This window comes from Hyperoodon ampullatus, assembly GCF_949752795.1.
Source record: "Hyperoodon ampullatus genome assembly, chromosome: 3".
Taxonomy (NCBI): domain Eukaryota; kingdom Metazoa; phylum Chordata; class Mammalia; order Artiodactyla; family Ziphiidae; genus Hyperoodon; species Hyperoodon ampullatus.
Window position 1 is genome coordinate 132,629,318 of NC_136916.1, and position 72,089 is coordinate 132,701,406.

General features: G+C 40.7%; 1 protein-coding gene and 1 pseudogene across 2 annotated transcripts; both read right to left on the minus strand.

Moving 5' to 3' along the window:
• Positions 1-2,714: 2,714 nt before the first annotated feature.
• On the minus strand, positions 2,715-30,829 carry LOC307049640 (nuclear cap-binding protein subunit 2-like; the record flags this gene model as incomplete). Its single annotated transcript, XM_079699174.1, has 4 exons — positions 2,715-2,861; positions 5,057-5,214; positions 28,688-29,182; positions 30,781-30,829. 4 exons carry the CDS (start codon positions 30,827-30,829, stop codon positions 2,715-2,717), a joined length of 849 nt encoding a protein of 282 aa, XP_079555300.1.
• A 395-nt stretch (positions 30,830-31,224) lies between these two features.
• Positions 31,225-42,607, minus strand: LOC307049641 (large ribosomal subunit protein eL15-like; annotated as a pseudogene). The gene is made up of 2 exons: positions 42,495-42,607; positions 31,225-31,832 (listed from the first exon to the last, which is right to left on the minus strand). The product of its transcript is annotated as a large ribosomal subunit protein eL15-like (transcript).
• Positions 42,608-72,089: the final 29,482 nt, after the last annotated feature.

Genomic DNA, 72,089 nt, shown 5'->3' on the forward strand with positions numbered 1-72,089 from the left:
GTACTCTCTCCTCCCTCTCTGAAAGGCGGGGCAAATCAGGTAAGGGAGGAAAACTCAGATAAAGGAGCAGCCCCGGAGGCAGAATGAGCTGATGTGAGGGAGTATCTGCAAGGCTGTACGGAGCAGAATTGCAAGGCTGCTGTCAGAAGGAGCCAATCAGAGACAGGCAGGCATGGAACCTGGCTGGTACATTGGAACATCAGGATGGGTTGAGAAGTACCGGTGGGGGCTGAGGGTTTCCCAGGTGAGGTCTAAAACTCAGAATGAGAAAAGACGTTTGCTTTATGTGGTGCTTGGCGTTTGCTGTGGGCTTAAAGATACAGAGCCAGACTGGTTAGTGATCATGACGAAAAGATGAGGGAAGTAGACTCTCTTTAGTGGTCTTGGAAAGTCCCTACCATGCAAGTGTTCTGTTTCCTGTGTTTTGTAATACAGTCAGAATTTATTTTCAAGAGCTGGTATTGGCATATTCAAGTACCAAGCAAAGTTCTTAATATAATGGCTTTCAGATGTATCTTATTACCTATATTCTCTGCAAAAGTTGTAAAAAAATGCCTGTCATAGTCTTTTGGGCTGCCATTACAAAATAACCATAGACTGGGTAGCTTTTAAATGATGAAAATTTATTTCTAACAGTTCTGGAGTCCAAGAAGTCCAAGATCAAGGCCCTGGAAGATTCAGTGTCTGGTGAGGGTCTGCTTCCTTGTTCGTAAACATCCGTCTTCTTGCTGTGTCCTCACATGGTAGAAGGGTTGAGAGAGCTCTCTTGGGCCTCTTTTATAAGGGCACTAATCCCATTCATGAGCACTCCACCTTCATGATCTAATTACCTACAAAAGGCCTCATCTCCTAATATGTCACATTGTGGGTTGGGATCTCAACATATGAATTTTAGGGGGACACAAACAATCAGTCCATAACAGAGTCTTACTTCTAAGATCTTCCAGTATAGCTGGATCCTTTCATTTCAACTTTGGCCCAGCAAAGTGGGCCAGGGTCAGTACACAAGGAATCACCTAGAATATTGTCAGGCTCCCACAGTCTGGCCTGACCTGCCCACACCTGGTTCAGTGTCTCCTTACAAGACTTAGCTTGTCCCAGTGCATCTATATCTGTTTAGTCAACCCTCAGCTAATTGGCTGCTTACGATTCTGGACTCTGGCACCAATCTCCTGCTTTCCTGACTGCAGGTCTTCACTCTTGGCCAGATTTGGATGCATGTGCCAAGGCCTAGGGCCACCCTTTGGTATATTGTTGTCCAGACATGAGGACCTTGATTAAATTTATTAGTATGACGGAGGGCAGGATTGGGAGTAGAACCCAAATAAATACATTTAAGCTATAACTGAATTTCCTCTACTTGTCTTCAGTTATTGAAAAAGATACTGTACTTGGGATAGTAATTGTAATCCTACAAAACTTCTTTTCAATAATTTATTTGTAGTCCTATCACCACTGATATTTAACTAAAATAAAACAAATAATTTTTTTTGCTTCCATTTTTCTGGGTGACAAGCCAGCAGAATACACCTTTAGAATCAGGTTCTTCTTTTTAAAAAATATTTATTTATTTATTTATTTTTAGCTGCATTGGGTCTTTGTTGCTGTGCATGGGCTTTCTCTAGTCGCGGCGAGTGGGCGCTACTCTTCGATGCAGTGCGGGTGCTTTTCATTGCGGTGGCTTCTTTTTGTTGTGGAGCACGGGCTCTAGGCGCACGGGCTTCAGTAGTTGTGGCATGTGGGATCAGTAGTTGTGGCCCATGGGCTTAGTTGCTCCGCGGCATGTGGGATCTTCCCCGACCAGGGCTCAAACCCATGTCCCCTGCATTGGCAGGCAGATTCTTAACAACTGCGCCACTAGGGAAGTCTCTAGAATCAAGTGCTTCTTAAGAATTATTAGCAAAAGGGATTATTGACTGAAGGCTGACGAACCTTGCTTGGGAGACTCTCCTGAGGTGAGGTGAGAATTAAGATGAATCAACTTCAGACCAAGGAGGAAATGGATACACTGAATTAAATACACAAACTATTCCTAGCTGTAGATTTTGCAAAATGACAGGAGCTAACAAGCAAGCCAAATACTTAAGAAACCCTGATGGGGCTTCCCTGGTGGTACAGTGGTTAAGAATCCCCCTGCCAATGCAAGGGACACAGGTTCGAACCCTGGTCCGGGAAGATCCCGCATGCCGCAGAGCAACTAAGCCCGTGCGCCACAACTACTGAGCTTGTGCTCTAGCACCCGTGAGCCGCAACTACTGAGCCCACGTGTCACAACTACTGAAGCCTGCATGCCCAGAGCCCGTGCTCCGCAGCAAGAGAAGCCACCGCAATGAGAAGTCCACGCACCACGACGAAGAGTAGCCCCCACTCGCCCAATTAGAGAAAGCCCACGTGCAGCCACGAAGATCCAACATAACCCAAAATAAATAAATTAAATTTAAAAAAATAAAAAATAAAGAATCCCTGATGGCGGGACTTCCCTGGTGGTCCAGTGGTTAGGACTCCATGCTTCCACCTCAGGGGACGTGGGTTCGATCCCTGGTCAGGGAACTAAGATCCCACATGCCATGCGACACGGCCAAAAAAACAAAACAAACAAACAAGAATCCCTGATGGTGTGGTCCTTTCTGAGAAACATTTCAGGACAGAGGTTAATTAGAAAGTTTCACAAGCACAGTCTTGTCTTACCGAGAGCAGTCTTACCTTACCCAGGCTTACTCAGACAGCAAGAGGTCCATTAGCATGGCGGACAGAGTCTGAGCTTGGGAGCCAGACAGGCCTGGGTTGAAGTTTTGAGTCCTCCAGTTCACCAGCTGTGTGCTCTTGTGTGAGATGAGCAAATCTTCTTCAGCTTTGGTTTTCTTCAGCCAGAAAACAGGGATAGTAATATTCATCTGAGAAGTTATTGTAGTGATTAATGATAATGCATATAAATCTGTTGGTCGATAAATGACAGCTTTTATCTCAGTGAAGGAAGGTTAAATTGCAGTAGCTCATAAAGCTTGTTATCTGGTTATGACAGATGAAATGCATACATTCCTGGATTCGAAGGCACAGCTCAGAGTGGTTTGTGATTGCCAGCATGTTCCGCAGAAGCCTGTTTTTAGACTTCCCTTATTTTTGCCAAGTAACGATAAATGCTGATAGAAACTGTCACTTGTCACATTCCCAGAAGCCAGGCATCTCCCTTATCTCTCTGTTCCTCTCCAAGGAGGCTGTCAGGGAAGGCAGATCAAGAGTTCAAACAAGGGAGACACTGAATGAATGTGCCTGCTGTTTTGGCATCACTCCTTTGCTCACTTGTGGAGACGGACCAGGTGTTCAGAGCTAGCTGGAGGAGCCCAGATAGTTTCACAGTAGTGGATACTTCCACACATTAGTTTTAAGGAAAGGCTGATATGTTTGTATGATAAATATTACCCCTTAAGTGTGGTTATGGCCAGAGTTAATCACAGTTTTGTTTTGTTTTTAAATTTTATTTATTTATTTATTTCTGTCTGTGTTGAGTCTTCGTTGCTGTGCGTGGGCTTTCTCTAGTTGCGGTGAGCGGGGTCTACTCTTAGTTGTGGTGCGCAGCCTTCGCATTGCGGTGGCTTCTCTTGTTGCAGAGCACAGGCTCTAGGCATGCGTGCTTCAGTAGTTGCGGCACGCGGGCTCAGTAGTTGTGGCTCGCGTGCTCTAGAGTGCAGGCTCAGTAGTTGAGGCACAGGGGCTTAGTTGCTCTGCGGCATGTGGGATCTTCCCGGACTAGGGCTGGAACCAAGGTTCCCTGCATTGGCAGGTGGATTCTTAACTACTGTACCACCAGGGAAGTCCATTAATCACAATTCTAATCTGCAATGCTGCAGTGTAAGCAAATAGGGGGTCCTGGGAAAGTGTCCTGGACTTTTCAAATTTATCTCAAGAGAATGTGTAGAACTTCTGGGTGTTATTGCTGACATGAATTCTCACTTCTGTACTACATGGGTTCTCATTTCCTTATTTAATTACCAACTTATTTCAGTATAAGAGTTTACCTCCTACTAGTGACCATCAAGGTGACAGCGATTTCATAAGGTCAGGCCTGGAGACAGAAATGAGGTTTGTGTGCACTCGATGTCGTCCACCGTCTTTCAGTCAGTCACGTATGAATAGTTTGTTCATTCAGTGCCTCCACTGCCTCAAGTCGAGTGACAGAAAATATCAGAATCACTGTCACCACAGATATCATCACCACTGAGTAGCATTTATAATAAATTCACCACTGCACTATGCCAAGGCAAGACAGATAGGCAAAATAATTGCCCGTGAGTCAAGCCTGCTTAACAGACAGATAATTTCACAGAGCCCTCCAGACCCTAGTGTAAATACCCAAATGGGTCTTTGTTAATTTGCAACAAAGACAAATTATGTAGATAAAGGGGCAGGAGAGTTGGTAATATTCTAAGTTATTTAATTAAAAAATATAGTTCTCTATCCTCTTACCTTAAAGGTCTTCAAAAAAGGAAAGTGGGAGATAGGGTACTATAGTTCAGTGATTTCTAGATTTTTTTTTTCATGAATCAGTTAAATTTAAAAACAAGAATTGGAGGGACTAATATAAGGATACTAACTTCTTTGCAGATTTGTCAAGTGAGGAAATTAAAAACGAGATTGACTATAAACTATGGTTATCATTTCATGAAGAAAGACATCTGAATACCAAAATAAAAGGATGGATATCATTTCAGAATAAGGAATGGTCTTTCAAAGTGAATAACAGTGAATAACAATTATTAAACACTTATTACGTGAAAGGTACTGTTCTAAGCCATTTGAAGGTACTATTTTATTCATACAACCTTGTGAAATGGATACTCTTATTATTCCTATTTTACAGATGAGGACATTGAGGTACAAAGAGGTAATGTGTCTAAAGTAACATAGTAAGGGGAGACTTTGGATTCATTTCTCCAGAGTCCATGGTTTTAAAAACTATGTGGTAAGTCTTGGTAAGTCCTCACAAAGATTTAATTTTACTAAAAAAAAAAAAGTTTATATAACTTATTTTTCTAATTTTGATATTAACAGATGAAACCTGGTCACAGATCTGCTCTCGCCTGAAAATCAGGTTATCTCTCAAGGAAGGGGCAAGAGGTGGGTGGTGAGAGTAGGGGGCCAGTGTAGGCTTTGGCCTGCGCTCCATGAGGGGCCTCAACTTTAGACTTTTGATGCTATCTTCAATAATTGCTATACCTGTAGACACAAAGAGACACCAACTTGTTTAAAAGACAAAAGCAGTCATTCACCAAACTTCTTTTTACGTACCACCTGTAGTGCACTTGGAACTGACTTTTTTCCAAGTAAAGTGTGCAAATTACTTTGTGAAAAACACCATTCTGACATTGAAACTCTATTGTGAGGGAGACAGTACTTATTTCCCATTCCTCATATTTCCACACAGGGATGATGATCCATTTCCATGCCAGGAGGAATAGTCATGTCAGGACTCCTTTTATCTTTTGCTCCCCACCACCAACTCCTCCCCCAGGAAGATGGGATAATTTGCCCCACTGGGGGCTTGGCTTGGCTCTGTGCCTTTTGGGTTTATCTTTCAGAGCCAGTCTGTCTCTGGGATGCCCACCTCTTCTGCTCTTCTCTGCGGTTCACTCACTGAGGCATCTCTGCACCTGAGATGAGGTCTGCTGTTTCAGAGTTGGGGTAAATTCACTTTGGGGAGGGTCTTATAAACCCCTTTGGCTTCATATCTAAACTCACTTTATCCAATCAGCTTTTATCTGTTATAAAGTTAACAGATATTTATGTTTCTGTCTCGGGTTTTATTTCTTATTTGGTTGCAGATTTTGGAAAGGAAGAAAGGAGCTCTTATTTATTTAGTCCCTAAACTCCAACACTGCGTGATATCATATAATTGTAAGAGGGAATTTGGAAGGAACCTTAAGAGGTCATCTGGAACCACATCTAAGCTAAAGACTTCTACAAAATAATCATCCTTAGCATTTTTCTTAGCACTTACTATGTGACTGGCACCAGATCACAAGCCTCTGCACTAATGACCTCATTTAATTCCTATGCAATTCTATGAGATGGGTACTATTGACACTGTCACTTTACTAATTAGAAACTTGAAGCTTGGAGAGGCTAAATAATATGCCAAAAATTACAGAATGATTTGGTCACAGAGCCCTATTGAAGGGTGAGCCAAATAGGTTCCATCCCAGCTCTGCAGAGAGAAGACAGATATTGAACAATTAACCAAATAAATAATTGATGACAGCTGTGAGGAGTGTCATGCCAGGAGCTGAGAACACATAACCTCTAGTCTGAGGGTCAAGGAAAACTTTCTTCCCTGACAAAGTGAGTTCAATTGTGAGCCCTGACACTGCGTAGGAGTTAGTGAGGCAAAGGGATGAGTGGTTGGGTGGGCTGGGAGTCAGGCTGAGGAGAGGGATTCCAGGAAGAGGGTACAAGAGCTGGGAGGGTCTGAAGTGAGAAGAGCTGTGGTAGTCAAGAGCTGAAAGAAGGCTGCTACAGGGTAGGTGAGGGAGGAGGGAGCACCAGATGAGGTGGGAAAGCCAGGTTGGGGTCTTGGTAGGAGATTTGCAAGCCATGCTAAGGATTTGGGATCTTAGGATCAACATGATGCCCTTGAGAGGTGTACTTAAAGGGTGTGACAATGGTGGCCATTTCTCTCCGTACCAACCCCTATTTCTAAGCTTTGAATTCTGACTCCGTCAAAGAGAAAATTCCTATTAGGTGCTAATCTCTCTTCAACACCTTTTTTTTTTTTTTTTTTGCCACGCCACGCAGCATGCAGGACCTTAGTTCCCTACCAGGGATTGAACCAGTGTCCCCTGCAGTGGAAGCTCGGGGTCTTAACCACTGGACTGCCAGGGAAGTCCCCACCCTGTGGCTTTTTTTTTTTTTTTTTTTTCGGTACGCGGGCCTCTTACTCTTGTGGCCTCTCCCGTTGCGGAGCACAGGCTCCGGACACGCAGGCTCAGCGGCCATGGCTCACGGGCCCAGCCGCTCCGCGGCATGAACCCGTGTCCCCTGCATCGGTAGGCGGACTCTCAACAACTGTGACACCAGGGAAGCCCCCACCCTGTGGCTTTTGATGAACAACTCATCTCCCTCTTAATAAGGGGCAGCGTGTGAGAAGTCTGTTCAATAGTTCTTAGCCTTGGTCTTCTGATCCCCTGAAAACCTTTTAAACATTCTGATGCAAGGCGGCACTCAAGCCCAATTAAACCAGAACCTGATTTAATTGGGAACCAAGCATCTGTATTTTTCAGACACAGCAGCCTCTGCAACTGAATTTAACAAACATCTATTAAACCCTATTGATCCTAAACACAGGCGCTCTGTGAGATGCCAGGTGTACAAAGCTGAGTAAGCATGAACAACAGTTAGCAGCTGTGAACTATTCCAAAGCTGTCACTGCTGCAGTTGCTACAAAAGCAAGCAAGGTTGAGCAGCCCCAGAGATCAGGAGGAAATGAAAAGAATCCTTGAAGTCAAAGTCAATGAAAATAATCAATCTTGTGGTTGCGTATCCATAGTATCTCACCTGTTTTTTTCAAAGCATCACCACTTGGAAGGAAACCCCAGAAATTGGGAACTCAGACTGAGGAAAGGTGGCGGCTCACTCTCCCGGTGCCCTGTGTGAAGATTCAGAGCAGTCAAGGCAACCCGCTGCTTCAATTGCTTCCCCTACTTTTGCCTTGGAGAATTGGCCGGAGGAAGGAGGCAACACATCATATATTCAAACATTTATCGAGCACCTACTTTGTGCCTGGCAGTGCGCTAGGCATTGAGGCTACAATGATCATCCACATTTCCTGAACTCAAGTTGCTCACAGAAGACAAGGGATCCAGGGACTTCCCTGGTGGCACAGTGGATAAGGCTCTGTGCTCCCAATGCAGGGGCCAGGGTTCAATCCCTGTCAGGGAACTAGATCCCACATGCATGCTGCAACTAAGAGTTCACATGCCACAACTGAAGAGCCTGAAAGACAAAACTAGGACCTGTTTTTTAGTTTATTTATCAAATAAACTAATAAATTTTAGTGTATTTATTGATCTGTGTGGAAAAAAAGATTATAAACGTTCAAGTGTTTTGGAAAATAAGAAATCCATGATGGGTCAAGACAAAATTCTATACCTGAATCATGAAATCATAAACCTTCAAGGTTTGCTATTTATGCTACTGATTTTGGAATGTGTTTTCAGAGAGCAGCAATGATTTCTTTTTCACATGCTTTATGTATCCTCTAGCATTGTATCAGACACAAAAGGGTATTTAACAAATGTTGTTTGATTACGGTTAAATCCAAGCTAGAAAGGATACTCTTTTTCTTTTTCTTAACAAAGTTAAGGAAAAAAAGAGAGGACATTCCAGTATGAAAATAAGCCAAGTGTTGAGGCCAATAAAGTTTGGACAGTTTTAAAACAATATAGAATTATGTCTCATTTCTAAAGCTCTGGGGGTAGCCTACATTTATAATGGCCTCTGGGAGCTTGAAATTCTAAGGTTTCAATCCAAATAAGACAGGAAGGCATCTTTTAAAAATAAATATCCAAGTTCTTATTGAAGAGCTTTAAGTGTTTCTCTTACTTGGCTCCACTTTAAGATAAAATTAGAAAAAATAAAGATATATTTCATAGCCTTGGAGAATCTTAGAAAAGGGAGGAGGGAGGATCCAGAAGACCATCCAGAATGACCTTGAGAGCTTTTTCAGAACATACCTGCTGGACTTGGATGGGGTGATCTGGAGTATAGGAGCTAGGCATGGGAGACTGGGCATGGATGCTTTTAAGAAGCTCTCCAGATGATTCTAGTTCAGAACCACATATGAAGTCTAGTCACTCTATTTTATAGGTGAAGAGACTAAGACCCAGAGATTTGAAGTGAGCCGCTCAAAGTCTCATAGCTCGTTAGTGACAGAACTTAGTATTGTGCCTTCTATTATACCACATAGATTTCCATATTTCAGCTAAGGTTAACATAACCTCAATTCCATTGACACAGCTCTATAAATAATCTAAAACTACTTTTTCTTGGATGTTGTATAAGAGGGAAGCTTAGCTCTGAATGGACCAGTATGCCTAATCAGAAGCAGCAGTTAGGAGGTAAGATCATAAATGCCTCAAAAAGTCACTTAAAGACTGGGGTACACTGGTGCAGTCTCTCAGGATGTGGAATTAAAAGGAAACTGAAACATCATTCACTTGGTTTAAAAAACAGAACTATTTATCACAGTACAGTCTCTTTTGCTCTACTCTGACTTTTGAAATGAAATATACATAGAGTAGTTAAATAAAATTTAAAAAAAAAACATAGCATTGTGTATTAAGAGCACATTTAAAATTTTCCTTATCATATAATAATTTGGTATAAGTACCTTTTTCCCCCCACCTGCTGCTAAAATAATCTAAGATACTTTTAGTGGAATAAGTCAGAAAAAGAAAGACAAATTCCATATGATCTTACTTATACGTAGAATCTGAAAAAACAACAACAAACAAACTCATAGGTACAGAGGACAGATTGGCGGTTTCTGGGGGGGGGGGCGGGGGAGGGGCAAAATGGGTAAAGGGGTCAAAGGTACAAACTTCCAGTTATAAAATCAGTAAGTCCTGGGGATGCAATGTACAGCACGGTGACTACAGTTAATAATCCTGTGTTGTATATTTGAAAGTTCTAAGACAGTAAGTTCTAACCGTTCTCAACACACAAAAAAAGGTTATAACTCTGTGTGGTAATGGGTATTAACTAGACTTACAGCGGTGATCATTTTGCAATATATACCTATTTTGAATCATTATGTTGAACACCTGAAACTAATACAATTTTAATTATATCTTAAAGATATAATTATATCTTTTTTTTTTTTTTTTTTTTTTTTTTGCGGTACGTGGGCCTCTCACTGTTGTGGCCTCTCCCGTTGCGGAGCACAGTCTCCGGACACGCAGGCTCAGCGGCCATGGCTCACGGACCCAGCTGCTCCGTGGCACGTGGGATCTTCCCAGACCAGGGCACGAACCCGTGTCTCCTGCATCGGCAGGCGGACTCTCAACCACAGCGCCACCAGGGAAGCCCCATAATTATATCTTAATTAAAGATATTTAATCTTTAAATATATCAATTATATCTTAATTTAAAAGTTTAAGATAATTTTCCCTCCTTCTCAGATTTAAGTATGATCAGAAACTTGTATCTAACTGAACTAAATACATATTAAGTGGAAAGTTTTGTCACAGTTTGGATTTCACACACACTCTTACTTATACCTGTCTTGAAATACTCGAGACTGGTATGCATAATGCTATTTATTCTAAGACTAAATATAAATGCAGGTCACAGTGGAATTGCAAGTATGTTTGTTCCAACAGCTCCAAATTATAAGGTGAGCAGCCTGTTTTTATGCTTTTTTTCTCTGGCCTTTCTAAAATTGCAAATTGCCCAGCTAGCTTAGCCCATGGGTAAGCTGATAGCTGGCAATGTGGGTGGAGGTGTGTGTGAGAGAGATGGAAGAGGAATAGACAAAGTTAGAAAAGGGAGTTCCACAGAACTACTAAGGGTAACCAGTTACCTTACTATCACTTCTCAGTTCTTATTCGGTAAGTAGCCCTTTGCTTTCTTTGGTCCTATGCAGCTACCTCTCTTTTTATTTCTTAGAGAGACAATGTTATACTACTAATGTTAGATTAATCATTCATAGTATCATAAAAAGCACTAAATACCAGGTGACAGAGGGCCAAATTTCCAGAAGCTCAAAACCTTAAGAAAAAAAAAAGCCACGCAATGAAGTTATCCACAATTCCCTCCTCAAAATGTGACCACTCCCAGACCCTGATAGAATTTTGCCCATGCCCTCCTAATGCCACAGGCCATCTTCTACTTTGTACCCTTAATTCCACTGTGCAATATAAATGCATTGTGGCCAGTACATTTAGGCATCTGCAGCTCCCATAGCCCTTAATCTGGTACCTTGTGCATAGTAGGCACTCATAAAGGAGTATCAGAAAATTCCATCTCTAAGATCAACCTAAGGGGAGGGGAGTCACTACCTGATAAAGGATGTGGCATAAAATATTCATGTGAGGCTTGAACGTACCAGTTTCATTAAGGAACTATTCTCACATTACATAGCAATCAGGCAGATGCTTCAGGAGGGAACAGGTTTCTTTCAATTGGTATGTCATGTCATGGGACTTTGAAAGGAGATATACCTAGTGCTTTAGAAAGCTCTTAAGAGAAACTCCCTCTCTCCAGGAAAGCTAAAAATAGGAAGGATGAAGATCACAGTGAGAACCATTATGGAGGCTCTGCAATGTCTCTTACAACAACGCCCCAACTTGACAACCTCTCAGGGGCAATATTACCTGACTCCAAGAGTCAACTCCTTGAGAATTTCTTCTTCCGTGGTTCTCAAAGTTGGTTTCTGAACCAACATGTTGCTTGGACACCAGCTAGAAATGTAAAAATTTTGACCATCCTGGGACCTACTGAATCAGAGACTCTGGGGTGGAGCCCAGCAATCTGTTTTTTAACAAGCTCTCCAGGGGATCCTGCTATAGGTTAAACTTTGAGAACCACTGCTTCAGCCAGAACCTCCCAGACTGCTGTGTACCAGTGGCTCGATCACCTGGGAAATCTCATTTGGGCTCTTGGACAGTGGAGAGACTGAATGTTTGTGGCGGGGGAGGGAGAATGAGACTTATAATCCCTTTTTTGTCCTATTAAGATAAAAATATCCCAAAGGTCTCTCCACAAAAATAACACTTAAATTGTCAATTTTAATCTTAATAGGGATTTGCTAACTCAGCTGAGAGCTGGAATAGAATTTGTTTGGACACTGTAAGTTGATTTGGATGCACTGGGCTGAGTTAGCCTGAGTTAACATTTATTTCTGTGATGGCCATGAAGGAGGGTTTAGTAAGATGATCTGTAGTATATGAACTATTTTAAGAGTATGTTTAATTTACATAACAAAAAATATCAGAGCTACAGGAGGCCTTAGGAACTGATTGTTTTTCTGATCTCCTCATTTTACAGAGGTCTCACAGAGGTGATAGAGGCAGGACCACAAAGTGAGTTGTCACCGTTCCTAAAGAGAGCTTGTTCTAGGGATTCTAATACACTATATGCAGTGCCAGGAATACCCGATAGCACTCAACATTTCCCTTACAGGGAATGGATGGTAGGTCTAACTGGGTAGACCAAAGACCAAGATGATATCCTGCTCTCAAGGAATTCAGTCTGATGGTTAACAGCCATCTCTATATCTCTTCAAGTTCTAGTTGACCCAATTATACTCATTCATCATTTCATCAAAAGATCCCAGAAATTCCTCTAAAAAAATCTATTACAATAATTAGAATTATTTTGGTTGCAAAAAATAGAATCTACCTGATCCAGCTTAAGCAAGAAGAGAGCATTGATTACAGTGCAACCAAAGAAAGAATTGGACAAGCAGGCCTCTACAGGGTAGCAACCAGGGTCTAGAGCACTGTAAGGAGCCCAGAAAGTTCTTTCATGGAACAGAATGGTATTTTTCTGTTTCACAGGATACATAGGAGAAGAAAAGGTACAGATAGTCATGAGTTTTATATGTTACATGTAGAATTGCCTACTGAAATACTTGATATTTTTCTTTTTTTAAGTTAAAAAAAAACCCAGCTTTAATGAGATATGCTTTTAAAATTCACATACTATTGAAACTGAGCAGGACTCTGTGGGACCCTACTGGGTACAAATATTTTTCCATGTTCCCTGTTTTTTGTTTGTAGGAAAAAGGCTTTATAACCTTCCCTGTGTGACAAAGGGCAGATTCAAGCAGCTACTAATTAGGGGAGTGAGGGATTGTAGAAATAAAGGAAAGGCAGTCAAGAAAAAATAGCGCAGTGATGGGGCAGGGTCCTGATTCCTCCTCAAGGGATATACATAACAATCTGATACATATCTCTAAACTCTTCTATAGGAACTAAGGCCCCACCCTGGTGGAGGATGGTAACCTCAGGCAGAGCACAAGCACTGGACCCCAGACTGGTTGGAACCAGAAGGTTGATGATTGAGATTCCTGGAACACTACCCTGTTACCTCCCCACTAACCAACCAATTAGAGGAAGATAACACATCCTGCAGACTTCCCCCCAAATTTTGCCTATAAAAACTCTTCCCTAAAAACCATCAGGGAGTTTGGGCTTTTTGAGCTTGAGCTACCACTCTCCTTGCTTGCCCCTGCAATAAACCCTTTTCTGCTCCAAACTCTGATGTTTTGGTTTGTTTGGTCTCACTGTGCTTCAGGCATATGAACTTGGGTTCAACAGCACTATCAAGTTCACTTTTAAGTGTACAACTCAGTCTTTTTTCGTATAGTCTCTCATTCATGGACCTGTACAGAATGGTGAAAAATTTGAATTACTGGACACACACTCTCATACTAAAGACAAGTACCATTTTTGTAGTCTATTGAGGGAACATTTTTAGCATTTTTGTGCTTTTTGTTAGTGATGTTGCTGGTTTGAATGGCCCCCAAGTGTAGAGCTGAAGTGCAGTCTAGCGTTCTTAAACACAGGAAGGCTGGGAGGGGTCTGACAGAGAAAACTCATGTTAGATAATTGTTTTTCAGGCATAAGTTATAGTGCTGTTAGCTATGAGTTCAATGTTAATGAATCAACAATGCTGTACATCCATAAAAAGGAATAGGCAATTTGCCAAGTATTGATGTAACACCTATATAGAGTGATGAGGCTATGGAGAAGATGGAAAAGTGGCTAAATTTGTGGATTCATGAGATGATAACCAACTTTAAAAAAGCATAAGTATAGTAGATAGCATAGTTGTGATGCTGAAAGCCAAAGAAATTTACTGTCACATTACCTGGGTGAGGAAAATGTTAAACTCTTCTTGGCTGGTGTTTTAGTATAAAGAAATACTAAATATAATTACTTAAAAGAAATCTATATTAAGTAAGGTGTCTTTAAACAGAAATACACACAAAACAAGGTAATGTATGATTGACTGATGAAAATATTATGACCAGAAGCTTTGGAAACCTAATCCTATATTTGCCTTAGGAGCAATGCCTCTGTAGTCACCAATTCAGTGTTTGTGGCAATTTTACAGAACATAACTACCATGAAAAATGAGAATTTACTGTATATTCACAAAATTATGTCTCAGTCACCACTAACCAATTCCAAATAAGAGTCATCCCAAGACTTCCCTGGTGGTGCAGTGGTTAGGAATCCGCCTGCCAATGCAGGGGACACGGGTTTGAGGCCTGGTCTGGGAAGATCCCACATGTGAAGTGGGGAAGAGGACAGTTCCAAGAAAGAGGAGTGGACAGGGCAGATGATCAAATAGGGATTCACTACAATTATACAGTTATTATGTCATTTCCTTTCATTATAGGGAAGTATATATAATTACTCTAGAGATTACAGATCACTAATGGTTAGAGGGCTAAAAATATGTTACTCACTAACAATGACTTTAAAAAAGACAACCACACTTCTTGAATCAAAAGATAATTTTAAAATGCCTGATTTCTTATGAAAGTGTGTAAACTCAGGAAACAGTGATATTTCAAAATCATCCATTTTCTTTATTTTGTAATAGAGAAAAAACTGTATGGCATTTACAAAAAGCATTCTCTTTCTCAAATAACAGTCCCTTCTTCAAAATTTCAGAAGCTGCTCAAATAATGCTCCTAAAAAGTAGCATTGTCTAGGTACAATGTACAGTAAAAGGCAAAAAATATGGAAGAAATTTTATATTTGTTCCAAATATGTACTTTGAAGTTGACTACTTTGAACAGATTTCAAAAGAGCCCTGTGTTGTACCTAATATTCTTTGTCCTATTAGACTTAGCTAAGCATAGATCTTGCTTAATTTTATCCCTTGTCAATACAAATATCTTTCTTCTTAAATTTTACTAGTGTAATGAGCTATGTTCCCCCCAAATTTATATGTTGAATCCCTAACCCTCAGTACCTCAGAATATGACTGTACTTGGTGATTAGTCATTAAGGAGGTAATTAAGTTAAAATTAGGGCAGGCCCTTATCCAATATGACTGGTATCCTTATAAGAAGAGGAAATTTGAACCCAGACACATACGAAGGAAGATCATGTGAAGACACAGGGAGGAGACAGACATCTACAAGCTAAGAAGGAAGGTTTCAAAAGAAACTAACCTTGATGACACCTTGATCTCAGACTTCTGGCTTCCAGAATTGTGAGAAAATAAATTTCTGTTGTTTAAGCCTCCCAATCTGTGGTGCTTTGTTATGTCAGCCCTAGCAAACTAACACAGTTAGTTAGCTATAGAGATGATGTTTTTAAGATATCAACTTTTCCTCTGTATCTGAAAAGGAATATTATGAAGGGCTTTGTTCCTGTTTATATGCCAATATCTGCTAATTAAAATATGCCATTAAGGCAGATCCAGAGGAACATTCTGTTAAAAGAATTGTTATTTATGGTTGTAAGAAACAAAACTCTTTTAAATTACATGCAAATGTAACTTTACCAACTGGCTTCTCCTAAATTAAAGTGAATTAAAGAAGGGTTGGGTTTGCTAATTTAACAACTGAGAATTTTATTTTTATGTTCAAAAATTCTTTCTTCTTCTTTCTTTTCCTCTAGATATTCCTCCTTGAGAACTAACACTTATATAGCACTGACTATGGGCCATGCTATAGTCTGAATGTTTGTGTCCCCCCGTCCCACAATTCATATGTTGAAATGCCAACCCCCAAAGTGATGGTATTAGGAGGTGGAGCACTTGGGAGGTGATGAGGTCATGAAGACAGAGCATCATGAATGAGGTTAATATCCATATAAAAAAAAGTCTGAGAGAGCTCCCTTGTCCCTTTGGCCACGTGAGGTCACAATGAGAAGTCTGCCACCAGAAATGGCCCTCAGCCAAACATGCTGGCACTGTGATCTCGGACTTCCAGCCTCCAGAACTGTGAGGAATGAATTTCTGTTGTTTATAAGTTACTCAGTCTGTGGTATTTTGTTATAGCAGCCTGGATGGACTTGGACAGCCAGGTTCTTTTTAAAGTTCTTTACTTGTTCAATAGATATTTTTAAAGCACCTGTGATGTGCCAGGTCCTCTTCTAGGTGTTTTGAATATATCAGTGAAAAAAAAACAGAAAAGCTTCCTGCACTTGGGGAGTGAGCAGATTGACAATTAACCATAGTCACCATAAAGAAGTAGATGACATAGTAGGTTAGAAGGTTAAAAGTACCATGGAAAAACTAGAGCGGGCTGAAGCACATCAGGAGTTCAGGGGATGGGAGGACCTTGGTTGTAAACAGGGTGATCAGAGTGGGCCCATAAGGGTGATAGTTAAGCAAAGTCTGAGGGAGGTCAGCAAGTTAGTCCTGTGCACACACCTGGGGAAAGAGCAGAGACAGCAATCTGGGCAAAGCTCTGGGGAAGGAATGTACCTGGTATGTTCAAGAAACAACCAAGACTTTGTCTTTTACTCTCTGGTCCCTTTTCCTCTGATGGTTCTGTATCATTTAAATGTACTTAGTCATTCCTGGTTTAAACTTAGTCTTAGGACCCAGGCATGTTCAGGTCTCCCTCTCTCTCCTTTCTTGCTGTCTCTTAAGGGGTTACTCCAGGTGCCTGTGTGTGTGTGTGTGTGTGTGTGTATCTGGTTTGTGGCTGCTCCTTTTGCTGACGTCCACTGCTCTTGTACTTGTCTATGACTTCAACCTTGACAATGCAGCAAGAATGCTCAAGGGGAGGCTGTCAGCCTTCCCCAGCTAACTGGGCAGCCCTGGCCCTGCTCATACTCCAGCCTGGTCCTGGTTTGGGGCCAGCCCTTTGCAGCCTCAACTATAGGGCCTCCTCACATGGCCCGTGGAAGGCTCACTCGCTCTCATTTCCAGCTCCCTACTTGGAAATGATAACATTCAGGATTTCTTTCACAGCCCTCATGGTTGTAGGATGGAGGCTGCCAGGAAGTATTATCTTAGGTTGTACTTAGGTTGTACTTTCTGCCTGGACCTTCTCTTCTACTACCAACTTCTACTGTGATGACTGCCTTGGTGATGTGAGCTCTCTGAGGTGAACCTCCAGCAGATTTCCAGAGAGAAGAGGAGAGCAAGCTTCTCTGTTCACTTTGCCCAGGCCAGGGCCACAATGCCAACCTGGTCTTTGTTGATGAATTGGTCAGAATGGCCACATTTGTTGCTTGATATCCCTGTAACTTCTAGATATCACGGCTAGATCCTATCAAAGGTCTTTCAAGTCACTGGTTTCCCCAACTCCATCATCTAAGACCAGGATCTCTAATTTTTTTTTTTTTTTGGAGCACAGGTTCCGGATGCGCAGGCTCAGTGGCCATGGCTCACGGGCCCAGCCGCTCCGCAGCATGTGGGATCTTCCCGGACTGGGGCATGAACCCATGTCCCCTGCATCAGCAGGTGGACTCTCAACCACTGCGCCACCAGGGAAGCCCAAGATCTCTAATTTTTAGTCATGATTTGGAGATCAGTTTCAAGGTTTCCCAAATACATATCCACTCTTTTACCATAATTCCCCCAGTCCAGTTGCTGGAGAAAAATGTATTTAACCACATACCAGAGGAGTGCCTGTGTACTAGACCTTACTTCCCAGCCAGATGAATCACCCACTACCCATCTGTGATTCTCTCTATAATTTTACCTAGAACAAATCCTTCTACTAAAACTATGGGTTGCATTATTATACTTTTAGTCTCTTTTCTCAAGTATGCAGCCACTGACCAGTACCTTGATGAGCTACATGCCTACAATACCTATAGACAGACTTGGGAGAGCTGTTCAGCCTTAGCATATGAATACACATAGGAGGACAGCCAGGTCAAGGGCAAGGTTTCAACATATTCATTGTACTTGCCTTCGCTACAAGGTGGAAGATTCCTTGACTCATTACTAGTTGACCAACTTCATGAACTTATACCTCCAGCTCTCTCTTTCTATGCACACCTGGACTTCCTAAATATTACCTGTTGTGATTTTTATCCTAGACCTGCCATAATAAGGTCAGGTCTCCTAGCACGCAACCTTTGGACCCCTCATGCCAGCAAGGTCAGCAGCGCCACCCTGCATGGAAAGAGCACAGGCCATAGGGGTCTACAGCCTCAACCCCGGCCTGTCATTGATCATGTCAGCTAAAGTCTGGGACAAATTTTAAATAACCTTTTCTAATTCAATGATACCCCTTGTAGGGATAACGCCTAAAAGGATGCGCATAAGAAATGAGTCAGTCATCCCTCTGGGAGACTCCTCCCAGTAAGCAAGGGCAGCCTCTTTTTGGACAGATCTTCACAGTCATCTGAGGGCTACATGGTCTACTGGTGATATTTCCTTAAAAACCCAAAGGTCTCTTGAGACAACCCCTCAGGGGCAAAGTCACCCTGATTTTGAGAGAGAGGCAAGTTAATGCCTGGCTTCTGCATAAGAAATATAGTTCTGGAGGCTCACGTGGTGTGCCTGGAAGGAAAATGTTGTTTATGGTTGTTAGGTTCCTCCAAGTGTGACTTACATCAGTCCAGTGCACAGGTTGACAGCACTTCCATGTACAGTCCTTGTCACCTGGCAGGCCTTAAGTTTCCCAGTTTAGTTCCAGTTTAATTGAGTCTAATCCTTGTTTTTGGAGGAACTGTCTGAAGGCAGTCAGTCCAACCTGCCCTGTTTGTCCAGCCATTAACCAGGTGACATCTGTCTACCCCACAAAATGACTGAGAATGGAAGTGGGGAAGATATCAGAGGTAGTAATTAGTGATTTGCATGAGAGGTGCAGGATCTGGGGTCATCCTCTGCTTTTTCTGATAGACTTTTTGATAAGGTTAAGGGAAATGGCAATTAAATATGGTTAGAGCCATCTGTTAGGGGAATAAGAAAGCCATCAGTAAGTCAAATTTAAGGGGCTTATAACCATTTCTAACGTGGGACTTTTTCCTGCTTATAATCGGGACATTTTTCTTTGTGAGGAAGGCCCCTAGAGTGACTCTAAAAGACAGAGATCATTAATGTCCCTCCTCTTCCATATCTTTGGAGTCTGAGGTGGTCTCTTCTGAGAGCCAAGTGCTGTTCTCCCTCCACCAGCACAAAACCAGTGTGACCCATTCCGGTATCTATAACTTCACTTCCCCTTTCCCCCAGTCATCCCCCATTGCACCCAGACATTTTGTCTGAAAGGCTCAGTTACAAGATGGACAAAGGATTTTTATAAAAATCATAGATACTTGTTATATCCCTTAGTTTGGCCCATGTGGACTACTACAGAAGGACTTGGTGAGCAGTGTATTCAACAAAATGGTTATTATCCTAATGATGTACAACGATAATGATCCAACAAGAGAATCCAGGTGGCTGAACCAGAATTAGTTTGAATGCCCCAGGCCCTCTTTTGGCTGGGCATTTCTACCTGGAAGATGTACAAATCAGGCCAATGCAGGGTTGCCATTAGGGAAAGAAAGAAGTATGCCCAGTGGTCAGGATTGAATCCTGGATTTTCGAAATGGGTTTATATAAACCCATACCCCTTTCATCCTGGCCATTACTCTGGAAGCAGCTGAGAGATGATGATCCCTTTCTGGAGACAGCTGAATTCAGTGACAAGGAGGAGGTGAGGAAGATAGAGTCTCCCTGAGCTGATTTTTACAGAAGTTCTTCCAAGCTCAACAAAACCAGATTCTTGTGCATAGTACAAAGCATGGAAGGTCCATCAAACACTTATGCTAAGTGGCTTCAGTAATAAAAGGTACACCATGGTCCAAAAAGCCGAAAACATTACATAGTTAGTTCCAAGTGTCACAATGGTGTGGTCAGAGTCAGCTGATCTAATTGCAACGACAGCTGACCATTTCCAGGCTCTTGTGGGTTTAAATTAGTTTAACTGACGGTGTGCTAACTTTTTCTGTAAAACGTCAACTAGCAAATATTACAGACTTGTAGGTCATGCAGTCTCATTCTAATTACTCAACCATGCCATTGTCCTGTTAAAACAGCCATAGACAATGTGTAGATAAATGGACAAGGTTGTGTTTCAATAAAACTTTATTTATATAAATAGCCAATGAGCTGCCCACTCTGGTCTAAACTTGAGTTAATACATTCTTTGAACCAGATTCCTATTTCTTATGTATGTTTAAGCTATAACACAGTCTTGTATACTTATCTTTCTAAATGCACAATTTCATCAATGATAATTTAGGATTACAGTGGTTATTTTGGGGACCCTTTGATATGGACAGAATTGTTCATTTTAGAGGTGCCTTAGAATGAAAAGAGAACAAAATCTAAAACATCCAATGTTCTATATTTTTTGGTTGTTATGAAGAAGCACCAGAAGAAATTCAGATTCCAAAATTGCTTCCTGAAGGGATTGCTTGACCATGGCATAAAACAAAACTCTGAAAAACAGAAAGTAATCTAAACAAATCAGGATATAATCTAATGGGCTTTATCCTACTATTTCTGCTCCTCCATTTCCCTCTGCCCCTGTATCTCCTGATAGGCTCCCCTTCTCTCTTGGCCAGCCAGAAACCCCCCCAAACACCAGTTAACCCTTAACTGAGAGCAGGAAAAATCACTTGTGGTTGATTTTATTCCCTAGTCTCACTCTGAACTGAGAGACATTTTAAAGACTTTTGAAAGCCTAAGTAAAATAAAGAGAAATTTGCAAAGAAATTTGTATTATTGTAAGATTATATAATAGGTCATATATTAGAGGAAACCTCAGATGCAAAATAAGTGGATGGAAAAGACAGAATAAGATGACACTGGGATGACTTAAAAGATGCTGAGTGTGAAGGAAATTAGAGGAATTTACAGACTCTATAGTGTTCCTGTTAGAAACTGCAACTCAGATTGAGACTTGAACCCACGGTCTTTGAATTGAGATTACACACCTGGTCTCAGGACTTAATGAAGCTCAGGTTCTTGATGTCTCCTTGCAGAAAGAATTCAGTGAGAGACAAAGTGATAGGGAAGAAGTGGATTTATTTAGAGAGAAACACACTCCACAGAAAGAATGTGGGCCACCTCAGAGGGCGAGAGGCCTTGAAATATGCCATGGTTAGTTTTTATGGGCTGGGTAATTTCATAGGCTAATGAATGGGAGGATTATTATACTTTGTTCTTGTCTTTGTTCCACTCCCTATCTTCTCCATCAGAAAACCCAGTGGGCAGGGATGTAAATTCATTCAGGTCCTGGGGGCCATAAACAAGACAGTCTTTCCACACTACACTGTTATTCTGATACCAAGTGGTGTGCTGCAAAACTATTCAATTCTGATGCTAACTACTCAGAATTAGTGTCAGACTCTCAGGTTAAAGGGAAGAGTCCATAACAACTGCTCCACTTCAGACTCCAGTTGCAAGTGAGGGCCCCAGGCCGCTGCACTTTTGATCAACTGGCTACAAATCCAGGGGGTTCCCATCACCCCCTTCAGGTTTGATATTTCACTGGGATGACTCACAGAACTCAGGAAAGTGTTATACTTACAATTACAATTTTATTAGAAAAGATACACATCAGGACCAGCCAAGTAAAGAGACTTATAGGGTGAGGTCTGGGAGGGTCCCAAATACAGAGTTTCCCACCCTCTCCCTATGGGGTCAGGGTGCCTTACCCTCCCAGCACATTGATGTGTTCACCAACCAGGAAGCTAGAGTTTTTATTGGGGTTTCATTACAGAGGCATGATTGATTGAATTATTGACCACATGACTGAATTCTATCTCCAGTCCTCCTCTCCTCCCCTGAGGTCAGGCTGGTTCAAATTCCCGCTATCTAATCACATGGCTGGTCTTTCTGGTGACCAGGCCCCATCCTGAATCATCTTATCTCTTAGCATAAACTCAGGTGTGATCCAAGGGGCTTATAAATAACAAAGAAATTCCTATCACTCAGGAAATTGCAAGGATTTAGAGTCTCTCTCCCAGGAGCCAGTGGTAAAGGCCAGTGCAATTCTTTATTACACAGCAGGCCACCCCTTGGCCTTTGGCCATCATTCTTTTTATACGCCTAACATTTGGAGCAGCCAGTGAGGGGTAGGGACAGTGGGATTTTAACTCTCTCTCCTAATACATTTGACTATCAATATCAGTATTATATTCAGTGTTATAATCTTACTAACAATGCCAGTGTACAATATGGTAGATGTGGCCTGAAAAATAAAGTCAAAAGACACTGGCACATTACTACAGTCCTATTTAGTCATTAATAATTAGTCCAGTCCATCATCTTATCACATGACAAAAATGTCTTCCAGGGTGAGGTCACTCAGGTTTGCAGGCTTCCATTCGATCCTGTCGGGTTCCAAAAGCAGAAATGATCTCAACAATACATAGCTTCACCTTTTCAGGCATCCGGTATGATTGAGCTAAGAGACAATATCATTTCTTGCTCTGAGTCTCTTCTGAAGTGTTAATGTAGCATTGTATTTCCCTCATTGCATAACCCATTTGTTTATTCCTTTACCTCAGCTAAGAAGATTCCTCCTTCTCTTTATTTATACACAAACTTTTCCAAATTTGGAAGGGATGTTAGGTTAGGCCACTATGCTGGTCTAGAACATAATCAGCAGTATCAGCCTAGCAACTCCCCCCCTCCTTGCCTCACCCTTCAGCCACATCTACTCATACAGGGTATGGTTATGTAAAAGGATTTCAATCTAAGATGGAACCCTGATATGAAATGGAGAATCTCATGCATGCACCATCAGAAGAAAGGAACTTTACAACTGAGAGACTGATTTTCCTAAAAGCCTGATCTACAGAAGACTGAGACTTCTTCTCCCCATCCTCAAGCCAATGTACTTACTACTTGGACTCTGGCTGGATTCCCCAATTTTGTACCCCTTGTGAATAAATACAGTCCTCCCCAAACCCTCAACAGACTTACCTGTAGCTTGCTGCAGCATGCATTCCCCAAACTGCAATTCCTCTGCTATTCCTGAATAAACTCAATTTCTGGTAACTCAAGCTTGCCCCAGTTTACCTCTTTATTTAGGTTGACAGTTACATAGGTACAGAACTAGTGGGTTATTTCTACCACTGGGCAATACAGCTGCATTCAAAGGCCAGTCAGATTTCTTATTATACACACCATAGTAGCAAACCCAAAGACTATTTTATCTTTGGTGTCTTAGAGGCTGTATGTTTTATAGCTATAGATCCGTGTTCTGCTTTCTTTAGCATCCCTTTAGATCAAAATCATCAGTGCTTATTTGCCTTTTCCTGGGAAAGTCAATAATATACCTGAACCATTAGGCCCCAGGAGTTTATTGAGGTATCCTTCTTCATTTCACAAGTCCTCAACCACAACTTGTGGTTCTATTCTCATGTAATTTGTGAATGACCTTTGGGTTGTGTTCCAAAGATGAGGTGTGCTCTAAGACTAATCCTGCTATCGATTTACTGTTTTAGCTTGGAAAGATGTAAGATTTCTCCTCCCCACCAAAGTTACAATTTTGTTATTAGCTAAAACATGACTTATCCAGCAGTAAATTCCTTTCATTTGACAGACTACAACCTGTTAAAACATTTCTTGGACTAGTACAAAGAGACATTTAAAAAGATTCCTGGATCTCACTGGCTCCTGAAATTGCCTTGCCATCATATGATTTTACTAAGTAATGGGTAACCAAACCACTTCTCTGTAAACCCTTGAAAAAGACCTTGGAGTTCTCTTTCATCTTCTTGGAATTCATCAAACACCAATAGCTACTACAGTCTCTTGACTCAGTGGCAAAACCGGCTGGCCTTGCCTAAGGGCAATAGCTGCAGCAGCTAAACTAGTGGAGGTTTCGGTTGACTTGGTTCTAGGGTGTCCTTTAACCTAATGGTCCCTCATGCTGTATAATCTTCATTGCACACTGATAACATGCAACACTCTCAGCAAGTAGGGTTACTTCTTATGAAATCCTACTATGTTCTTCCAGTCATCATTGTGGTCTTTAAAATTCTGTTATTCTTCCATAACCTGAAGAAGGAGAAACTCATAAATGTTCAACCTCTGCTTGTGAACTGTGCCCCAAACTGATTTACTAAAATCACTTTAGGAAATTCAGACTGAATCTTGTTTGTTGACAAGTCATACCTTAAAACTGAAACAGGTGGGATGCACTATGACAGGTGTGACTGACTTCACACTTCAAAATATGACCTCTTGCCAGAGGCAAAATTTGTGCACGTGGCAGGACTCATTGTACCCATCAGAGCTTGTCAATTAGCTAGGGCTAGGAGACTTAACACATACAATGAGAGTAGATATGATTTTGGATAAGTTCATGGTTTTGAAATGCTTTGGATACCACAAAAGTTTTTAACTTTGGTAGGAACCCTTTAAAAATGGTCAGCAGTGGGGCTTCCCTGGTGGCGCAGTGCTTGAGAGTCTGCTTGCCGATGCAGGGGAGACGGGTTCGTGCCCCGGTCCAGGAAGATCCCACATGCCGCAGAGCAGCTAGGCCCTTGAGTCATGGCCGCTGAGCCTGCGCATCCGGAGCCTGTGCTCCGCAATGGGAGAGGCCACAACAGTGAGAGGCCCGCGTACCGCAAGAAAAAAAAAAAAAAAGTGGTCAGCAGCTTAAAGAACTTTTGAGTGATCTAATGCTCTCTAAGGAGATGGCTACTCTAAAGCTAGAAGCTCATACAAAGGAAGATAACATGGAAGCTAAAAGAAATGCTCAGGCTGATCATTATGCCTCATGGGCAGCCCTTGCTAATATCCTAGCCCCTATGGAACCCTGAGACCAAGTTTTTGCAGAGTTTCAAAAAATCTATTCTAGAATGGCACTGGTTAGCTTCAGAGTCAGAAAAAGATACTAGGAGAAATCTGGATGCAAATCACACGAGAATAGTCTCTGGCACTCTGGCTTCTTGTTAGCAACAGAGGTGCTCAAATGGGACCTTGCAAAAATTTTTCATGAAATTATCCACCAGAGTAAGGATAAATTGGGTACTATACTTAATCTATATCGGTGTCAAACTACTGAGGGTGTTTCTGGTTCATGTCTCATTTGTCACCAGCATAATCTTGGTAAAATTGTGAAGGTAGTATATAGACACCTCCAAACAGATTTCTCATAACTACTGGCAAAGGTATTTTTAAAAGTCAAATTTATTGAGCTATAATTTGCATTCAGAATAACTTTCTCTTTCAGCATACAATTCTTGAGATTTGACAAACACATACAGTCATGTAATCACTACCAGAATCAAGATATAGAACATTTCTATCACCTGAAATGATTCCCTCATTACCCTTTGTCAGCAACTCTCATTCTAGCCTCTGCCCCTAGAACCACTGATCTGTTTTCTATTCTTATAATTTTGCATTTTCCAGAATGTCTTATGAACAGAAGCTAAAGTATGTAGCCTTTCAAGCCTGACTTCTTTCACTCAGCATAATTATTCTGAGGTTCATTCATGTCATTGTATATATCTATAGTTTCTTTTTATTGAATGCTTGTACCATAATTTGCTTATCTATTCATGAGTTGAAGAAGAGTTATTTACAGTTTTTGGTGGTTATAAATAATGCTACTACAAACATTTACATACATGCTTTTATGTGAACATAGGGTTTTATTTCTCTTGAGTGAATACCTAGGAGTGGTATTGCTGGGCTGTAATGGTAAGTGCATGTCTAACTTTGTAAGAAACTTTCAAACTTCTTTCTAAAGTGACTTTACCTTCTCATACAGCAAGGTATGAGAGTTCCAGTTGCTCCACATCCTGGTCAACACTTGGTATTGTCAGTTAAAATTTTTTTTTCTAGTTATTCTAATAGGTTATGTAGTGGCATCTCTTTGTATTTTAATTTGCATTTTTCTCATGACAAAAAATGTTGAGCATTTTTTCATGGGCTTACTTGACAGTTAAAATTTTTGTTCAGTGAAGTGTCTACACAAATCTTTTACTCATTCAAAACTTGTCTTTTTATTATTGAACATTGAGAATTGTTAATATTATATTCTAGATATAAGTCCTTTATCAGATATGTATTTTACAAATACTTTCCCCTAGGCAGTGGCTTGTGTCATATTTAAGAATCCAAGATAACAAGTTTTATGTTTTCCATTAGACACTTTATTGTTTCAGGTTTTGCATTTAGTTTTGTGATCCATTCTCCAATGGATTTATTTCTGTAAATGGTGTGAAGTATGGGTAAATTCTCTTTTATCATATGGATGTCCGCTTGTTCCAGAATCATTTGTTGAAAAGAACATTTTTTTGCCTTTCCTCCAATGAATAGTCTTTCTTTCTCAGAGTCAGGAATTTCTTAGTGATCCTGTCTTTCTTTCCTGTGACAGTCAAACTTTGACTTATATCCTTGGCAGGTTTTATGCAGGAGAGAGTTTCCTTCTCCTATCTTTTGTGCTAATGCCATACTTTTTACTTGTGTTGTAAACCACATTACATTTCTATATTTTTGCTTTAGACAGTTGATTATCCTTAGATGATTAAAAATAACACAAAAACTTACATTTACCTTCATTTTAACTATTGCTGGCACTTTTCATTTCGTTATGTAGATCTAAATCTCTGATATTATGTTCCTTCTACCTGAAGAATTTCCTTTAGCATATCTTGTAGCACAGATGTGCTGGTAATGAATTTGGCCTGCTTTTGCTTAACTAAAAAGTATTTCACCTTCATTTTTGAAAAAAATACTTTTTGTTGAGTATAGAATTCTGGCCAACAGTTTCTTTCAGTAAAGAAGTGCTTCCCTTGTTTTCTGGCTTGCACAGTTTCTGATTAAAAGCCTGCTAATGTTAGTCTTTGTCTCTTTATATATAATAGATCTTTTTATTCTGGTTGCCTTTAAGATTTTCTATCTTTGGTTTCAGAAGTTTTTTGTTTTTGTTTTTGTTTTCCTCAGTGTTTGTCCTACTTGGGATTCTCTGATCATATTGATCTGTAGTTTGATGTCTTTTTTTATTTTTAAAAATTTCTCATCCATGAACTCTTCCAGTATTTCTTCTGTCCTATTCTCTCCCTCTTCACTTTCTAGGCTTCCAGTATTTGTAGATTAAACATTCATTATTGTCTCACAGATCTTGAATTCTCTGTTTATTTTAAATTCTTTTTTTATCATCATGTTCCATTTAGCTAATTTCTTTCTTTTTTTTTAAGTTGGTCCAATTTTATTGAAATCTTTTACAGAAGACAATTCAAATAGGAACCACTGCTGTGGTTTTAAGGCCTATAGAAATCTGAGTTATGTTCTACTGCAAAATATATAATATATTAATTCAAACTATAGTGTAAAAAGATTTTAATAATGAATTATATGTCCTCATTAAATTAGATATTTACAAATATTTTCCTAAATACTTACAACTAATTTAGATATCTTTTAAAGTTCAAATAGCCAGTTTAAATTTGAGAAAACATACACTTACTGTAACTTGAAAGATGTTCATATTGAGATACTTCAGCCCCAACTTCACAAGCTACTGGAAATTAAGAGATACTTTGTTGCTAGATGAAAAAATTTCACTTATATCAGGGAAAATTATACTAGACTACCAGTTTAAAATGAGCAATAGTTCACATGATATTAGAGAAATTCTCTCTTGCCTTACAAATGCAAAATAAATCCTCTAGACTCCCTTTTCTGTAGAGACCACCAGCTCACTATCCAGGCTCTGAAACTTAGCACAATTAGGGAAAAAACAAGACAGACTTCAGTATGACAATTAGCCAAAACATTTCCCCAGGGAAACATTTCTGATTTTGTTTTTGTTAAGCATTGTCTTGATCTTTAAGTTATTTTTTAAAAACAAAACAAAAAAACACACTCAATTCCCAAGATCAGTTTGAAAATGAAAAAAATAGATCTGATGGCTCTCACAGCAGCCTTCATCATGTTAAGGCAATGTTTTAACTCACGTCTCCTGATATTTCCTCCCCATTTCCTACTGACAGCTTCCCCCTTGCCCTTAGAGTAGTTGAGGTTCCCTGTAATACAGACCCTTGTTTTTTTTAGTGTTAGCTAAAACACATATTTTGAAAAATGTGTTTAGTAAATACCCTTCAAGTCCTGACCTAATTTCCTGATATATAAAGCATATAAGAGGTGGTGTCCCCTGCGACTGTCTAAGGCTTACTTTTGCACCAACTATTTAGGAAGTTCCCTTGACTCTTAAGTTTTCCTTTTGAGATTAAAATTCAACATAGAAAAAAATTCAGTTATCAAACATCTATTCCTAATTTAGAGCAAAGCTACATTACATAGCAAAACTCCACTTACTAAACTTTATCTCATGCAAACTTAAAATTTTAAAAATAGTAATTCCAGGCCCCAAGGTAGACCTACTTAGAAGTAAACATGGTAAACACTTAAAATTTTTTTTCCAATCTTCCTAAAAGAAGTGTGTTTTTGGCTGATAGATCAATATTATACATCAAGTCTGTTGCTAAGGAACACAATTTTTGACCTGTAAATTATTCTGGTAATCTGACACACAACCAAGATGTGAAGACTATAGAACTAAAGGCATTCTTTTGGATTCTGTCCTTTAATACTTTCTAAGAGGAAAACCATGAAGAGGCTTCCAGCTCAGTAGAGACATTGATTAAAGCTTGGTAAAAATGGGAAGGTTCACAGACCTTGGGTAACGCACATCAAATTCAACAGGCCAAAGGAGCGAGTTTTTCATGATGGGGCTCTCACCACTCACAGGTTTGGGCCAGTTTTCCAATGCCTCCTCTCTCAGCATCGTAGTCCTGACGATACTCATCTCGCATCTGGCCCCCAGAATGGCCACGGCCATACTGCCTGCCATCCTTTAAGCCTGCATCCCAGTCTGTGCAAATGATCCGGTCATCCAGACACGTTCCATTTATGTACTGCACGGCATTTTCTGCATCTGCTCTTGAATAGTATTCCACAAAGCAGAACCCATATGCTGTTTTCTTCATTTTATCCAGGCCCATGATGATTTTCTTTATGTCACCAGTTTTGCTGAAGAGTTCATTGATTTGTTCTTCAGTTGTATAGAAGGAAAGATTTCCAACATACAATGTACAGCTTTTCTTCAGTAATTTTTCTTGTTCTTCACTGTCACGCCAGAAGTGCTGGTCCCAGTACTGGCTCAGCTTGACATAAGAGTTGCTGTGCAGTGCCTTCAGGAGGCCACCGAAATAGTGCAGAGAAGTGGCCAAGGGCACCACCACTCCAAGAATAATGAAACCATTTAGCTAATTTCTATTGGTCTATTTTCAAGTTTATTGATTCTTTCCTCAACTATGTCGAGTCTATTTATGAGCCCATCCTTCGTCTGTGTTTCTGTTATCTATATTCTAAATAGACTTTAAAATTTATTTCTAATAGTTTTTATTTCTTATAGTTTCTATCACTTTCCTGAAACCTCACAAATGTTCCACTAGAGCCTTTAAGATATAAATCATAGTTATTTTAAATGCCCCCTGTGGTAATTCTAACATCTGTGTCATCTCTGTATCTGTTCTGTTGATTGGTTTGTCTCTAGACAGTGGGTTCCTTTCATTTGAGTCTTTGTGTTTCATATTTTTGTTGTTGTTGAAAGATGTACTTCTTGTGTAATATAGTAGAGATTAAGGTAAATAGTATTTAGGCCAGGAAATAGGCACACTTCTTGCTCTAGGCTGTTTGCACAGGGGACTGAGTCAATATAGTCAGGATTTGAGTTGAGTTTGGGTTTTGTTATTGTTTTGTGGTTACCTTCAATGCACACTACAAACTTCAACTTCCTTTAGCATTACCTTGTGCTTAGAGGAAGGGCTTGGTATTAATGGATTTCTCTTAATGTTTCAATTCTACCCTCAGCTTTTCTACCTCAGTTTTCCCTGTGTGCCACTGCCACAGAGGTGATCTCTCTCCATGCTCTTACCTCTCCCCAAGGGCTAGGCTGCTGTAGCTTATTACTTGGTGCATAATAGCCTGGTGGTAGAGGACAGAGGGGATTCTCTATTTTCTTGTCCAGTCTCAATCTTAGGCAGTGTACCTAGGTCTTTTGGGGTAGAGCTTTCTCAGTGATCCTGCTCAATCTCCTTTGGCTGTCAAACTCTGCCTTGGATTCGGTGGATTTTTTTTTGGAAACCAATTGAAATTGTATTGACACCAACTACATGACTTTTCTCAGTAGCCTTATGGGAATGGATAAAGTGGCTTGACCCAAGATAACACTGATTAGACTTAGCAATGTTACTTTTAAATAAAACCAACCCTATTTTCCCCCCTAAGGTGGCTTAGAGAGTTCATAATGGTCACAAACTAATACTACAGATAAAACATTAAAAATTTTGATCCAAGCTTTTTCTATCATCCCACACTTGAAAGGTATCTGTTGAACATGAATTTCCCAATCCTAGCATCACTAGCTTACAAACCTTAGGGCTAATAACTCCCTCTCGTTTATCTACTGTTCAATTTCCATTAGTTTAAAGATACACCAGTGTAAATACCATGACTATTTTGCATGAAGTTAAGTATTCTACAGATCCCAGAGTCATGGGATTGAACCAGGAGCTCCCACTTTTTATGGGAACTTCAGAAGTACCATTGAGGCTAAGGCATTTTAATTTAGGTTAACTAGGATCTGTTTCATTTGTAATAGAACCCTCTTGCAAAAGGTTTATTCAATTCTCTTAAAAATGGCGGCATTACTTTTCACCTTTCAGAAGCAACGGTTACACAAATGGAATATTAGATTAAGTCTAAAAATGTGGGCCCTAGTCAACTTTCATTATTTTTCTGCATATGATCATGATAAAGGATCAGAACATCCTTCACAATTCCAAGGAAAGTCCAGTTTAAAAAGTTTGTCCTTGACAAACTCCATAAAACCGCTACTTCAGAGTAAACCAGCAGAGCACTACACCACCCAGTAAAGCTGTAGGTTTCATCACATGCACCAACAAATCTACATGATTAGTTTCTGCACTCCTATTTTACAGAATTTATTTTACACCTATTGTACCAAACAGCATTTTAAACACGGACGTATCAACTCCTTAATAAAGCAAAAACACAGGCATTTCCCTTATTAGAAACAAGATATACCATCACTTAAAGTCTTCAAACATGACTGGACTTAAACTTTCATAATTTGACAGTGCATTCAATGAGTCAATCTGCAGACAACTAGTTTTAACAGACAAGTTAAAAAACACTTTAAAGTAGACATGAATGTCCTAAACTGTTTATTAGGTAAGAATTTTACAAACATTACTTATATTAGTGGTAGCGGTGGAGCTGGAGAGTATTGCTTCTTCTCCAAGCTGTGCAGCGAGAACCACGGATAGTGTGGTGGCACCTGTGGCTCTTTCTGCTTGTGGATGTCAGTCCCCGCAACTCCCTGTAATTGTGGACTGGTTTGGTGATCCACTGGGTGTCAGGGTTTCTTCTTATAGCTTTATGGAATGGATCAATGAGGATAACCTCAAAGAATTTGTACATAGAATCTTCACCAACCCAGTAAGAATTCAGGACCCTCAGGGCCCTACAGTGGCGTCCAGCTCACTCCTCAGCAGCAGACTGAAGGCTTCGAGCAAACTTCAGCTGGTTGACACCATGGTGGACAGGCATGTCCTAGGTGGCACCCTTAGGAACTGGGCGTTTGTGGCCACTGCGGCGCACGTGAATCCAATATATGACATAACCCTGCTTGGCCTTGTACCCCAGCCTGCGCGACTCTTTGGGCCCAGTGAGGGGCAGGGACCAAGGGGGCCTGGTGCAGTGCGGAGAGCTGGCAGTACTGCCAGCAGCGCGCCCTGAGCAGAAAGCACATCATGTCTGACTGCTTCTTCCTCCATAGCTCCTGGATGTACTTATAAGCGCCCACCCTGGCTCAGTTGATGGCTGCCGCCAGACCTTGGTGGGTATTGTATAGGAGAGAGTTTCTTCCCTTCTGTTAATCCTGGGAGATCTTTAGTCATCTGGGCACAGGACTGTTTCTTGCTCCACTCTCAGCAGTAGAGGGTTTTTTCCTTTACATTTTCCCCAGTTGCAATGGGTCATCACCCGTGCCCTGGATATTACAGGATTCTCTCTGCTCTTCCAATATCTTAAGTCTCTTCAGCCATAGGGGAATAGGGACTGGATAAGGTTTACACTTTTTTTTTGGCCATGCCACATAGCATGTGGGATCTTAGTTCCCCCAGCAGGGATCAAACCCTCTCTCCCTGCAGTAGAAGCTCAGAGTCTTAACCACTGGACCACCAGGGAAGTCCCAAGGGTTTGCACAGTGGTGGCCACTTCTCTTCATTCATGCCTCACTGAAGGAGAATTTGCCAGTTTCCTGCTCTGCTTCAGTCATTCTTGTCAGCAGCTGGTGGAGGTTCATGAAGATTCTGTGAGTGTGTGTGAACTCCATTTGTGTCTACTGCTCCTACGGCTTTATCCTCTCATGATAGTCCACACTCCAACTTTAGTGTTCATTATAAATGTTAGCTGGATTCTTCCTGCAGGCATCTATGCCACCTAGTGTCTTTTTTCTCCCCAGTACTCTGCCATATATGAGTCAGTGCTCATGTCCCATCTCTTCTTGGAAGGGTATGTCTTTTTTTGGGTTTCAGGCTTTTTGGTTGCATTATGACCTCAGGTCTTGAACGGGTTTAAGAAATATCATTATCTGGCATTTTCTTGTTGTTAGGATGGGAGTGAAACTCTTTCCAGCTTTCTACATTCTAGACAGAGGCAAATTCCTGTTTGCTTATTCTCAGGGTGGATTGAATCTTTTCCTTGTCAGAGAGCTATGGCTCCAACAATAGCAAACAAACTTATTTGATTTTGTTTCTGACCTGGGGAATTTCAACCTATGTCTCTAATCCCATTCCCCTTCCTGAGACTATTATTTAAGAACTTTGCAAAGCCTGCAACTTAAACAGAAACTTCACTGTTCTATATTATGTACAATTTTCAGGAGTGGCAGAAAATACAAATCGAATTCCACAACTCTATTAGCAAAGGTCTTAGAGACTCCTGTATTTTTATGTCCTAAGACATTGCTATTGACTTTAATGACAATGAGATCAGTTTTTCTTCTGAATTTCACTGACTCTCTTCTCATGTATTACTAACAGGCCAGCCATGCATCTAGGAATATTTTCCCCAATTTTAGAGCCCATCTTATCACAAATAGACATGACCAAGTAGACATGCAGGGAATTCATATAGTACACACAGTCTTATCAGCAACTATGAGTAGCCTTTCCTAAACATCTAAATATTCCTTTTATGACCTAAAACGTGAAGATCTGGCCTTTGGAAGAAATATAAGAGAAAGACAGCTCTTGAACCCTGATGGAAAAGACCCCATTAGCTAACTAGAATGGTAGTGATATTCCAAAGTGTTGTTCCTTGGATTCATGCCTCTTAATTAAAGAGGCATAAACCATCCTTGAATCACTGCAATACAGTCACTGCAGGAGAACTCAAACTGAAGATTCTTAAGAACCCTCCAAAGTAGAAAGTCTTTGGAAAGAGACACGATTCACCCAAGACTTCCAGATAAAACAGAAGACTACATGAGACATAGACAGCTTCTACCCAAGATCCACTGAACAAGACCATATATTGTCATGTTTTAACCTGCATTCTTTTGATTTTTGTTTTTATAGTTATTGCCTCTTTTGCTGATATAAGGCTACCTTTATCTATGTTCCCTATAAAGCCTCCATTCTTTTTTCTTTTTTAATTAATTAATTAATTTATTAATTTATTTTTGGCTGCATTGGGTCTTCGTTGCTGTGCGCGGGCTTTTTCTAGTTGTGGAGAGCGGGGGCTACTCTTTGCTGTGGTTCACAGGCTTCTCATTGCGGTGGCTTTTCTTGTTGCGGACCATGGGCTCTAGGCATGCAGGCTTCAGTAGTTGCAGCACGTGGGCTCAGTAGTTGTGGCACGTGGGCCCTAGAGCATGTGGGCTCAGTAGTTGTGGCACACGGGCTCTAGGGTGTGCGGGCATCAGTAGTTGTGGCGCACAGGCTCAGTAGTTGTGGTGCACGGGCTTAGTTGCTCTGCAGCATGTGGGATCTTCCTGGACCAGGGATCGAACCTTTGTCCTCTGCATTGGCAGGCAGACTCTTAACCACTGTGCCACCAGGGATATCCCTTTGCTAGTGCTCTTGCTACATGCAAATTTCATTGCCTGGCCCTGGATCATTCTTGATTCATGGAGCCAAAATATTACAACACTATGTGACAATGCCTTAGGGGTATCTTGACTAAAAACAGATCAAAGGGGACCCTTTAAGACTGGTATTGAATTAGTATAGAAAGGGCTACTAGATACTCCTTGCAAACCAAGTGGGAACTTGTTATGTTGGTAAACTGATAGTTCCTGGCCTCACACAGAGCCATTTTGGCCTATTCGTTTCCCTCTCAGAACAAGACGTTGTTAGATAATGTAAATCAAGGAGAAAACTTGGGTTTTGATTGGAGAATTGAAACCCTAACTGCCCAAGGGGAATTCTGGACTGATTTCTTCTCTCTTTCAACATCTTCCCTTCATATTTTATAAGGAGTATAGAAAGTAGGGAAATCTTGTGGCCCAGAGATCTACCAAGGCTATAGATCTCATCCAAGAGGTTCATGAAATTGGACAGGCACTGGTTCAGAATAGAGCATTTTAGATACAATATTGACCTCTTGAAGGGTATATTCTGCTGGTTTTGGAAGAGAATGTTGTATTTATATTCCTGCAGACCTCTTTGGGATCCTTAATATTGTTAAAAAGCTCTAGGAAGCAAACAAAGACATTATGAAATTAAGCAATTTGGCTAATATTCCATACCTGGTTCTATGGACTCTTTATATTGGGGATGAGATCTATTTTCTTAGTTTAATTTGGGTAATATTGGATCCTGGCTGAAAAGTGGACTACAAACTCTGATCATAAATCCTTCTCTTAGTATTTGTTTGTGCTGTGGTGTTCAGATGAGTGGTATTCTGAGTTTAAGTCCCATTGTGTAGTCACTGATCCATCAAATGATCCAACAAATGACCATCCAAAGAACAAATAGAAAAACTTTACACTTAAGGAGGTTGAAAAGACCACCTTAAGAAACATGATACTCAGTCATGACAACTCAGAGTAGTTAACATCTGGGTTGATCATACTTCCAGATGTTAAGGGCCTAACCCTTCAGCTCAGGCTTATGAATGACCATAACAATGAGAAATGAAACTATCTGTGTATAAACAGTATGTCTTCTTCATTAATGTAACTTAACTATTTAATTGTCTTCATCTATATTTCTTATTTCAGGAAACTCTTAACCAAGAAGATAAAGACTGCAAATACCTGTATTTCCCATTTTAAGAACTTCCCTAAAAACCCATTTAAATAAACATCTAAGTGTTTAATACATAACATTAAATGATGATTTATTCTCCAAGACTCTTTAAAACCCTTGCCTCAGAACCCTTACCTTGGGCTTCCCTGGTGGGGCAGTGGTTAAGAATCCACCTGCCAATGCAGGGGATATGGGTTCGAGTCCTGGTCCAGGAAGATCCCACATGCCATGGAGCAACTAAGCCCATGTGCCACAACTACTGAACCTGCCCTCTAGAGCCCGCGAGACACAACTACTGAAGCCCACGCACCACAACTACTGAAGCCCACACGCCTAGAGCCTGTGCTCCGCAACAAGAGAAGCCACTGCAATGAGAAGCCCATGCACCGCAACGAAGAGTAGCCCCCGCTCACTGCAACTAGAGAAAGTCCGCCCGCAGCAACAAAGACCCAGCGCAGTCAAAAATAATAAACAAATAAAATAAATACATAAAAATAAAACTTAAAAAAAAACCTTACCTTGCTGTATACACCAATCCTAAACTATTATATCGTGATCTTTCCCCAATATTAATTAAATCATCCCCTTATTTGAAGACTTGCCTTAAACCAAAACCCCAAACCTCATTAACATTCCAACTTTGCCTTTCCACTTCAGAATACAACTAAGACTGTGTCAGTGTAGTGCTTTCCTTTTACTACAGTAAGCAATAAACTCAGCTTTGCTTTATGAACAGACTATTTCTGCAGTGTTTTGAGGGAGTCAGCATTAGACAATATTTAGCAGCAGGCATAGCATACTTGCCAATCTGAAGACATACTGGCTGTGTCCCTAGAGCAGGCTCCTGGAAGCTCTGGCTGTGCCTGGCAATAACCCTTTAGCTGTTGGATTGTGGAGGAGGTAAGGAAGGCTCTCTCGTAGAGGAGGGGGAGGGTGGCCAGGTCTAATGGGTGAAGGAGAGTGCTTAAAGCAGTGTCTGTTTAACAATTAGAAGTTTTTCAATATTTTAAAAATTGGTTAAAACATTGTACTGTCTGTACGGGTGGGTACCAGTTAAATATTAATCCTTGGTGAACTGATCATGGTAGACCAGAGGGAAAAAAGATGACTCGTGGAAGCCAATGTGGATAGATGACCGTTCAAGGGAACAGATGTCTTTGTCTGTTGAAGGTCTTGCCAAGCTGTAAGCTCCCCCAGAACTTAAAAATAACCCTTTGCAGAGCTAAAAACAACAACAACAACCCTCAGGAAAGTGGGACATCAAATTGGTGACGATTAGGTTTTTGCCATTTGGTTGAAAAGGAATTCAATATAGACATTATATATAGCTCAAAAGAAATAAAGTTACACTTTTTGGGTACTCTTCAATTTTTGAATTGAGATTCAAAAGTGCTATGTCTACATCTTTATACAAATGGTATTACTACTTCTTTCCATAATAATATGTCTATGATATAACTATCTTCATTCTTTAATATGGTGGCACAGTATTTTATTGTATGAATGCACTATAATTGAAATAACCACTCCTGTGATGGGCATATATAACAACTGTTATAGTTGTGTTGTCATGATAAACAATGCTGCACTAAAACATCATTTTACATACATCTGAGGAAAATTCCCAAGGTAGAATTTGAGTCAGATATTACCTAAGTATCTATCAAAAAGTTTGCACCAATTTACACTACACATCAACATATATAAAATTAAGGGTTTCCTCTTATTATTACCACCACTTGGTATTGTAAATTTTGATGTATTTGCCAATCTGCTAGGTGGAAAACAATATCCTTTTCAAAATGTGTATTTATTTAAGTAGGAGCAAAGTTGAACATACTTTCATATTTTTAGTGACCATGTGTGTGTATTGCTGCTTGTTCATATCCTTTGCCTACTTTTAAATTTAAATTTAAATTTTCTGTTGTTCATTTTGATGATATTTGAGTTGTCTATTGAGGAATTTATTCTCTAATCTGTTTTTTGTATTAAACGTTTTCTCACACTTTTTTTGGACTTGATTTATGGTAATTTTGCTTTGTGGAAGTTTAATATTTATATTCAGTCAGATTGCTAACTTTTTTCTTTTATTTTTCTAGATTCAATATCATACTTACAAAGTATTTTCTACTCCAAAAATAGTTTTTTGAAACCTCAATCATGTTCTATTATTTTTGTGGATACTTTTTTCTATTTGAATCTTTGATATATTTGAAAGTCATTTTAATGTAATACATGAGGTAGTGATTCAGCTTTATTTTTTTGAAAGGCTCTCACTTTCTACTTGTCCTATATTGAGTTTACTGGGATTGATTGCTTACTTGTTTGGAATCTTTAATGACATTTTCCAAAGACTTTATTAATGAGAGTGCTTAAAATTCCACTTTACTGGTAGTCTTTAGCAATTCATTCTGCATACTGTTTTCCCACAATTGCCGGCTGACGGCAATGAGAAAAAAAAATTCTATTGAAACTAGAACAGACTGCAGCTGCCTTCACATAGTATGGGAATGGCATGATTCAAAACAGGAAAGATGGCTCTTTGTTTTAAAAAATATCTTGGCTGACGTTTTGGATGGGAAAGGTCTCCTCTCTCTCCATCCACCTCACCCCAGGGCATAGTCCAGAAGCTGTGGGTGAATTGCTTTGCATGAGAAAAGTAAAAGGAAATTGAGGGTCAGAGGCTGGCAGCTAGGAGAACCAGAGGCTGGGAAAAGGATCTTGGGAGAGAGGTGGGAGAAGATGGCAACAAGCCAGAGCCTGAGGGAGAATATGGCCAGCAAGAAACAGCCCACCAGGGAGAATGGGTAGTGGCTTTTTAGATCAGCAATATTTAATATTCCATTTTAAGTTGTTTCTTGCGTTTCACTAATGCAATCATCTTCTTTTACCCTTCACACCCTACAAAAACCTATTATACACCAGCTTGTATTAGTGGTACTCTGTGGAGAGTGAAGAAAGTGGGGGTGGTATTGCCCACCATGGCAGAGAGAGATGGCAGCAGCTACCAGGATACAGGGGGCTACAGGCTTCAGAATGGACTCCCCAGATCAACCCACCCCATCCCCAACTTCCCTATTCCCAGCACACACAAAGAATGTAAGCTCCACGAGGGCAGGACTTTTTTTTTTTAATCTGTGTTTTTCTTGCTTTATCTCTAGTGCCTAGAATAGAGCTCGACACACAGTAGTCACTCAATAAAAAATTGTTGGAATGAATGAAAATCCCACCAGAGATTCTGTTACCGAGTCCAACCTCACTCTACTCGTTGCACGACAGGCCAATAAGTTGGGAGATGACGTGTTGAGGCAAGGAATACGACTTTATTCGGAAAGCTGGCAGACTAAGATGGTGAACTAGGGTCCCCAAAAAACCAACTTATCAGGGTCTGGATGTCAGTTTCTTTTTTTTTTTTTTTATATCTTTATTGGAGTATAATTGCTTTACAATGGTGTGTTAGTTTCTGCTTTATAACAAAGTGAATCAGTTATACATATACATATGTTCCCATATCTCTTCCCTCTTGCGTCTCCCTCCCTCCCACCCTCCCTATCCCACCCCTCTAGGTGGTCACAAAGCACCAAGCTGATCTCCCTGTGCTATGTGGCTGCTTCCCACTAGCTATCTATTTTACGTTTGGTAGTGTGTATATGTCCATGCTACTCTCTCGCTTTGTCACAGCTTACCCTTCCCCCTCCCCATATCTTCAAGTCCATTCTCTAGTAGGTCTGTGTCTTTATTCCTGTCTTACCCCTAGGTTCTTCATGACATTTTTTTTCTTAAATTCCATAGATTGTGTTAGCATATGGTATTTGTCTTTCTCTTTCTGACTTACTTCACTCTGTATGACAGACTCTAGGTCCATCCACCTCATTACAAATAGCTCAATTTCGTTTCTTTTTATGGCTGAGTAATATTCCATTGTATATATGTGCCACATCTTCTTTATCCATTTATACCATCAAAGAGGGAGTAAAGTAAAAAGGCAGAATAGAGAGGGAGAGGTGGTGAGGAAGTAAGGTAAAAAGGGCCATCAGTCTTGCAAAACATCTCCTGGAATGGCCAGCATCGGAAGGGGACGTGTTAATTTCTTCTTTTCTGCAGCCATTCACAGGTGGGCAGGGTCAGATTGTCTAACTGTGAGCTGAACAAAGCCACTTTAGTTTAACATTCAGGCAGAGGGACAGGGTTCCTTGAGGCAGGCCATTATGTATGATTATAATAACAAAAGCAATGAAAAGCAAAGGTTAAAATCAAAGAAACAGATCCAACATGGAGTCGAAATTGGCTCTTCCCTGTTACAATTCTGGATTGTGTAGTATTTAGAATGAGGGTTTTAGCCAGTGCATTTAGATGTTAAAGAAAAGGTGAACCCAGAATGCTGGACATTTGGGATTCTGACTGACTTATCAGCTTGGAATCCTGCCTGCTTTACCTCTGCTTTCTCTTGTGAGATGTCCCTGCGTCACAGATGTCCCCGTGAGATGGATAAGCAATTTGTGACACTGCAGTGATGGAGAAGTCTTTAACCTCTTCTTTAATTACTTCCTAAATGGAATCGCCTACTGAAAATGGATCTTCCACTACATATTATTGTAACAGGGAAGAGCCAAATCTGACTACATGTTGGATCTGTTTCTTTTACTTTAACCTTTGCTTCCCATGCTTTTGTTCACTAAAAGGATACTGTCTATACACAGTGGCCTGCCTTGGGGAACACTGCCCTCTGCCTGAATGTTAAACCAAAGTGCCTTTGTTCAGGGAAGCACCCTGACCTTGTCCACCTGCGGATGGCTGCAAGAAAGAAGAAATGAACACATCTCCTCCCTGAGGCTGGCCATTCCAGGGGACATTTGCAAAACTTATGGCCTTTTTACTTTACTTCCTCATCTCCTCCGCCTCTCTGTTCTATAAAAGAAACTGGCATCCAAACCCCGATAAGATGGTGTTTTAGAGACACTAGTCTGTCATCTTCTCATTCTGCCGGCTTTCGGAAAAGTCATATTCCTTGCCTCAGCACCTCGTCTTCTGATTTATTGGCCTGTCCTGCGGGAGCAGTGAGCTTGGACTCGGTAACATTATCACGACACTTACTATATAACTCAATTAAATCAACCCCTTAAGGGTGTTGTTCTTACAATGAGGTGGCTTGGGGGCTCAAAGGCAGCTTTTAGCCAGAAGTGTATTCTCCCTTATGGGGTCATTTAAGTTTTGGAAGAGAGAAGCTGCAGGAGGGGAGGGCCTTAGTTCTCAAGTCCTAGTGTGACCATGGTGAAGGGGGCTCACTCTCAATAAGGAATGGCCTCTGGGAGTCCAGAGAGATGAGAATTGGGACTTTAATGAAGAATTCTTTCAGAATTGTGGATGCCTTCCCACAGCTGTGATTGGTTGATCCTCAGTGACCAGGTGAAGCTATGACTGCTCTGCGCTGAGTGTGAAATGCACGTGTGCAAGTATTCTACTAAGGTTAGGAATGGCCCAGGGATTTGGTGGTTTGGGGATTGGAGGGAGGGCTACGATTGCAGGATGGCTAAAATATTTGAGGACAATTATCTGGCCTCAAGGAGGAGAGAGAAGGTGACTGAGGGACTTGACCACTGATTCTTTGAACACACACGTCTCTATGATCCTCTGAGTTGCAGTTTCCTTGTACATAAAATTGAATAATACCTACCCCATTGGGTTTTGGTGAGGTTTAGAGATAATCTACCAATGGATACCTTGCTGAGTGATAGGTACACAGGAAACACTGAATAAATGGTAGCTCTTATGTTTATAAATGTTTCTCAGATTTGCTTAGGAAAAACTATATGGCAGGCAGTTCAGAAAGGTCCAAGTAAAGGGCTTGTGGGAGGCCAAATTACTAACATATTAATACAGATACAAAGTACATGATAGGCACCTCTCTTCTCCCCCAATACAGGAAGTGAGGCAAGAGGTCATCCACTCGTACATTCACAAGAGTGGAAACATGGCACAGAATGAAGGGTGAGACTCTGTTTTTCAATTGTCTGAAAGTTGTTTTAAAAGATAGATTTATTTTCTTGGCAGAGCCTCATGAACTAAAGCAACTAATAATGAGTAATCAGGATGATAATTATAATTAGCATTTTGGGGGACTTAATTATGTGCCAGGCTCTGTGCTGAGCAACCTCCTGGCGTTTTCTCCCATCCATCGGCCCTGAGAAATACATGCTTTCCCGTTCTGGTCCTGGAGGTGGTAGATGAGCTGGATCAAGGAACTTTATGTTTACCCTGTTAAATTTAATTGAATTAGGTTTGGCCAGTTGGCGCAGGCAGTTGTAATCTTTTTGTGATCTATTCAGTCATTTACCATTATTGCTCTTTTCCATCTTCAAGTTGCCTTAAAATTTGATCACTGGGCCACAAATACCCTCATTCAAGTTGCCAATAAAAGCATGAACTAGTTTAGGAACAAGGATAAAGCTCTACTGAATGCTTTTGGAAACCTCCCTGGAGTGACTTTGATTCATAACTCAGCATTCTTTGGGTTTGGCTCTACTTGTTCTTTAAAGCGGTTCACATTTATCCATCTTGTTCAAAAGGGTATCATGATTGCTGAAATGAAGATTTATAATATCTATGATTCCTGTGATTTCTACCACACCACTAATCTTAGGAAAAAAAAAAATTGTCCTGAGTGTTCTTGAATTCAGGGTAGTTCCTAGTGATCACAACCTCCCCTTTAAGTGTTTAATATTTTTTAAAAATTTTACTGAGGACTTCCCTGGTGGCACAGTGGTTAAGAATCTGCCTGCCAATGCAGGGGACATGGGTTCAAGCCCTGGTCTGGGAAGATCTCCCATGCCGCAGAGAAACTAAGCCTGTGCACCACAACTACTGAGCCTGCACTCTAGAGCCCATGCTCCGCAACAAGAGAAGCCGCCGCAATGAGAAGTTCGCGCACCACAACGAAGAGTAGCCTATGCTCGCCACAACTAGAGAAAACCCGTTCTCAGCAACGAAGACACTAAGCAACCATAAAAAAAAAAAAAAATTATTGTAGTTCATTGACAATGTGTTAATTTCTGCTGTACAGCAGTTATTCAGTTATACATATATATACATTCTTTTTCATATTCTTTTCCATTATAATTTATCATAGGATATTGAATATAGTTCCCTGTGCTATCTTAATATTTTTAAAATAATTGATTCTAGATTTTTTTCTAGAATCAGTGGTGGGCTTACCTTACCTCTTTGGTTTTATAAAACTCATATTCTGCTCTTTGCTGAAAATCAGGAATGAAAAAATGGTATTCTTCAGATTTCTGGCACCTCTGCTCTTTTTTGTGAGATGCCATTGATGATCTTAGAAGAGTTTCAAAAAATAAATAAAACTGGAAATCAGATTTTAAGTCATTGAATTAATTAGAAGAAAATAAAAGTCATATCTGAGATTTCATAATGCTTTTCCTTAATGTGTTCAAAGCACCTTTTTGTTTTGAATTCAGCCACAAGAATAAGAATTTCAGTACAGTAGGAAATTTATGTGTAGACAGCTTTTGGCTTATTTCTGGCATGTCTCCTTTCTGTCAGGTGGTTGTTTTATAACAGCACAATTTATTGAACTTGGCACCATGCTTATTCATACTTATATGCAAGTCATGCTGTTTCAAATATATCTTTGATGATTACAATTGACTGGATATTTAAAATGATCAGAAAAGGAACATCATAAGAGTTGTACCTAATAAAGAGTTTCAACCCTAAGTGTTTCAAATCTTTTCCTTCCAATCTTTTATTCTTAAAGTATAAGAGACCTGGAAGAGGCCTAATTCCCTGAACTCAGCTTTGGTTTGCCCATATAAATAATTGAGCTTCTCTTTCTTATCCTGAGAATCAGGTACAGAACACTAGAATCTGCAGCACTGCCAAGTAGCTCTACCTAGTACTGTGTATGCCAGTTTAACACACATCCTGGCCAGGAAAGACTCTGAACTTGCTGGTTGGAGCCTGGGTGGCAGGGACCTGAGATGGATTATGTAGTCTATTTCTAGAGGAATATCAAAACAGATCACCCTAACTCTGGAAAGTTTAGTAGTATCTGGGCCACTTTTTAAAACACCAAGATCAAAGTCAATCATAGAGGCATTCCTTACATTGTGGCACAGATGTGTTTATGAAAAGTTGGTAGAAGTTGACTTGCAGATTGGATTCTATTTTAAAGGCACTCTGGTGGCTTAATAGTTGAAAGTATGTATTAAGATCTTTCTTCTGTAGTGTGAAAGAACACTCTCTTATATATCTTCTCTATACATATAGATTTTTATTTGATAATTTTTCTTAAAATGGATTAAAAAAAAAAAGCCTGACTCTGCCTCTTCATTTTTTTAAAAAAATATTTATTTATTTATTTGGTTGCACCGGGCAGGCTCCTTAGTTGTGGCTCGCGGGCTCCTTAGTTGTGGCTTGCGGGCTCCTTAGAGACTCTGCTTCTTTAAGACAGACTGAAAACAATGGTCCTTTCTGGAAGTCAGTATTTCAGGGCCAGATGCCCTGAAATCTGACATTTGGCATGTATTAATGTTGAAGGCACTTTCTTTAGGGGTACATTACCCTGTTTCTAAGAAAAATATATATCATAATTATAATTGTCTAAAATAGTTACTGATCTTTTAAAATATGGTGGTTTGAGAAACATTAAGTAAACATTAAATAAAATTTTATTTTAAAGGCTGTCAGAAATTTCTTTTCTAGCTGGGTTTAGATAATATCTGCCAGATAATATGATTTTATGTTAAGTGATTTAAAGAGAACAAAATTATATATTTGGTAATATCAATATAATCATAAATAATATAAAACTCCCATGATTTGGATCACATAAGTTTCAATTTTAAGGTAAGGTGACTATATCATATGTGATTACTGTAGATAGCAACTGCTCTCAGCTCTGGCTGTATGTTAAAATAACTGAGGAGTTTTGAAAAGACACTGACACCTGTGACCCACACCCAGAGATTCTGACTTAATTGGTCTGGGAAGTAGACCAGACACTATGTTGTCAAAGGTCCACAGGTGTCCTAATGTACAGTCAAGGCTGGGAACTACTGTTACAATCTCTTGCAACCTAAAGTGTGGTCTGTGAATGGTATTAGCCTGACTTAGAACTTTTAAAATTCAGACTCTCAGGCCCCACCTCAAACCTTCTGCATCAGAATCTACATTTTAACTAGATCTTGAGGAGATTCATCTGCAGTATGTTTTTCTCATGGCACTTTGACTGTAAAAGTGCTTCATAGTCATTCTTTTGTTCATCCATTTACTAATTTAATATTATTATTATTTGGTCCATTCTTTAAGTATCTGATGAGGACAAACACTGCTCTACATACTGGGAAACATAAAAGTATGAATAAGATTTGGGCCTTCCTTTCCAGGAACTTTTGAAGGACCAGGGTCGGGGTAGGGTAGAGACATGGGAGCAGATTCGGGACTAGCGCTGTAATCTAGCTGTAAGATAGACTTGTCTATAGTCTTCTGGAAAGAAAACTGTAAAGTAAGACCCCTCCCCACTCCACCCCACTTTCACCCAGGGACTGGTATTTGAGCTGGGTTTTTGAAATAGAAGTAGGTAGGGCCAGTGGTTTTTAAAGTGTGGTTACTGGACCGGCAGCGTCGGCATCACCTGGGGACTTGTTAGAAATGCTAGTTCTTGGGCCATTCGCAGATGTAATGAATCACAAACTCTGAGGGTAGGGACCAGCAATTTGTGTTTTAATAAGCCCTCCATTGGATTTGATACACACTTAAGTTTGAAAACAGTGGCTGGAAGCATTTTCTAGACAGAGGAGATGGGAAGGAGCACTGCAGGCCATTGGAAAAGTGTGCCCCCAAACCAGAATAAAGCTCACTCACAGTGTACCATGAAGTTTTTCATGGCTTGAACATAGCGTGTTGACTGTACTTGGAATTTCGCAGCAGTTTTGCTCAACATTTTGTTCCATGTATCTTTATTGTCTTTCCCTTTTCAGGTCATTTGGTCATAAGGCATTTTAATTTTATGATTGTGATTATTCATCACATTTAGAAAGAGAACTTTGTGTTTGCTTGTATGATAGTTTGATTGTTTTCTTTTTTGAAAATCAAACTCTGAAGTTGGCTGAACACTCTTTTTATTATACTGAAAACATTGTGATTTCTATAGAAATGCATGGGAAAACCACAGTATATGGACTTCCTCATTTATCTTTAAATGAACTTACTTTAAATGGTCTTTCTTGTTGGGGACCTGGATTTACATTGTCTACGACGTTATGGGGTAGGGAGAGTCTGTATGAACTCAAACCTCATCAATTTTAGTGATATCAGTTTCTCCCTTTTTAATATTTTCTTATCATAATATCCGGGAAAGAGCGCATACTTTTTTTAAATCTTTCTTTCTCTCCTTCTCAAGTTGAAGTGCTAATTAGTACCTTGGAGGCCAAGTGAAGGTCACTGAGAGAGGACAAGGGTCTGGATAATAACCCATGAAATGGAGCTCAAAGAAAATTCCCACTTGAGAGCTGGAAGGGATCACAGAGATCAAATAATTCAGCTGTCTCACATCGGAGGCCTCTGAGGGCTTAAATGAGTTGCTCAGTCACACTGCTAATGGAGAAGCTGGAACCAGAGACCACGTTTCCAAACTCTTTGTTTAGTGTTCTTTCTACTACACCATGGATGCACAGAAGATTGTATCCCCATGGGGGAAAACACAAAGTGTATGTGAGTGTCTGTAGAACATAATGATTGATTTTTCCCTTTGCAGTTTGTAAGGGGCTAGTCATACACCAGATCACATCCAATTTGATGGCTTTAACTATGTATTGGTCGTTATCTCCAAAATCCTCTTTGGAATGAGTTAGATGTGAGTCGATGATAAAAAGAAAATAAGGAGATCAATCAATCCAATGTTGATTTCCTTACTGAGACCCAGGCTTTATGTTCAATAACCTCCTGAACAGGTCCACCTGGACATTCCATATAGGCATTAGAGAATAAACATTTCCCCATTTGAATGCATATTCTCTCCTAAAACTTGCTTCTCCCACCCCTTATATTTTATCATTATTCACTCAGGACCTTTAGGATCATTCTCAACTCTTCTTTCTCTCACCCCACACATCAACTCAATCACCAACTCTCTCAATTTTATCTCCTGTCAATCTTACATCTTAAACAGTTTCCAAATCCAATGCTTCCTCACCACCTGCACTTCCATTGTCTTAAGTCAGGCCACTCTTACCCCTTATCAAAGCTACTGCAGCAGGCTTTGTCCTCTTTCCTGCCCCCAGCCTCGTAGCTGGACATTTCTCTTTCACACTATTTTCAGAGTGAACTTTCTTAAAGTGCAAGGTTTATCACACCACAAACTATGTTTAAAACCTACAATAATTCACCATCCATAATAGGATAAACCTTAGCATAGTACACACAACTTTCTATGATTTGGCCTCTGTTTACCACTTTATCCCGACCTCTGATCCCTCTTCCTTACATGCTTACCCATGCTCCAGTAAGATCAGGCTGCTTGCAGCCAACCAGACAGCTTTTCCTGCCTGGTGAAATACTATTCATTTAGCACATCTCAGACGTCACTTTCTCATTGACATTATCTCTGATGTCACTCCATTCTCCTCCACAGCTAGAGTGAAACACCTTTCTGTCCGCATCTCTGTACCTTACATATCTTCTGTACTCTCATATAATTTTCCCCAACATCTAATCATGAAAATTTTCAAGAAGACAGAAAAGCTGAAAGAATTTTGCATAATTTTACAATTAACATTTACTGTGCTTACTTTGTCACCACTCTATCTACCCATCAATCCATCTTTTTAAAAAACACGTTTCAAAGTAAGTTGCAGATATCAATATACTTCCTTCCAAATAATTCAGAATACATATCATTCAGAGTTCATACATAGCATGTGAAGTTCTGTGTTTGCAGTTCTTTGTTTTTTAAATGTCAGGTAAAATTTACATACAATGAAATGTACACATCTTAAGTGTCCCATGAGATCCACTTAATACATACACGTGAGCAACCTAAACCCTTCCTACATACAGACCATTACCATTACTCTGGAAAGTTCACTCATGATCCTGCTCAGGAAATCTCTGCTCCCTCTTCTCTCAGAGGCAATGACTATTCTGATTTTCTTCCAACTAGTTCTCCATGTTATAGAATTTTATATAAAAGGAATCATACAGTATATATGCTTTCATGTAAGACTTCTCTCATTCAGCATATTTTTGAGATTCATACATTTTGTTGTATGTATCAGGAGCTCATTTAAAAAAATATTACTGGGGCTTCCCTGGTGGCACAGTGGTTGAGAGTCCGCCTGCCGATGCAGGGGACGTGGGTTCGTGTCCCGGTCCGGGAGGATCCCACATGCCGTGGAGCGGCTGGGCCCGTGAGCCATGGCCGCTAAGCCTGCGCGTCTGGAGCCTGTGCTCCGCAATGGGAGAGGCCACAGCGGTGAGAGGCCCGCGTACTGCAAAAAAAATAAATAAATAAAAAATATTACTGATATTCCATTGTATGGATATATCACAGTTTTAAAAAAATCCATTATCCAACAGATGCACACTTGGGCTGTTTCTAGTTTCTGACTATTATGGATAAAGCTACTGTGAATATTCTTGTACAAGTTTTGGGGGGATATATGTCTTCAATTCTTTTGGGTAAATGCTAGGATTGGAATTTATGGTCATAGGATATTTATATGTAGTTTTAAAACAAATTGCCAGATTTTCCCTAAAGTGGTTTTACCATTTTATAATCCTACCAAAAATGTGTTGCTTCACATCTTCACTAGCATTTGGTGCTGTGAGACTTTTAACATTTAGCCATTCTGGTGGATGTGTAATGGTGTCTCATTTCAGTCTCATATAATTTTTGGTTTATTGGTCTGTCTCTAGAGAGAGAGACAGGCACTTTAGTCACTTCTATATTTCCTGAGCCTAATAACGTCTGACACAGAATAGTATCTGCAGTGGGAGATCAGTCATTCAATCTGGCAGCAATCCACCTGGCTGCCATATGTAGGAACATACACAGTAGATAATTGGATTGATCTCTAGGTGAAGAAAAAGGGGTCTGAGAATTCTGTCAATAGCATGATAGAACTGAGGAACCATTGGGTCTGTCTGGGCTGTTTATGGACGTGGACAGCTGATAAATTAGATGAAGGGAGTGGGTAGGGTGGGATTGGAGCTCTCCCTGGGAGGTAGGAAGTAGTGAGGTCGGATTGAAGGAGTGAAGAACTGGAAGAATAGTGGTCAGAGGGAGGGAGTTAGAGGGATTTTATCAGATTTGGCTTAGAATTCTGAAATAATGAAACTTTTCATAGTAATAATCATAAATATCAACATTTCCTTAGATTTTATAGAATTACTATCTTTTCTCATTTTTGCTTCTATAGAAAAATGTTAGTTCATTTCTTTCTCCTCAGAGGTTTCTGTATTTTGAATAGACAAAATTAAGAAGTAGCTATTTATCCTCTAAATCTGATAATGAAAATTGGAAGAAACTAAATCCTACATTACTGAATTGAAAATATGAAGTAGATCTTCACGTTACATGGCTAACTCTGATTATGGCAAATGTTCTACTTGACATTCTATTATTAATACTTTATTCCTTTTATTCTTACAGCATTCTGATATTTAGAATGACTTACACCATTATACGTCATTATCAGCAGTCTGATAATTAGAATAACTTATACCATTTTCACAATTGAAATTCACATTTTCACACTTCACGACTTTCACAATTTTCACAAGCGGGATTAAAATTGGCTAATATGCATGTATAGAGGAAAATGTTGGCAAATATTTTCCCATCATTTAGTTATCTGAATTTGGTTGTCTATCTTGATTAAATCACTATAATTGTGCTGTCCTTCCTTTCACCCTGAGATTTATGTATATGGGCAGAGCCATCTCTTCAGGGTCTGGGCTAAGTCCTCTGAAGCATTTTGGTAGGCAGACTTTCCATCGTTACTCTTCATTCTTCTCCCTACCAGCAAGGAGAGGATGGTTATTCCACTGGCTGCCAACCAATGTCAGATTGACTGACCATTAGACTAGTTCAACCACTGCTACCTCCAATGCAATGTCATTTAATAAACACTCTCTATTCTGCAACTAGTGAGTCATCCTGTCTCCCTTATTCCAAAGCCCCTGAAGACAAAACTCATCCACAAAGCCTTCCCTGATGGTCATGGAAGAGATGCCTTCATCCCATTTGACCCTGCTGTCCAGTCAAGGCTTGGTTTAATGTTCCTATTCTGCTTCTCATGTGATATATTCTGCTTCCATGATGATAGGGACCAAGTCTATTCAACTTTTTAAAAACTATAATCCTTAAGTATATTCATTTTTGTAATTAGGCACTTAACACTTTTCATAAAATTGATGAAAACAATGATGGTATCAGAGAAGCAAAATCTTTAACTGCTTTATATTGCTCACCTCATTCAATGATACCAGTAGACAGTCAGTTAAACTAGTAATAAATTTCTGGGGTTATAAAATTTGTATTTAGGATGCAATATATGTTTCTACTATTATTTGCTTTTGAAGTGAGACACCTTTACTCCCTGAAAATTAAGATGGAGAGAAAAATAAAAGCTGTTTTCATTGGACTTCCCTGGTCCAGTGGTTAAGACTCCACGTTTCCACTGCAGGGGACACGGGTTCGATTTCTGGTTGGGGAACTGGGATCCCACAAGCCACACGGTGAGGCCAAAAAAAAAAAAAAAAGCTGTTTTTATTTCAATTGTAGTGGCTTAATAGGTGTCTTTTACCCTTAACTGCCCCAAATTCCTTTTAGAAAATATACATTTACATATAAAAAGATTAAATAAATTCACAAAGGAAAAAATTAATATAAGTTCCCCTCCCCCATAACTCTGAGATTCTAATCCCTCATCCCTCAACTCTCGGAAATCTCATATACTGGTTCTTTTTCTTTTTCAGAATGGGCAACAGTTTAGATCAGGGAGCAATAAAGCACGCTAACTTATTTCATTTTATTACTTTTGTATATCCCAAGAGGATGATGACTGAAGGGGGAAACATATTTGTAATAGTAGCTGATTATGCTGCACAGTTTAATTCACAGCAGAATTTTCTTTTGAGATGATAAATACCTGTGATGAATAGTAGATAAAAAAAATTAAACAAAAAAATCCTTTAATCAAAGTACTCAAGGGAGAAAAAGTAGACTGATTTATTGGAATCAAAATGATCCCTTGCGGGCTTCCCTGGTGGTGCAGTGGTTAAGAATCCGCCTGCCAATGCAGAGGACACGGGTTCAAGCCCTGGTCCGGGAAGATCCCACATGTCGCGGAGCAACTAAGCCTGTGCGCCACAGCTACTGAGCCTGAGCTCTAGATCCTGTGAGCCATAACTACTGAGCCCGCGTGCCACAACTACTAAAGCCCATATGCCTAGAGACCATTCTCTGCAACAAGAGAAGCCACCGCAATGAGAAGCCCACACACCGCAATGAAGAGTAGCCCCCGCTCGCCGCAACTAGAGGAAGCCCACGGGCAGCAATAAGACCCAACGCAGCCAAAAATAAATAAATAAAAAAATTTTTAAAAATGATTCCTTGGCTTATAAATATTCTTATTCGGAAGTATTCAACAACTCCTTCCATCGTGTCCTGAACTTGTCATTACTCTCTCTATTTCTCTCTTCCTATGTAATTACATAGCCCCTTCTCCTATTTCTGAAGGTTGGCTTATTCTCACTTCACTTCTATGGCCTTTGTCCTAAGAATGATATAGGTAACAAAAAGAAAATGAAAACCAAGGACTTAATCTCTCTATATACACACAAATAATTTAACCTTACTTTCTTGGAATTTTGATCATAGCGTCATAGGTATCTTTCTGCTCAATAGGGCTTAGCAGAAAGACCATTGATTTTAGACTTAGAAGACCCATATTTGTATATCATCTTATATTTAGCAACTGTATGAACATCAGCCAAATCATTTAAACTCCCTGAGTCTTGGTTCCTTATCTCTAAAATGGAAATTTGTCTAACCCACTTCCCAGGGTTGTTGTATCAAAATATGTAGAAGGACCTTGTAACCACGAAGCTCAGAATAAATATGTTATCATCGCTACTGTCATTTGACATATGAGAAAACCAAGACTGTTCAGAAAGAGTAAGTATTTTGCCTAATGACACACAGCTTGTTAGTAACAGAGGAGAAACTAAAAGCTGAGTGTCCAAATACTTAGAATGAATTCTTTTCCATTGACTCTCTCTGAAGTGCTTTATTTCAACTTGCAGCAGTTGAGTTTTTCTCTTTCATTCTCTATGATTTCGTTTCATTGAGTAGTAAATAAGGTAAAAGTTTAAATTGTGTCTTTCTACTTTACAAGTTTAGACTTGGACTTGAGGTGCATGTTAATTCTCTGAATTTAGAGGTAAGAGTGTTCATAGATGCAATTTCCCTTTTGCAGACCATTTGTTTGCCCTTCTCGGGAGTGGGACATGTTTTTTTTTTTTTTTTTTTTTTTTTTTTTGCGGTATGTGGGCCTCTCATTGTTGTGGCCTCTCCCGTTGCGAAGCACAGGCTCCGGACGCGCAAGCTCAGCAGCCATGGCTCACGGGCCCAGCCGCTCCGCGGCATGTCGGATCTTCCCAGACCGGGGCACGAACCCGTGTCCCCTGCATCGGCAGGCGGACTCTCAACCACTGTGCCACCAGGGAAGCCCCGGGACATGTTTTTATATCTGGGAAATTCAACTTTATCATGCATTCTCTGCTACAATAGGTGGTGGCAAAGGATCTATAGAAATTTGTTACACAGTGTTTGATTGCATGCATCCAAAATATCCAACACAATTCTTTTTTTGTGTGTGTGTGGTACACGGGCCACTCACTGTTGTGGCCTCTCCTGTTGCGGAGCACAGGCTCCGGATGTGCAGGCTCAGTGGCCATGGCTCACGGGCCTAGCCGCTCCGTGGCATGTGGGATCTTCCCGGACTGGGGCACAAACCCGTGTCCCCTGCATCGGCAGGCGGACTCTCAACCACTGCGCCACCGGGGAAGCCCCCAACACAATTCTTAATCTGAAAGATCATCACAGGTGGGGCCCTCCAAATCATCTTTTTGAGGTTAAGACATTGGATGTAAACAACAAAATGTCCCTTTTTCCAGATGAGCGAGTTAATGTCTTCTCTACATGATGTTCTGGCTTCTTGTGTTCTAGTTAAAAGGGAGTAGAAATTAAATGGGAACAAAGGAGACCTGTGCCAGAGAGACCTGTAGCCAGATGGAGAAAGTTCATTTTATGAAGTCATAAAAAAAGCAGAAAAGTGCATAAAAGAAGCAGAAAAAAAGTGAAAAATGTGTTACAGACACACAAAGTGGGTAGGAATCTGTCTGAAGGTGATTTTGGCAGTACAGATAGTATTTCAACTATGTACTTGTTACCATTTTAGATTTCTTTCAGATTGTTTTCTTTTTTGAGCAAACAGCTGGAGGATAGATAGCACATGGGAAATAAAGGACTGCATTGGAGAAAGTGTAGTTTCAAAACCAAAGGTATATAGTGACTGAATACACTGAATAAAGTGAAGGTTCAACTACAGTCTGTTGAACCTGACAAAACCAGTCAGAAACAAGGCCAGAAAAAGATGTTTTGGGGGATATCATTCCTTTCTCAAACATCTACCTCCAAGATCACTGTATCAAGAGACATGCCAAAAAGGAATAATATTTACATACATTTTGGAAACACCTGCAGCAGAAAACTCCATCTGTCAAGTTAATGAGGGAAGCTGATAGGCATCTGAGGGTAACGAGGAGAGAGAGGGAAATGGATTTTGTTGGCTATGGCTGCTGTGTGATGTACGTGTATAGGAAATAACTTGAAGGAAAAGGAGCGAGGGGAGAATGCTTTGATTTCACCATATGGTGGTGGAGTAGAGAGTTCTTGGCCCTTGGAGCCAGAGCAACCTGCTTTATATCCCAGTTCTGCTTCTTACTAGCTGACTGTGAGGCCTGTAAAGGAAGGATGAAGTATCACTCGGGAATATCTTCAGCTAAACATACAGAATACCAACCATATGTGGCTTAAGTAGTAAAGACATTAAATTATATCCCTTAAAAAGAAGTCTGAAGGTCAGCTCTGCAGGACTGAGGCAGCATCTCAACAATGTCATCAAGGGTCCAAGCTCTATTTCCTTTTTTTTCTTCTTTGACATCCAAAGTATTTTCATTATTAGGCTGGTCAAGTCATGGTCCCAAGATGGCCACCTTAGCTCAGAAATAACGCCTCAGGATTCCCTGGTTGGGGAACTAAGATCCAGCAAGCCATGGGGCATGGCCAAAAATAAATAAATAAATACTGCTTCACATAATCATATTCAGAGCATAAAGGCAAGGCATGGGGGCAATAGGACTCTCTCCTCAGAAGATTCTACTTTTATGTGGGAAGAAACTCTTTTCCAAAAGGTCTCTGGCTGACATGTCTCATGGCCAGAAATGGGTCATCTCTGGACCCATCAACCAGTGATTGAGGGTGGGAATGGGGTTGAGCCCTGTCTTCTTGGCTGAGACCTGTTAGCTACTAACTCAGTCTGCTGCAGGTAATATCTATCTAACAGGGTGGTTAGCATTAGAGATAATACATACAAATGCTGGTAGTGCTTTCCTAGCCCATCTCAGGCATGCTTTAAATGATCATTATTATAACTTTAAAAATTATTAGTGCTTTTTCTACAGTCTTTTATTGTCCTGTGAACAGTTAAATATAGTTGTAACAAGTATATAAAATTTGGGACTCTGCTTTGACTTCATCCTATTTGTAGTTTAAGCATTTCCAAGTGTTTCTATATAGTCTCAATAATACCACTTAAAAAATGCATGAAATTCAGTCTACCAAATGACTGAAGTAGAATTTAATTAAATTATTTTTGTATATATTGTATGCTTCCAGTTTTTCTTCACTATTATGACTTCTTTGTGTAAAATTTTGTATATTTTGGATTGATTATTTAGGATAGATTCCAGGAATGACATTATTAGATCAAAGGGTGAGGCAGAGATTGGCTAGCTATTTACCAAACCATGTGGCTTTCCTCCTGAAACTGCAGATAAACTACATTTCTTAATCTCCCTTGCAGCTAGGTGTGGCCAGTGAGTGGATTCTTGCCAGTAGAATGAGGGCATCTATGATGTCCCCTATTTTGTGGCCCGGTCCAAAACACCTCTGAAATCTCCTTCTCTCTCTTCTCCTGGATGTCTGTGCCCTGGATGAGCTTGGTGAAGATGGCAGACCTACAACAGCCTGGGACCCTGAATGACCATGTGGAACAGAGCCTCCCCTCCACTCCCATACTACTGCTTAGAATGGAGAGAAGTGGGAAACAAATTCTCACGTGTTAAGTTAGTATACATTTTGGAGTTATTTGGTATAGCGGTTGTTACCACAACTAATACAGAAAGTGGTACCTTGAAATGGTAACCACTACAATGAATAAGGCATAAATCTACTTTTATTCAAATTTTCTCTCCAGAGCACAATCTTTCAGAATAAAAGAAGAACAACAAAAATTTATTTAAGTGAAATGCATTAACATGGTTGAGCTGAAAAATTAATGTGCATACAGGAAGAAAATAAACCCACCTATGCAAATTGTTTGGAATGATCCATAATTAATGTTATATAAATCAATAAAATTTACTTACCACAGTAATTTCTAAGCAATGCATATATTTAATTATTTTAGTTTGAGGCTATCAGTTACATAATAAATTAATTATTTTTAGATCCTGCCGAGCGTTTCTTATCTAAAACATTGTGGTGCCCCATGTCTGGGGCACATTCTAACCATATGGGCAGACAACTCAGGATATGTGAGGCCTTTTAGAAACCCTGGTCTGTATCCCCAGAGTAAGCACCCTGAAGCTGTAGTTCTGATTCATTCCAGCACAGGAGATTGTGTTAATATAAACCACTAGGTAATCTGGAGGGCCCCAGGGAGACCAGTTTGATTCTCAGTCTATTAGGCAGCTCTGAGCTAGGTGGAGAAATAGTGGCAGAGGCTGACACATTGATTTTTGTTCCCTGTGAGAGGCATAGCCTGAGAAGGATAGCTGGGGAAAGTCAGGTGATTGGGAAGCTCGTTTTGGAGGAGGGTTTCCTGAGTCTCTTGGCATGTAATTAACTGTGCCCAATAGCTCTGAGTCAGCCAGGCATTTTCCAACCATTCAGTGAGGAAACATAGACCAGGGTATAACTCTATGCGTGGTGTGGACAGTAAGCACCATATGACGATTTTAATAACCAGTTTCACAGCGGCATGTGTTTCTTTCTTTCTAGGTCCAGGAGAGCACTTGGTTGTTGTTTTGCACTGGACTTTTCTGGTGACTGATTTCCAACTTCTGGGAGCAGGGAATCATACCCGAGTTTAAGTTGTGTTCCCTGCTGGGGCTGGTCTGGTGAGCTCAACCCTAGTCTCAGTGAAAAGCTGAGAAGACAGACAGCTGGGGAAGTCTGGGGGAAGAGAACCAGGCGCCTGAGTTTGATGCAGGCATAGTACTTCCCAAGGGTGTGAGTTGCACCTCTCTTTGTTTTGGGAAAAAACATCCGATACAGCTTAACTCTCTCCCCCTAGAGTGTTAGTTAAATAAATTGTCATATGGAAAGTCCAGTGGCCTGGTTATTGACATCAACATCATATGGTGCTTACTCCACACCAGGCATAGAGTTATACCTTGATCTATGTTTCCTCACTGAATGGTTGGGAAATGCCTGGCTGACTCAGAGCTATGGGGCACAGTTAATTAATTACATGCCAAGAGACTCAGGAAACCCTCCTCCAAAATGAGCTTCCCAATCACCTGACTTTCCCCAGCTATCCTTCTCAGGCTATGCCTCCCACAGGGAACAAAAATCAATATATCAGCCTCTGCCACTGTTTCTCCACCTAGTTCAGAGCTGCCTAATAGACCGCGAATCAAACCGGTCTCCCTGGGGCCCTCCAGATTACCCAGCGGTTTATATTAACACAATCTCTCTAGGATTTTCACTAGATGTGGAGTGGTCATCATACGTATTTTTGCAATGTGTTCTTCCTGCAGCCATACCTTTCTCCTTTTCACAGTCCTTTGGGAAGAAGTGACAGGCCTTCTATTTCCTCTATATTGTGAGTTTGTTTTAGTAAAGCCCATAATCAGCTCATGATCTAGGGCACTAAGGTTGAATCTTGAAATACTAAAGGCGGCAAAAAAAAAATAAAAGCTCTTTTCTCTGTCAACAATAAAGCCTGGCTTTAGGATTACTGTATTTTATCAACTTGAAGATGCCATTGTTGTAAGATTCACTTTTATTTTATGTATCATTAAGACTATGATACAATGCCTTAATGATAGTTCTGTGGAAGGCATGAATCGATTATAACAGCCTCTTATTGCAGTGAAATCTTTTTTATCTACACTGAGGGACGTGAAATTTCCTTTTGCCTTTAATCATAATGCTTGGCAAGTGATGGGCAATCCTTTCCCAAGGGAGTCAGTAAAGTAATGTAACAGTTTCACAGTGGCATGTGTGTTTCTTTCTTTCTAGGTCCAGGAGAGCACTTGGTTGTTGTTTTACAACAAAATAAGAATTACAATTATTTATCCAAGTATTTGCATCCCAATATCAAACTTACATTCAATTGCCTTGTTTCTCTGCCTTTCTGTATATGCAATGTTTTTTTTTTAACCAATGACAAATCATAGTGTAATCTTTTTGAAGACAATTTATGTTATAATTAAACTCATTCTAGAAGAAGATGATTAGATTTAGGCAGCAAAGAGTCTTGAGGTGCTCTTGATGGTGGCCAGACTTAGGTATCCTACCTGCAAGTTAACATCTCTGAAGGAAGACTGAAGAAGAAAAGTGGAACAGCCAGGACATTCACATAGTAGTGGCCCGGACCACTCTCAATTTCTGTCTTCTTTTAAGGCTCAGTCTGAATGCCCTGTCTGCAACAAAGCTTTCCCTGACCCATTAGAGGTCAGGTTAGGTCTTTTAGGTTCTTCTCCTATCATAACCCTTAGCACAGGTTAAAAACAAACAAACAGGCTTCCCTGGTGGCGCAGTGGTTGGGAGTCCGCCTGCCGATGCAGGGGATACTGGTTCGTGCCCCGGTCTGGGAAGATCCCACATGCCGCGGAGCGGCTGGGCCCGTGAGCCATGGCTGCTGAGCCTGTGCTCCGCAACGGGAGGGGCCACAGCGGTGAGAGGCCCGCGTACAGAAAAACAAACAAACAAGAATTGCTGGTTTAACTGTATATCTTCTTAACTGGAAGGTCTGTGTAGGGTCTGTGTAGTAGGTATTTAGTATATATGTGTTGAAAGGAAGGAAGAAGGAAGGAAGTCATGTCATTCCTCTGCTATAACCCTTACATGGATTTCTATTGCTCTTTTTTTTTTTTTTTTTTTTTTTTGCTGTACGCGGGCCTTTCACTGTTGTGGCCTCCCCCGTTGTGGAGCACGGGCTCCGGACGCGCAGGCTCAGCGGCCATGGCTCACGGGCCCAGCCGCTCCGCGGCATGTGGGATCTTCCCGGACCGGGGCATGAACCCGTGTCCCCTGCATCGGCAGGCGGACTCTCACCCACTGCGCCACCAGGGAAGCCCTCTATTGCTCTTGAAGTAAAACCCAGGGGCCCTCGAGCCCCCCAACCCTATCTAGAGCAGGCTCTCCCTCACTTGCGAAGCTCCAGCTACCGAGTAGCCTCAGGCCAACTGAGGCCTTGCCACTTCTAGATCTAGCCTCCATACACATATCTGATTGCGACTCTCCCCTGCTTAAAAGAGAAAGACAAATATCGTATGCTAACACATATATATGGAATCTAAGAAAAAAAAATGTCATGAAGAACCTAGGAGCAAGACGGGAATAAAGACACAGACCTACTAGAGCATGGACTTGAGGATATGGGGAGGGGGAAAGGTAAGCTGTGACAAAGTGGGAGAGTGGCATGGACATATATACACTACCAAACGTAAAATAGATAGCTACTGGGAAGCAGCTGCATAGCACAGGGAGATCAGCTCGGTGCTTTGTGACCACCTAGAGGGGTGGGATAGGGAGGGTGGGAGGGAGGGAGACGCAAGAGGGAGGGGATATGGGAACATATGTATATGTATAACTGACTCACTTTGTTATAAAGCAGAAACTAACACACCATTGTAAAGCAATTATACTCCAATAAAGATGTTTACAAAAAAAACCCAAAAAACAAAAACAAAAACAAAAGAAAACCTTCCCATGCTTACTACATCTCTGCAGCAAAGCAGACCCTCCACGACCTGCCCTTTTCTCCCGACGCTGCTTCCTCTTTCATCCCTTGGCATCCTGGTTTCTCAGGACACCGTGCTGCTCCTCCTGCTGGCGCCCTTGCTTCTGTTCTTCCCTTTATTATCCTTTATCCTTTAATACTCAGCTTCTTCCAGAAGCCATTCCTAAACCCCAGACTAGCTAAAGGCCCCTCCCCTGGGCTCCCCCACTGTGAATATCTTTGTATCTGGTCACTTACCACTCTGAATTAAAGTCATCTCTAGATACTTGTCTTTCCTATTGCTTGTAAAATCCCTGAGAGCAAGATCCATACTTTCTCCATCTTTGCATCCCTGGTGTTTAGCTGCATCTGGTGCATTGTAAATATCAGTAAGTGTGTGTTAAGTGCAATTAGACAGAACTGAGCTGACATTGGGAAGCCATGACAGATGGAAGGAGAACCATATACTAGGAGGCTACTTTCTGAAAGGCCAGGTATCCCCTGGTCTAGGAAGAATCATGGGTAACCCCAGGGGAGAAGCTTTTCTGAGTGGCCCTGGGGATGGTGATGCATTTGGTTGCCAGGTGGTGCTTGACTAAGGTCCTCAGCCACAGTAAGCATGGCTTTTTAGCTAAGAATCAATTCACTAATGAAAAGTCTTCTGTGCATCAAACCCAAATATTACCACATGACCAATCAAAAGTCTTGGTTAACAGACTGTTTTCAAGTCCCTGTATGTTCTGTGACAATCTGTAAACACTTCTTTCCTCAGGATTTTTGGCCAAAGAGTGTACCAAATGTACAAAATGAATCGACAAGATACAAATATTTATACAAATAAAGATATACATTTATACAAATAAATGAGGCAAAATTATGCTTTAATACCTACTTTTGTCTTACAGGTATGTCTGAGATACCAAAAAGTTTACTTATAAAAATTTAGGCTATATTGGCCAATCCTAATATATTTTTTCATGGAAACACTGTTCTTTGATATGTTTAGGTTCAGCCAGTTCAAAATGTCTCTTGATGCTGTGAAGTCCCTATGTATTAATATTCCATAGCTCTTTATTTATCTGGATAAAAACTAGACTCATACAACTCATGGGTTGCCTTTTCAATTCTAGCCCTTTCTTTTGTGTTTCTCACCTCTTTTCTAGCTTTCTACTTTTCTAACCTAATATAGGATTATACAAAATGCAGATATTGATCAATCGGCAAAATTGTGAAAAATGAAAAAAAAATCTATAATCTTTCGATGCCCATTGGAATAAAAATGGACTCTTGCATTTTATATTTTTGGTGAAGGTTCTTGTGAGCCCATGAGAAGTTGCATGTCTAGTGATTAAGAGCATGGATTCTGGAGCCCAGGTGTGAATCCAGACTACCTACTTGCTAGGAATTTGTAACTTGAATTTGTATAAATTAATCTCTCTATGCCTCAGGTCTGTCATATGTAACATGAAGATAAGAATAACACCTATATCACGCGTTGTTATGAACATGAACTGAGTTAATAGGTGTGAAGCACATAGTCATTATTTATTATTATGAACTCTTATGTGAGTCAGAACATGATTTGGCATGGAAAAGTTTTATTTCCACCATATAAGTTAACAAAGGTGGGAACATCAATATATTTAGTGGAGGAGAAAAGACAATGGTATGCACTACATTTTTCAACCCTCAACTGATAACATCAAACCCTTTAAGCTTCATATTAGTGGATGCCAGCACCCTTCATTCTTCCCTGCAATTGGAATGGGAATCTTTATACTCCAAGTCATAGAGGTTGTTAATGCTGTGAAGGCAAGTCTCCAAACTTGGAGTAAAAGAGAGGATGCAGAAGGAGTTGGAGACTGAATACCGTAGGAGTTGGGGGATGGGTGCTGGGGACCTCCTGTGGGATGCTTACTCCTGCGCAGATGCCAAGGATTCCCTGGTGGTCCTCTTCCTTTCCTCACAGTGGCAGCAAAGATAGGGCTGCCTGCTTCTCTGCCCTCGGCACCACCTACTACTTCTGTTCAGTGTTCCTTGTCCGAGCCCAGTACAATCTACAGGTGTCTCTAGCCCCTGAGACAAGCACAGTCACTTTTGGAATTTCTAGGTTTAGGAATACACGCTGATAACACAGGGAAAGCAGGAAGTTAAAGCAGGACTTGGGACTCCCCTCTCCGCTCCCTGTCTGGGATTCCCTCCTTACTTCACAGCTGCTGTGGCTGCTCTAAATTCTGTGCTCCAGCTCCTCATGCCAGAAAGATGGTGAGGTTTTTTTTTTTTTTTTTAAATCCTGCAGGGATCTGACTGGTACCTTTCCTCCAGCTAGAAATGGTAAAATGGGGGAACACTCAGTGCCAGAACCTTCCTCCATGTGCTGACTCCCCTTCGGAACCTGCCTGCTTTTGGTCCCTCTCCAGTGCCTGCAGATAGTGGGGTTTTTTTTTTGTTGTTTTGTTTTGTTTTGTTTTTGCGGTATGCGGGCCTCTCACTGTTGTGGCCTCTCCCACTGCGGAGCACAGGCTCCGTACGCGCAGGCTCAGCGGCCATGGCTCACGGGCCCAGCCGCTCCGCGGCATGTGGGATCTTCCCGGACCGGGGCACGAACCCGTGTCCCCTGCATCGGCAGGCGGACTCTCAACCACTGCGCCACCAGGGAAGCCCCAAAGTCATGTTTTTTAGTGTTTATGATCCTTGGCACTTTCTATCATATACCAGAATAATTTATAACTCTACAAATGAGAGTCAGTGTTTCTGAAACTTATATGATAGTGAAATTTTCAGAATACTTTGGAAAACTCTGTGTTAGATCCTCTCTTTTACATAAAGGGAGGGTATTCTACATTAAAAATAGTTCATATGTTAAATTCCATAGTTGTGAAAACCTCCCTTTAAAGCAACTTGCTTTTTCCTTTAGGGCGGATTTTATATCTGTATTTTTTTTTATAAGCCTTACTTACGTATGGTACATACTCAGTAAATATTTATTAAATGAGTGTGTCCACTAGCATAAGGTCAGAAAAATATTTGAACTGCCAGTAAGTAGAGGTTAATGTTTAAAATTTAGGTTTATGTTGTAAAGTTGCTTAGGTGTATAAAAATGCAAACATGAAACACAAAATATGGATTATAATTTCTCCTCAACGTAACAATTTATATTCCTTAATATCTACTAATTGGTTTATATATTTCATTTGTAAGAAAAAATATAGAAAACCCTTAGTATTTAAAGATTCAAGAGCTTTAAATGGAATCTTCAGAAAATATTTTGGGAAATGCTCTCCTTGCATTTAGAGAGGGTATCCTGCATTGAGAATAGGTCAAAAGTTAACCACAATTATGAAAACATCCTTTTAAGGCAATTTATTGTTTTCTTCAGCTGTTCTCTATAAATTTCATCTAAATCAGTTTCCTGAATTCTTACATTTTAAACTAAAATTTCAGAGAGTAGTTTCTTGCTGCCAAATAACATTTTCTTCTTCACACACAAGCTTGAGCATCAGAATTAATGGAATATACAATGTGTATTTCCAATGTTGTAATTATGGTGCTTGTTTTTGGAGTAAAGCCACAGATTTGGCAATAAAATTCTACAGCAATAGCTATCTTTCATTAGATAATGGACGAACACTGTGTTTCAAGATCAAAATGTCCCTGCTTTCCTGAATTAAATTTCCTCTTTGATTTTAATGACATGATCCAATTACTTTGATACATTGATAATAAAGTACCTTTTTTGTATATATCCTATCAAACGTAAACCTTAATTGTTTGCATCCTATCAGATGTAATGACACCATTAAATTTTTCTCTTAAGTCACTTAAATGCACTAGATAATAAAAAGCACAGTGGGTAGTCTCATGGTCTGAGCAGTCACAGGCTGTTGAATTGGAAAACAATTTTTTTGTAAATTCCTTCTTTACCAAATACATTTTTATAATTATTATATATTCAGTAAAAAGAAGACACAGGAAATACCCAGAGCTCTCTGAAAGACAGGGACTTCTATATAACTATTTAGGGTAATATTCTGTTCTATGTTGTTATATACTACATGGTTTAATTTTATTGTCCAATAAATGATAATGGCCCTCTTTTGGCCTGGCATCTTCTGGGCACTTACTTTATACCTCATCTTTAGAACCTAGTACTATACTAGCATTAGATTCTGAAGGCAACATGTAGGGCAAAAGTAAAAGGGATTGGCAAATCCTTTAAAAATGTTCTCAAAATGTGATCTGCAGAAAGGCACATTAGCATCGCCAGAGAGCTTATTTGAAATGCAAATTCTCAGGCCTACTGAATTGGAATTGGTGGTGATGGGGCCTTGGAATCTGGTTTTAACAAGCTCTCTGGGTGATTCTGCTGTCTGCTCAAGTTAAATTCCTTGGGGGGAAATTACTAGGCCAATGGGTTGATCATTTCTACGGTTTCTGATATTGTTTCATATCAGATGCCTGCTTAGAAATGGAAGTGCTGACTAAACCTGGAACAACATGAGGTCATCACAGCATGATCTCTATGGAGATATCTTCCTGAAATATCAATGTATTGCTTACAATTGATGTTAATTAGAGGTTAATTTGCCTAATGTCTTAACTTCTTGGCCTTTGCCATGGTTGTTCTACTGGTCAACGTGGTTAGCTCCGGTGCATGACCCCACATCTATCTGAGATTTATGCTCCTTGAGTTGCTCTAATGTACACTGTGCACTTGAGTCAATGAAATAATCATAGTTCTATTTATTCTAATGGAAAATAATCATTTGGTAACATTCAAAAAATTTGAGAGGACAAAATTGGATTAAATGGCAGAAAAAGAGAAGAGGCACAGACAAAAGGGAAGGTGCATGGCCTGCTTGTGATTTTTGTTCCACTGTGCCCACCCTACCTGCTGCTGACCATTGCGCTAATCCATGAGGGCTGCACGGGTGGGCACTAAGTGAGCTATCTGTGATGTACTAGAGTCATTTCCAGGGAATTTGGATAGCTTACACTGCCATTAGCTATAAATGTGCTGAGTTATCCAAACCTCCCCTGGATTTAATTGGAAAGTCCTATCTACCTTGTTATTTTTCCTCCTGTCCTTCTTCAGCTTAGCCAGCAGGTCTTGAACCCAGATGCAGCACCCCAAAGTGAGCTGCCCTCCCATGGTGCTGTGGTCATGGTCCACACTGAGACCCTGCCATCTCTCATCACTTATCCCCTTGTTCCAGAACCTCGATAGGCAACTCCTGGTTCCTTAGGGAAAGCATGTGTCACTAAGCTCTTGGTGGGGAATGAAGCCAGTATTTCATGACATATCTATAGTTTTAGAGGTACCAAACTGAAGACGTTAATCCGCATGGATGGACCTAGAGATTGTCATACTGAGTGAAGTAAGTCAGACAAAGAAAGACAAATATCATGATATCGCTTATATGTGGGATCTAAAAAAAGTGTACAAATGAACTTATCTACAAAGTGGAAATAGAGTTACAGATGTAGAAAACAAACTTATGGTTACCAAGGGATAAGAGGGGGAGGGATAAATTGGAAGATTGGGACTGACATATACACACAACTCTATATAAAATAGATAACTAATAAGGACTTACTGTATAGCACAGGGCACTCTACTCAATATTCTGTAATGGCCTATATGGGAAAAGAGTCTAAAAAAGAGTGGATATATGTATAACTGAATCACTTTGCTGTACACCTGAAACTAACACAACATTGTAAATCAACTCTACTCCAATAAAAATTAAAAAAAGGGCTTCCCTGGTGGCGCAGTGGTTGGGAGTCCGCCTGCCGATGCAGGGGACGCGGGTTCGTGCCCCGGTCCGGGAGGATCCCACATGCCGCGGAGCGGCTGGGCCCGTGAGCCGTGGCCGCTGAGACTGCGCGTCCGTAGCCTGTGCTCCGCAACGGGAGAGGCCACAGCAGTGAGAGGCCCGCGTACTGGAAAAAAAAAAAAAAAAAAAGATGTTAATCAGCCACTTGAAGCCCTGGAATTTCCAGTCCAGTATCAGATTCCTCAGGGATATATTTTGAGTGTAGGTATTTGGTTGCTCCCTTATTTTATTTTATTTATTTATTTATTTATTTTTGCGGTATGCGGGCCTCCCACTGTTGTGGCCTCTCCCGTTGCGGAGCACAGGCTCCGGACGCACAGGCTCAGCGGCCATGGCTCACGGGCCCAGCCGCTCCGCGGCATGTGGGATCTTCCCGGACCAGGGCACAAACCCGTGTACCCTGCATCGGCAGGCGGACTCTCAACCACTGCGCCACCAGGGAAGCCCTGCTCCCTTATTTTATACCATGTGAAGCTAAGTGCTACATGTTGTCCGTGCTTCATCTTAAGCTGAACACCCCTCTCCATTGATGGGTGTGGCTTCAACGTCTACTCACAACTGCGCAATTGCAGATCACCTGCTCCTACCCTCTCCATTGGCTGCTTGTTCTGTGTTTTGTACTCAAAACCCAAGAGTTTGATACCTTTACCCTCTAGCTCCACTTCTCATTGAGCCCTTGGAGGTATCGTGTTCTCTGATTCCTCCGGGCAATGGTCACAAGATAATAATTAGATGCAGAAGAGACACTGGTGAATATCTCATCACATCTGGTATGCCAGTATGCTGTTTCTTGCCTCCTCTTTCAAAATGGATGTTTCAGACTTCCGGGTAAGATGGCGGAAGAGTAAGACGCGGAGATCACCTTCCTCCCCACGGATACACCAGAAATACAGCTACACGTGGAACAACTCCTACAGAACACCTACTGAACGCTGGCAGAAGACCCCAGACCTCCCAAAAGGCAAGAAACCCCCCCACATACCTGGGTGGGGCAAGGCGGAGAGATTCCCGCGCGAAGGGTCGGTGCCGGGCGGCACTCACCAGCCCGAGAGGCTTGTCTGCTCGCCCGCCGGGGCGGGCGGCGCTGGAGGCTGAGGCTCGGGCTTCGGTCGGAGCGCAGGGAGAGGACTGGGGCTGGCGGCGAGAGCTCGGCCTGAGGGGGCTGATGTGCCACGGCTGGCCGGAAGGGAGTCCGGGAGGACTCTGGGGCTGCCGAGGAGGCAAGAGACTTTTTCTTCCCTCTTGGTTTCCTGGTGCGCGAGGAGAGGGGATTAAGAGCGCTGCTTAAAGGGGCTCCACAGACGGGCGCGGGTCGCGACTGAAAGCGCGGAGCCCAGTGACGGGCGTGGGGCGCTGGGGCTGCTGCTGCCGCCGCCAGGAAGCCTGTGTGCGAGCGCAGGTCACTGTCCACGCCGCCCTTCCGGGGGCCTGTGCGGCCCGCCACTGCCGGGGTCCTGGGGTCCGGGGGCGGCTTCCCTGGGGGAGCGCGCGGCGCGCCTCGGGCTGGTGCGGCGTCGCGCCGACCTCTGCCGCTGCGGGCTCGCCCCGCGCTCCGTGCCCCTCCCTCCCGCCCGCCCGGCCTGAGTGAGCCAGAGTCCCCGAAGAGGCTGCTCCTTTAACCCTGTCCTGTCTGAGCGAAGAACAGACGCCCTCCGGCGACCTACACGCAGAGGCGGGGCCAAATACAAAGCTGAGACCCAGGAGCTGTGAGAACAAAGAAGAGAAAGGGAAACCTCTCCCAGCAGCCTCAGAAGCAGCGGATTAAAGCTCCATAATCAACTTGATGTACCCTGCATCTGTGGAATACATGAATAGACAACAAATCATCCCAAATTGAGGAGCCAGGAGTCAGTGCTGTGCCTCTGAGGTGGGAGAGCCAACCTCAGGACACTGGTCCACAAGAGACCTCCCAGCTCCACATAATATCAAACGGTGAAAATCTTCCAGAGATCTCCATCTCAACACCAGCACCCAGCTTCACTCAACGACCAGCAAGCTACAGTGCTGGACACCCTATGCCAAACAACTAGCAAGACAGGAACACAACGTCACCCATTAGCAGAGAGGTGGCCTACAATCATAAAAAGTCCGCAGACACCCCAAAACACACCACCAGACGTGGACCTGCCCACCAGAAAGACAAGATCCAGCCTCATCCACCAGAACACAGGCACTAGTCCCCTCCACCAGGAAGCCTACACAACCCACTAAACCAACCTTAGCCACTGGGGACAGACACCAAAAACAACGGGAACTACGAACCTGCAGCCTGCAAAAAGGAGACCCCAAACACAGTAACATAAGCAAAATGAGAAGACAGAAAAACACACAGCAGGAGAAGGAGCAAGATAAAAACCCACCAGACCTAACAAATGAAGAGGTAATAGGCAGTCTACCTGAAAAAGAATTCAGAATAATGATGGTAAAAATGATCCAAGATTCTATTTCCCAGATCCAAAATCTTGGAAATAGAATAGACAAAATGCAAGAAACAGTTAACAAGGACCTAGAAGAACTAAAGATGAATCAAGCATCGATTAAAAACACAGTAAATGAAATAAAAACTACTCTAGATGGGATCAATAGCAGAATAACTGAGGCAGAAGAACGGATAAGTGAGGTGGAAGATAAAATAGTGGAAATAACTGCTGCAGAGCAAAATAAAGAAAAAAGAATGAAAAGAACAGAGGACAGTCTCAGAGACCTCTAGGACAACATTAAACGCACCAACATTCGAATTATAGGGGTTCCAGAAGAAGAAGAGAAAAAGAAAGGGACTGAGAAAATATTTGAAGAGATTATAGTTGAAAACTTCCCTAATATGGGAAAGGAAATAGTTAATCAAGTCCAGGAGGCACAGAGAGTCCCATACAGAATAAATCCAAGGAGAAATACGCGAAGACACATATTAATCAACCTGTCAAAAATTAAACACAAAGAAATCATATTAAAAGCAGCAAGGCAAAAACAACAAATAACACACAAGGGAATCCCCATCAGGATAACAGCTGATCTCTCAGCAGAAACTCTACAAGCCAGAAGGGAGTGGCAGGACATAATTAAAGTGATGAAGGAGAAAAACCTGCAACCAAGACTACTCTACCCAGCAAGGATCTCATTCAGATTTGATGGAGAAATTAAAACGTTTACAGACAAGCAAAAGCTGAGAGAGTTCAGCACCACCAAACCAGCTTTACAACAAATGCTAAAGGAACTGCTCTAGGCAAGAAACACAACAGAAGGAAAAGACCTACAATAATGAACCCAAAACAATTAAGAAAATGGGAATAGGAACATACATATCGATAATTACCTTAAATGTAAATGGACTAAATGCTCCCACCAAAAGACACAGAGTGGCTGAATGGATACAAAAACAAGACCCATATATATGCTGTCTACAAGAGACCCACTTCAGACCTAGAGACACATACAGACTGAAAGTAAGGGGATGGAAAAAGATATTCCATGCAAATGGAAACCAAAAGAAAGCTGGAGTAGCAATTCTCATATCAGACAAAATAGACTTTAAAATAAAGACTACTAGAAGAGACAAAGAAGGACACTACTTAATGATCAAGGGGTCGATCCAAGAAGAAGATATAACAATTGTAAATATTTATGCACCCAACATAGGAGCACCTCAATACATAAGGCAAATACTAACAGCCATAAAAGGAGAAATCGACAGTAACACAATCATAGTAGGGGACTTTAACACCCCACTTTCACCAATGGACAGATCATCCAAAATGAAAATAAATAAGGAAACACAAGCTTTAAATGATACATTAAACAAGATGGACTTAATTGATATTTATAGGACATTCCATCCAAAAACAACAGAATACACATTTTTCTCAAGTGCTCATGGAACATTCTCCAGGATAGATCATATCTTGGGTCACAAATCAAGCCTTGGTAAATTTAAGAAAATTGAAATTGTATCAAGTATCTTTTCCGACCACAATGCTATGAGACTAGATATCAATTACAGGAAAAGAGCTGTAAAAAATACAAACACATGGAGGCTAAACAATACACTACTTAATAACGAAGTGATCACTGAAGAAATCAAAGAGGAAATTAAAAAATACCTAGAAACAAATGACAATGGAGACACGACGACCCAAAACCTATGGGATGCAGCAAAAGCAATTCTAAGAGGGAAGTTTATAGCAATACAATCCCACCTTAAGAAACAGGAAACATCTCGAATAAACAACCTAACCTTGCACCTAAAGCAATTAGAGAAAGAAGAACAAAAACATCCCAAAGTTAGCAGAAGGAAAGAAATCATAAAAATCAGATCAGAAATAAATGAAAAAGAAATGAAGGAAACGATAGCAAAGATCAATAAAACTAAAAGCTGGTTCTTTGAGAAGATAAACAAAATTGACAAACCATTAGCCAGACTCATCAAGAAAAGAAGGGAGAAGACTCAAATCAATAGAATTAGAAATGAAAAAGGAGAAGTAACAACTGACACTGCAGAAATACAAAAGATCATGAGAGATTACTATAAGCAACTCTATGCCAATAAAATGGACAACCTGGAAGAAATGGACAAATTCTTAGAAATGCACAACCTACCAAGACTGACTCAGGAAGAAATAGAAAATATGAATAGACCAATCACAAGCACTGAAATTGAAACTGTGATTAAAAACCTTCCATCAAACAAAAGCCCAGGACCAGATGGCTTCACAGGCGAATTCTATCAAGCATTTAGAGAAGAGCTAACACCTATCCTTCTCAAACTCTTCCAAAATATAGCAGAGGGAGGAACACTCCCAAACTCATTCTACGAGGCCACCATCACCTTGATACCAAAACCAGACAAGGATGTCACAAAGAAAGAAAACTACAGGCCAATATCACTGATGAACATAGATGCAAAAATCCTCAACAAAATACTAGCAAACAGAATCCAACAGCACATTAAAAGGATCATACACCATGATCAAGTGGGGTTTATTCCAGGAATGCAAGGATTCTTCAATATACGAAAATCAATCAACGTGATACACCATATTAACAAATTGAAGGAGAAAAACCATATGATCATCTCAATAGATGCAAAGAAAGCTTTCGACAAAATTCAACACCCATTTATGATAAAAACCCTGCAGAAAGTAGGCATAGAGGGAACTTTCCTCAACATAATAAAGGCCATATATGACAAACCCACAGCCAGCATCGTCCTCAATGGTGAAAAACTGAAACCATTTCCACTAAGATCAGGAACAAGACAAGGTTACCCCCTCTCACCACTCTTATTCAACATAGTTTTGGAAGTTTTAGCCACAGCAATCAGAGAAGAAAAGGAAATAAAAGGAATCCAAATCGGAAAAGAAGAAGTAAAGCTGTCACTGTTTGCAGATGACATGATACTATACATAGAGAATCCTAAAGATGCTACCAAAAAACTACTAGAGCTAATCAATGAATTTGGTAAAGTTGCAGGATACAAAATTAATGTACAGAAATCTCTGGCATTCCTATATACTAATGATGAAAAATCTGAAAGTGAAATCAAGGAAACACTCCCATTTACCATTGCAACAAAAAGAATAAAATATCTAGGAATAAACCTACCTAAGGAGACAAAAGACCTGTATGCAGAAAATTATAAGACACTGATGAAAGAAATTAAAGATGATACAAATAGATGGAGAGATGTACCATGTTCTTGGATTGGAAGAATCAACATTGTGAAAATGACTCTACTACCCAAAGCAATCTACAGATTCAATGCAATCCCTATCAAACTACCACTGGCATTTTTCACAGAACTAGAGCAAAAATTTTCACAATTTGTATGGAAACACAAAAGACCCCGAATAGCCAAAGCAATCTTGAGAACGAAAAATGGAGCTGGAGGAATCAGGCTCCCTGACTTCAGTCTATACTACAAAGCTACAGTAATCAAGACAGTATGGTACTGGCACAAAAACAGAAAGATAGATCAATGGAACAGGATAGAAAGCCCAGAGATAAACCCACGGACATATGGTCACCTTATCTTTGATAAAGGAGGCAGGAATGTACAGTGGAGAAAGGACAGTCTCTTCAATAAGTGGTGCTGGGAAAACTGGATAGGGACATGTAAAAGTATGAGATTAGATCACTCCCTAACACCATACACAAAAATAAGCTCAAAATGATTAAAGACCTAAATGTAAGGCCAGACACTATCAAACTCTTAGAGGAAAACATAGGCAGAACACTCTATGACATAAATCACAGCAAGATCCTTTTTGACCCACCTCCTAGAGAAATGGAAATAAAGACAAAAATAAACACATGGGACCTAATGAAACTTCAAAGCTTTTGCACAGCAAAGGAAACCATAAACAAGACCAAAAGACAACCCTCAGAATGGGAGAAAATATTTGCAAATGAAGCAACTGACAAAGGGTTAATCTCCAAAATTTATAAGCAGCTCATGCAGCTCAATAACAAAAAAACAAACAGCCCAATCCAAAAATGGGCAGAAGACCTAAATAGACATTTCTCCACAGAAGATATACAGACTGCCAACAAACACATGAAAGGATGCTCAACATCTTTACTCATTAGAGAAATGCAAATCAAAACTACAATGAGATATCATCTCACACCAGTCAGAATGGCCATCATCAAAAAATCTAGAAACAATAAATGCTGGAGCGGGTGTGGAAAAAAGGGAACACTCTTGCACTGCTGGTGGGAATGTGAATTGGTACAGCCACTATGGAGAACAGTATGGAGGTTCCTTAAAAAACTACAAATAGAACTACCATATGACCCAGCAATCCCACTACTGGGCATATACCCTGAGAAAACCATAATTCAAAAAGAGACATGTACCAAAATGTTCATAGCAGCCCTATTTACAATAGCCCAGAGATGGAAACAACCTAAGTGTCCATCATCGGATGAATGGGTAAAGAAGATGTGGCACATATATACAATGGAATATTACTCAGCCATAAAAAGAAATGAAATTGAGCTATTTGTAATGAGGTGGATGGACCTAGAGTCTGTCATACAGAGTGAAGTAAGTCAGAAAGAGAAAGACAAATACTGTATGCTGACACATATATATGGAATTTAAGAAAAAAAAAATGTCATGAAGAACATAGGGGTAAGACAGGAATAAAGACACAGACCTACTAGAGAATGGACTTGAGGATATGGGGAGGGGCAAGGGTAAGCTGTGACAAAGTGAAAGAGCGGCATGGACATATATACACTACCAAACGTAAGGTAGATAGCTAGTGGGAAGCAGCCGCATAGCACACGGAGATCAGCTCGGTGCTTTGTGACCGCCTGGAGGGGTGGGAGGGAGACGCAAAAGGGAGGGGATATGGGAACATATGTATATGTATAACTGATTAAATTTGTTATAAAGCAAAATAAATAAATAAATTAATTAATTAATTAAAAAAAAAAATGGATGCTTCACCCCTTTTCCCTCGGCTATGGCTTTGGCTCACCAGGGAGGTGGTTGTGTTCCTCTAGTCTGCTACATTGCTTCTGGGTAAACACCTCTCTCATTGCAACCATGTCCAAGTTCTTCCCACCCTGATGCTGTTGCCCATATGGCCAGCATTTCCCTTGGGTGGGCCCAGCTTCCATCAGCTGGGGCTGAGGAGCATTGGCCCTTG